Source organism: Crocuta crocuta, unplaced genomic scaffold, assembly GCF_008692635.1.
Source record: "Crocuta crocuta isolate KB4526 unplaced genomic scaffold, BGI_CrCroc_1.0 scaffold242, whole genome shotgun sequence".
Taxonomy (NCBI): domain Eukaryota; kingdom Metazoa; phylum Chordata; class Mammalia; order Carnivora; family Hyaenidae; genus Crocuta; species Crocuta crocuta.
The window spans coordinates 394,532-465,006 of record NW_027528614.1 but is presented as its reverse complement, the minus strand read 5'-3'; the positions used below and the strand labels follow the sequence as shown (position 1 = coordinate 465,006).

The 70,475-nt window shown below is 41.3% G+C and overlaps 2 protein-coding genes and 1 long non-coding RNA gene across 37 annotated transcripts; 2 read left to right on the top strand and 1 right to left on the bottom strand.

Moving 5' to 3' along the window:
• Window positions 1-10,671: 10,671 nt before the first annotated feature.
• On the bottom strand, window positions 10,672-43,106 carry LOC144224133 (uncharacterized). 33 transcript variants are annotated; one of them, XR_013332920.1, is made up of 7 exons: window positions 43,048-43,106; window positions 42,436-42,548; window positions 41,526-41,580; window positions 25,604-25,726; window positions 14,186-14,255; window positions 12,484-12,613; window positions 10,672-12,221 (listed from the first exon to the last, which is right to left on the bottom strand). It is a non-coding gene; the product is annotated as an uncharacterized LOC144224133 (long non-coding RNA). The 33 variants fall into 33 exon arrangements; XR_013332936.1 differs by having other exon boundaries at window positions 12,484-12,520; XR_013332919.1 differs by lacking the exon at window positions 25,604-25,726.
• Window positions 43,103-55,994, top strand: TRIM39 (tripartite motif containing 39). 2 transcript variants are annotated; one of them, XM_077754989.1, is made up of 7 exons: window positions 43,103-43,458; window positions 45,009-45,468; window positions 46,469-46,564; window positions 51,089-51,319; window positions 52,497-52,519; window positions 53,104-53,219; window positions 53,955-55,994. In XM_077754989.1, exons 2-7 carry the CDS (start codon window positions 45,016-45,018, stop codon window positions 54,500-54,502), a joined length of 1,467 nt encoding a protein of 488 aa, XP_077611115.1. In that variant the 5' UTR covers window positions 43,103-43,458; window positions 45,009-45,015; the 3' UTR covers window positions 54,503-55,994. The 2 variants fall into 2 exon arrangements, with proteins under 2 accessions (XP_077611115.1, XP_077611114.1); XM_077754988.1 differs by having other exon boundaries at window positions 43,103-43,704.
• Window positions 55,995-57,100: 1,106 nt separating this feature from the next.
• Window positions 57,101-58,783, top strand: RPP21 (ribonuclease P subunit p21). 2 transcript variants are annotated; one of them, XM_077754992.1, is made up of 5 exons: window positions 57,101-57,212; window positions 57,285-57,385; window positions 57,481-57,563; window positions 58,377-58,509; window positions 58,644-58,783. In XM_077754992.1, exons 1-5 carry the CDS (start codon window positions 57,156-57,158, stop codon window positions 58,702-58,704), a joined length of 435 nt encoding a protein of 144 aa, XP_077611118.1. In that variant the 5' UTR covers window positions 57,101-57,155; the 3' UTR covers window positions 58,705-58,783. The 2 variants fall into 2 exon arrangements, with proteins under 2 accessions (XP_077611118.1, XP_077611117.1); XM_077754991.1 differs by having other exon boundaries at window positions 57,102-57,212; window positions 58,377-58,502.
• Window positions 58,784-70,475: the final 11,692 nt, after the last annotated feature.

Here is a 70,475-nt window from a genome sequence, read left to right as displayed (position 1 = left end):
TCTATTCAAATATAATCTCCATTTTCTCATTCATAACCATCCACTCTGCTGGTCAGGGCACTCTGGTCACTGGTTGCCTTAAACAGTCACATTTAATCCATTCTCTAGATGTACACTCTACACCTCCACCGCTACCTTCTTCTCTCTCTCTGGAGTAATCAGACTATATAGTTTCTCTGAGTGCCTCTTACTCTCTCTACCTGATCATTTCATATCCAATTTAGCTTCATCCCGCTCTGTCCTTTTTCTCTTTGTACAGGCTCTTTCATCAACACTACATACACCCAGCTATTTTATGTAGCTGGGAATGCAGGTTTTATGCCTTTAGACTGTCCTTTGTCTTTTGGGTTTTAACTTTCCTTTTTTCAAATTTTTATTAATTTTAATTTTTATTAGTCTTCCATCCTTCCTTTTTTTTGTATTGATTTTTTTTGTCCCCTCCTTTTTTTCTTTGTCTCTCAGTTTGAATGTTATTGGATTTGTCTGTGCACTTGTGTACCTTTGTTCCCTGTGTGGTTGTCTGTTTTCTTTTTCCAGGGCTACCTCAAGAAACAAGCCAAAGTACACATGGTGGAGAGTCCCAAATACCACTACGAGTAGGAAAACAAAATAAACAAAGTCTCAACAAGAGAAACCTAGAGACACCATTCAAAGAACACTTCCTGAATAGACAGGCCCTGGACAGTCAAAGAGCCCTTTTAATAAGCAGACCTGCAGGGGCAGAGTGCACAACAAGGTTTTAAAATTAANGGAGGGGGGATGGGCATGGAGGAGGGCACTTGTGGGGATGAGCACTGGGTGTTACGTGGAAACTAATTTGACAATAAACTATTTGTAAAAAAAAATAGTTTTGATGAATTAAAAAATGCTATAAAGGAGATATATAATAAAATTAAAGTATCCAATGCAAGGCTTGAAAACGTAAAAACGAGAATAAGTGATTTAGAAGACACAATTATAGAAAAAGAGGAAGCTGAGAACAAAGAGAGATAAACTGATCCAGGAACATGAAAGAAGAGTTCGAGAGCTCAGCGATACAATCAAACGGAACAATATCCGTATCATAGGAATCCCAGAAGAGGAAGAGAGAAGGAAAGGCGCTGAAGGAGTCCTGGAACAAATTATAGCAGAGGACTTCCTCAACCTGGGGAGGGAAGTAGACATTGAAATTCAAGAGGCACTAGAGAACTCCCCTCAGACATAACTTGAATCAATCTTCTGCACGACATATCATAGTGAAACTGGCAAAATATAAGGACAAAGAGAGAATTCTGAAAGCAGCTAGGGAGAAAAGGGCCCTAACATACAAAGGGAAACCTATCAGACTGGTGACAGACCTATCTACTGATACTTGGCAGGCCAGAAAGGAATGCCCGGAAATCTTCAATGTGATGAACAGAAAAAACATGCAGCCAAGAATCCTCTATCCAGCAAGCCTGTCATTCAGAATACAAGGAGAGATAAAAGTCTCTACAAATAAACAAAAATTGAAAGAATTCATCACGACTAAAACAGCCCTACAAGAAATCCTGAGGTGGACTCTCTGAGGGAAATGTTGCAAGGAATGCAAGATACTAGAGACACCACCACAAGCATGAATCCCACAAAGGACACGATGACTGTAAACCCATCTTTTTCAATAATAACACTGAATATAAACGGACTAAATGCCCCAATCAAAAGACATAGGGTAGCAGAATGGATTAAATAAATAAATAAATAAATAAATAAATAAAATCCATCTATTTGCTGTCTATAAGAAACTCATTTTAGACTGGAGGACACCTTTAGATTAAAAGTAAGGAGATAGAGAAATATCTATTATGCTACTGGAAGGCAAAAGAAAGCTGGAATAGCTATAGTTATAAGAGACCAACTGGACTTGAAAGTAAAGACAGTAACAAGGGATTAAGTAGGGCATTATATAATAATTATAGGGACTATCGATCAGGAAGAACTAACAATTATAAATGTCTACGCACCAATGATGGGAGCACCAAAATACATAAAACAATTAATCACAAACAGAAACATTCTTATCGATAAGAATTTGCTAATAGCAGGGGACTTTAATACTCCACTTACAGCAATGGATAGACCAACTAGACAGAAAATCTCTAAAGACACAATGAACTGAATGACACATTGGACCAGATGGATCTGACAGATATATTTAGAACTCAAAATCCTGAGGCCATGGAATTCACTATATACTCAAGTGCACATGGCACATTCTCCAAGTGAGATCCCATACTGGGACATAAAGCAGCCCTCAAAGAATATAAAAGAACTGAGATCATACCATGCACACTTTCAGATCCCAATGCTATGAAACTTGAAATCAACCACAGGAAGAAGTCTGGGAAAAACTCCGAAAACATGGAGATAAGAGAACACCCTACTAAAGAATGAATGGGCCCATCAGGCAATTAGAGAAGAAAATTAAAATATATACGAAAATGAAAATACAATAATCCAAATATTATGGGATATGGCAAAGGCAGTCCTTAGAGGAAAGGACATTGCACTCCAGGCCTATTTCAAGAAATTAGAAAAAGCGTAAGTGCAAAATCTAACAGCGCACCTATAGAAACCAGAGGGAGAGCAACAAGAGCACCCCAAACCCAGTAGAAGAAGAGAAATAATAAAAATCAGGACAGAAAAACCAATATAGAAACCAAAGAAACAGTTGAACAGATCTTTGAAGCCAAGAGTTGGTTTTTTTGAAAACATAAACAAAATTGACAAACCTCTATCTAGGCTTCTCAAAAAGAAAGAGAGAGCACTAAAATAGACAAAATCATAAATGAAAATGGACTAATTACAACCAACCCCTCAGAAATACAAGCAATTATCAGGGAATACTATGAAAAATTATACGCCAACAAATTGGACAACTTAGAAGAAATGGACAAATTCCTAAACACACACTTACTACCATAATTTACACGGGAAGAGATAGAAAATCTGATCAGACCCATGACTAGTGAGGAAATTGACACAGTTATCAAAAGTCTCCCAACAAATAAGAGCCCTAGGCCAGATGGCTTCCCTGGGGAATTCTACCAGACATTTAAAAACAGAGTTAATACCCATTCTTCTCAAACTATTCTACAAAATAGAAATCGAAGGAAAACTCCCGGACTCATTTTATTAAGCCAGTATCACTTTTATTCCCAAGCCACACAGACACCCAGCCAAAAAAGAAAACTACAGGCCATAACCTTGATGAAGACGGATGCAAAAATTCTCAACAAGATATTTGCAAATCAAATCCAACAGCACATAAAAAGAATTATCCACCAAGATCAAGTGGGATTCATTCCTGGGTTACAGGGCTGGTTCAATATTCGCAAATCAATCAATGTGATCCATCACATCAACAAAAGAAAAGATAAAAACCTTATGACAAGCATTTGACAAAATACAGCATCCCTTCTTAATAAAGACCCTCGAGAAAGTCGGGATAGAAGGAACTTACTTAAACATCTTAAAAGCCATCTATGAGAAGCCCTCAGCTAACATCATCCTCAACGGGGAAAAACTGAGAGCTTTCCCCCTGAGATCAGGAACACGACAGGGATGTCCACTCTCACCACTGTTGTTTAACATAGTGCTGGAAGTCCTGGCATCAGCCATCAGACAACAAAAGGAAATAAAAGGCATCAGAATTGGAAGAGAAGAAGTCAAACTTTCACTTTTCGCAGATGACATGATACTCTACATAGAAAACCCGACAGACTCCACCAGAAGCCTGCTAGTACTGATCCATGAATTCAGCAAAGCTGCTGGATACAAAATCAACGTACAGAAATCAGTTGCATTTTTATACACTAACAATGAAGGAACAAAGAGAAATCAAGAAACTGACCCCATTCACAATTGTGAAAAAACCATTAAATACCTAGGAAATAAATGTAACCAAAGACATAAGAGATCTATATGATGAAAACTATAGAAAACTTATGAAGGAAATTGAAGAAGACACAAAGAAATGGAAAAACATTCCATGCTCATGAATTGGAAGAAGTAAGTTAAAATGACATTACTACCCAAAGCAGTCTACACATTCAATGCAATCACAATCAAAATTGCACCAGCATTCTTCTCAAAACTAGAACAAACTCTCCGAAAATTTGTATGGAACCACACAAGACCCCGAATGGCCACAGTAATATTGAAGAAGAAAACCAAAACGGGAGGCATCCGTTTTTAGCCTCTACTACAAAGCTGTCATCATCAAGACAGTATGCTATTTGCACAAAACAGAGACATAGAGCAATGGAATAGAACTGAGAACTCAGATTTGGACCCAAAAGTGTACAGACAACTTACCTTTGACAAAACAGGAAAGAGTATCCAATGGGAAAAAGACAGCCTCTTTAACAGATGGTGCTGGGAGAACTGGACAGCAACATGCAGAAGAATGAAAGCAGATAATTTTCTCACACCATACACAAAAATAAACTCAAAATGGATAAAGGACCTGAACGTGAGACAGGAAACCATCAAAACCCTAGAGGAGAAAGCAGGAAACAACCTCTTTGACCTCAACCGCATCAATTTCTTACTTGACACATCCCCAAAGGCAAGGGAATCAAGAGCAAAAATGAACTATTGGGACCTCATCAAGATAAAAATCTTCTGCATGGCAAAGGAACCAATCAATAAATCTAATAAGCAACCGACAGAATGGGAAAAAATAAGTTGCAAATTACATATCAGATAAAAGGTTAGTGTCCAAAATCTATAAGGAACTCATCAAACTCCACACCCAAAAAACAAACAATCCAGTGAAGAAGTGGGCAGAAGATATGAGCAGACACTTCACCAAAGAGGACGTCCATACAGCCAACAGACACAAGAAACAATGCTCAGCATCCCTCATCATCAGGGAACTACAAATCAAAACCACACTGAGATACCACTTCACGTTGGTCATAGTGGCTGAAAGAACAGATGAGGAGACTCTAGATGCTGGTGAGGATGTGGAATAATGGGCACCCTCCTACACTGTTGGTGGGAATGTTAACTGGTGCAGCCCTTCTGGAAAACTGTGGAGGTTCCTCAAAAAATTAACAATAGAACTCCCCTATGACCCAGCAAATGCACTGCTAGGAATTTACCCAAGGGATACAGGAGTACGGATGCATAGGGGCACATGTACCCCCCAATGTTCATTGCGGCACTCTCAATAGCCAAAACATGGAAAGAGCCTAAATGTCCATCAACGGACAAATGGATCAAGAAGCTTGATTAATCTATACAATGGAATGCTACATGGCAATGAGAAAGAATGAAATCTGGCCATGTGTAGCAACATGGATGGAACTCGAGGGTGTTACGCTGAGTGAAATAAGTCAGGCAGAGGACAGATACCATATGTTTGCACGTATAGGAGGATTAGGAGGAACTTAATGGAGGACCATGGGGGAGAAGAAGGGGAGAAATAGTTGCAGAGAGGGAGGGAGAGAAACCATGAGATCTTGAATGGCGAGAACAGTGCAGATGGGGGGGTGGTGGCGAAGGGGGGTGATGGGCACGGAGGAGGGCACTTGCGGGGATGAGCACTGGGTGTTATATGGAAACCAACTTGACAATAAACTTTTAGATAAATAAAGAAACAAACAAAAAAATTAACAACTCAGGAAACAGTCAATGTTGGCGAGGATGTGGAGAAACAGTAAACCTCTTGCAATGTTGGTGGGAATGCAAACTGGTGCAGTTGTTCTGGAAAACATTATTGAGGTTCCTCATAAAATCAAAAATAGGGGCACCTGGGTGGCTCAGATGGTTGCGTGTCCGACCTCGGCTCGGATCATGATCTCACGGTTCGTGAGTTCGAGCCCCATGTGGTGCACTGTGTTGTGAGCTCGGAGCCTGGAGCATACTTCGGAATTCTTTGTCTCCTTCTCTCTCTCTCTCTGTTCCTCCTCCACTTGTGCTCTCTCTCAGCATCTCAAAAATAATTGTTAAAATTTTTTTTTAAAAAAAATCAAAAACAGAATTACCCTAATCTCACCAAGAGCACTACTAGGAATTTATCCAAAGGATAGAGGAACGATGGATCATAGGGGCACATGTACCCCATATTTAGAGCAGTGCTATTAACAAAAGCCAAATTATGGAAAGAGCCCAAATGTCCATCAACTGATGAACAAATGAATCAACACACACACACACACACACACACACACACCACAGGAATACTACTAGCGATGAGAAAGAATGAAATCTTGCCATTTGCAACAACATGGATGGGACTGAAAAGTATTATGCTAAGTGAGATACGTCAGTCAGAGAAAGATATCATGTTTTCACCCATATGTAGAATTTGAGAAGCTTAACAGAAGACCATGAGGGGAGGGAAGGGGGGAAAAAAGCTTTAAGCAAAGAAGGAGGCAAACCATGAGACTCTTAAATACAGAGAACAAACTGATGGCTGATAGGGGCTGGGGGTAGGGGAAAATGGGTGATAGGGATTGAGGAGGGCACTTGTTGGGATGAACAATGGGTATTGTATGTAAGCAATGAATCATGGGACTCTACTCCAAAGCCAAGATCACACTGTATACACTGGATGTTAGCTAACTTGAATATAAATTATATTTTAAAAAAGATTGGGGCGCCTGGGTGGCTTAGTCGGTTAAGCGTCCGACTTTCGCTTAGGTCATGATCTCGCGGTTCGTGGGTTCGAGCCCCACGTCGGGCTCTGTGCTGACTGCCAGCTCGGAGCCTGGAGCCAATTTCAGAGTCTGTATCTCCCTCTCACTCTGACCCTCCCCTGCTCACGCTGTCTCTCTCTCTCCTAGAAATAAATAAAAAATTTAAAAAATAAAAATAAATAAAAAAGATAAACATCATTTTTAAGAAGTGAAAATAAAACTGAACTGAAACATTGTTGAAATTTTTTGAAATAAATAAATTTCAGTTAGTTTGTGTCTTCTCTGCTCACCTGCTTTCTCCCCCACCCCACCTTTAGCTCTAGAGCTCCTAGTCCTGGCTCCAACACTAATTCCTAGAGGGAGAAAGCAGTATTTAATCTGAATTCACATGTCTGCAATTATATGACCCATAAACCTCGGTGCACCTTTTCTGAAGGGAGAACTGTTAACTGTTACCTGTGTTGTGAAGGAGGGATGGTGTGGGTGTAGAGATAGAGGTGGGGTGTACCAGGGAGACCAGCACTGGTGAGAAAAATGGTGGCTGCCATGAACAGCTGTGGCCTGAGGCTCCTCTGGAAGAGACAGATGCTCTATGCTGATCATTTATCCAAGAGTGACACTATTTTATCACCTAGGACACCGTATTGAACTAAAAACAGGCAAAATTTGCCTACCATATAGGGCATATGTACTGGTAGTAAAGGTCAGACTATGTGCTAGTAAGTAAGGAAAGTGTGTGTGTGTTACAAGTTGGGAAGTGCTTTGAGTAAGGTGACCCAGAGGACGTCTGTGCAGGACAGGAAAGGTGGCTACTTTACTACAGTGGTAACTGTGAGTCTCACTGAGGTGACCTTTCAGAGATTTAAAGGACATGAAGGAATTGTTAAAAGGACATCTGGGGCAAGTTCTTTCCAGACAGGGAAATCTCCAGTGCACATACACTAGGGCAAGAGCAAGTCTTGTGTTCAAGAAATGGTGAGCCGGCTGCTGTGTCTGGAGCAGAGAACAATTAAAATGAAGCCCAATATCTAGACCTTAGGATTAGAAGGGTTTTGACTTTTCTTTGAGATGTGGTGTTACCAAATAGTTTTTAATAGATGATCACCTGGTACAACCTCTCCTTAGAAGCATCTGTTTGCTGCTCTGCAGAATCAAGAGGTGAAGGGCAAGGAATCAGTACGGGAAACTGTACATAACCAGTGTAGTATTTCAGGAGGGAGATGTTGGCTGTATGTATGGAGTGTGAGGAGGGAAAATAATAGAAGTGATTGGATTCTGGATATATTTAAAAATGGACTTTGCATCATTTCCTAATGGATTAATTCTGGGTTGTGGAAAGGAGGAATCAAGAAGGCATCCAATATTTCAGACTTCAAGTAGAAATGTGGAGTGCCTTCTGTGGAAACAGTTTCAAAGTAGGACATCTGGGGAAGCAGCAGCACAAGTACCCAATTTAGGAATGTCAAATCTGAGATATCTAATAGAAATGCAAGTGAGGTTGGCAGTTGGATATTGAGTATAGGGTAGGATAAATATCTAGGTTGAAGAAATAGATGTGGGAGATGATACCATATAAATGATATTTAGAGCCTTCAGCATAGATTAGGTCACCAAGGAAGCAATGGACATAGAAAAGAAAGAAAAAAACAGGACGAAACTATGGACTCCTCAGCACTAAACAAGCTGATCAGAGCACACACACACATCGTGAACAGTTCTGGTTGTCTAGGGCACACAGACCAGGGAGGCCCAACTTTTAGTGTACACAGGAATTTCCTAGACTTAGGAAGATACAGTCTGGAGCAGAGTGTGAAATTCTGGGTTTATAATAAGGTTGGTGCTGCTGCTGGTTTTTAGGTCACACACTGAACAGCAAGCATATAAAGCAGAATTCCCACATGGTTATGCATCAGCCTCTCCCGTAGCACTTATTAAGTAAGTGATTTCTGGGCCCACACCTAGCATTCTAAGATGGTAGGTCTGGAGAGAGGCCTGAATATTTTGTAACAAATCCACGAGTTATCCTAGGGCTCCACCAGATAGGGAAGCACTAAAGTCATTCATGAGAGCACTCATTGTGGGAAGGGGTCTTACATCCACACCTTTTCTCTCCCATGGGGTAAAAGCAAGGTGGAAGATTTTGGAAGTGGTTATCAGCTCAACAAAGAAAAACTCTCATTGTTAAAAGAGTAGACCTTAAACTATTAAAAAAAAAAAAAAAAGGAAATATAAAAAAAAAATAAAATAAAAAAAAATAAAAGAGTAGACCTTAAATGTTCTCACCACAAAAAAAAAGTATGTGATATGATGCAGGTGTTAATAAACTCTATAGTGGTAACCATTTTATAGTATATAAATGAATCAAATTAACAGGTTGTATACTTATATGTCAATTATTTCTCAATAAAACAAAAAATATTCTGAATCCTGCTCTCTGAAAGTATTCCCTCATGGATCTCTTGCTCCTTGTTTTGAACAGATTCCAAGTTGTTTATATTAAAAGTATATATTTATAGGGAAACATCTATCTATAGATACATACATATCTTAAAAACTATAAATATATAAATTATATAGAACATAAATATTAAAACATTTTAAAATAAGTATATTAAACATATAAATTGTGAGTGTGTGTGTAGGTGTGTGTGCGCGTGCATACGTAGAAAGAGTTCTGGGTCTCATTTTATTTCAGAGAAAGACACAGAACAGGCCTGAGGCCACATAGCCAGGAACAGGATCCACAATCCCACCCTAGGTCAAGGCTCAAATAAGAATCAGTGGCCCCTGGTGATGCTACTATTCACACCACTCAACCTTGAGGCCAGGACTCCTATCACTGCTGCTCCTGACGGGTGGATGGCATGACTGCCACTCACACTGCCTGTGCCAAATACATGCAGCACTCTCCTAGCTTCTCTGTCATTACATCCTGAGTCAGGGTTGATGGTGGAGTCTCATGGCATGTCCAACTGCAACAACATTTGGCATCATGATTTTGATCTGGATTCCTGGGGAGTGATCACCAACAATCTTTAACGTGTACTCTTAATTTATATTAGTCTCTGCATATCTAGCCACAGCTCTGTGAGAAGCCATGCATTTAGGTGGTTCCCAAAGTCACCCCTGCTGTAGGCAGGCTCTAAGATGACTCCAATGTTCCCCATCTTCTGGTATTTATGCCCCTATGTGATACCCACTTTGAGAACTTAAGCTGGACATAGTGACTTGCTGGTAACAAACAGAATAGGGTGAAGTCATGAGAGGTATATCTGGGATCACCAGGACACAAGATATGAGGGACCTAGAATCAATTGTCTCAAGATGAGCTGACCAAGCCAGGCTGGATAAATATGTATCTGATGGAACCCAAAGATAAATGACCCTGTGTTCCTTTTCCATCTGAGGGGTTTCTTCTCTAGTGTCAACCTCCACTGGTACTGCCATCAGACAGGATGAAGAGGAGGAAAGGTCACCAGCAGTGATTGCAATCCTGGCTGGAATGAACAGGGGAACTCTAACAGGACAGAAAAGGAAGGGAAGAAATAAAGGCTCTCAAATGTCATACCTGGTGCACCAAACATGCCCCCAGGGCAGCCTCATAGCTACAAAATGAGAACAGTTTCCAGTCTCCCTGTACTGTCCCTGGGGCCCAGCTCTTCCTTCTTCCAGCCCAGAACTATACCAGGGAGCCCACAATGGTGCACCCTGTATATATCTCTCTGCTCATCTGCAGAACAGACCACCATGGCCACCCACTCCTGGAAGTCCTCCTCCCTCTGTATGTATTAGGTCAGTTGTATGCTGCACAAACCCAGCTCACAGTGGTGAGCTGTCCTTATTAGCATAAGCCAGGGCACCTAAGACCATGTCCATGGTCTGTGAGCAGGGCAGGGAAGGCAGAAAGAGGATGTTTCCCTCATTTAAAGGCAACACCTACTACCTCATTCTGTTTCACCATAATGGCCAGAAAATAGTCACACAGACAAAAGTCACCTCATAGGAGGAAGGTGAATGAATTCTATTTTTAATCTGAGTGACCTTGTACTCCCATGAAATTCCAGCACTATGGAATAAGGATTTCTGCTTTACTTAATTTTTTAAAAAAATCACAAGTGACAGAATTGTCATTATCAGTATCTTAATATCAGTATCAAATCTTCAAACAGATTTGTATGTTAACAGTGAGGCAGTCTCAGAATATATTGCTAATTGAGAAAAGATGTAGATGGAATATGTGGTAAAATACCACCTGCTAAAATGGAGTCTCTCTCTATGTAGCCATGGAGACTGGTAACAACCATTATGTCTAGGGAGAAAGAATAATTATGGATGGCACAGAGGAGGGAATTTACTGTTCACTCTATATACTCTTTTATGTTACGTAAGGTTTTCAAACGTTGTGCATGTATCAAATGAAATAAACTCTGAATTACCAAAGATAGTCCCACTTTTAGCAGGCATGTATTCAGCATATTAGGCAGTAGATGTCTGGAAGTCTGGTAGGCCTCAGTGAGAGAAACATGAAGGAATTCACAGTGAGGTGAATAACTAAGTAAATGCAACTGGTATAATGAGTTTTGGGGAAACAGCCTCCAGACAGAAGCTTATTGAGTGCCTCCTGGACCAGGTGTTGTGGCACATACTAGGGACATAAAGATGATGCAGCTACATACCTTTGTGACCGAAATGTCTCCTGCTGATGAGCTTCTGTGCCAATCTCTGACCTTCCAGGAACCCTACTACTGTGTCTCATCCCTGTGTGGGACAGAGCTGACATCTGGAAAGAATCTTTGCCCATTTGGTCCAAAAATTAGTGGAAAGGTTTAGTTAGAGAATACTTATTTCTTAATGAAACTAACTCACAAATACAAAAGAAAATCACTAAGAAATAACCTGGATGAAGGGAAGGAAACCAACAAAGTGGAATCACAAGAAGTGGCTTTGTGGGATCCATATGAGGCAGGGTGGAAGAAATAGTGGGAGACCGGGATTTCTCTGGCATGACACAGGAAAGAAAAACAAAACAAAACAAAACCAAACAGTTCAGTTTAGTGATGGTACTTTTCTAGAGTTTAGAAGGTCTGAAAAGTAAAGGGGGAAATGATCAGAGAAGATGACCTCTCAGGTTCAACAAAGTGGAGACAGGGCTTTCCAAATCACAGTGTGAATCTTGTATCTAGGACCCTGCTTTGATAACACAGCTCAGCTCTGTAGATCATCTTGTCCAACATGGAACCCAGAGTTATAATCATCTTGGTCAGCGACTGTGCAGCCTGTGTATGAACACAACCAGTTCAGAGACTGTGCTACCCTCCATTCCTGCCATCTGTCACCTGGAACATCCCCATACAGATTATAATAAGGCCTAATGGTCTCCATCTTCTGGTCCACATGGCCTTGTGGAATCTCCTCCCAATGAGTGTGGGCAAGACCTGGAATTATCTTCTAACCAATAAAATGTGGCAGCGGTGATGTTGGTTGGATCATGACTTCCATCTTGCCAGCTGACTCTCTACTGTCTTCTCAACTTGCAAACTTTGCAGAGGCAAGCAGCTGTGTTGGAAAGACAGAAACTGAGGTCAACCTCCTGCCTACATCCAGCAAGACACTGAGCCCCAACCCACCAGCCCACAAAGAATAACTCAGTTCTCCTCCTAAGGCAGCTCTTCCCTTTCTTGAAGACAGATATCCTTTCTCTTTACAACATGAATGTCAAGTTCTTTCCTCTCACCCCACTGAGGAGGCCCCAGGAGGGAGTAGTAGGCATTGTGGGAGGAAGTGCCATGAGCAGGGATGAAGCTAGACTTTGCCTCACCTTTCACCTTGGAGAGCAGGTATCACCAGGAAATCAGCTGGAAGAGGAGAAGTCAGTGGCAACAGGAATTCGAAGGACATGAGAGGTCACCCCAGTGTCTCTCAAGCCCAAACAGAGCTGTGCTTTTGATCTGTGAATAAAACAGTAATGAAGAAACTCTGCCCCCTCATGGCTGCTCTTCCCCCCTCAACACTGTGGAGAGTACACCTCACAGCCCAGATGCAGACACCATTGATTCCCTACAGCCTAGATGTGACCCTCCATCCCACCACCTCCAGCAAACACACTCCATCAGCCAATGTAGAACCAACACTCCTGTCACTTTAAACCCCATGGACTTATCAATAAGGGACAGTGAAAAACACATACTCCCATAAGACTCAGTGGTAGAGAAGGAGACGTTGTCAGAACCACAGAATGAGGTTGTCAAGGTGACCCTTAATGAGGTGGGTGGACAGTGTGCAAAAGCCAACAAAACAAAACAAAACAACAAAACCTTACAGTGGGTACTTGGGCTCAGCAGCGTGACCATTTTGTTAGAATCATGGCTCAGCTAACTCAACCTCTGAGTGCCCTCACTTTCCTTGCCTGTAAGATGGGATTGATAACTTTCCCTATCTCATAGGGCTATTAGGAAGTTTTTTTTTTTGTTTTTTTGTTTTGTTTTTTAAATGTTTGTTTATTTCTAGGAGACAGAGAGAGAGAGACAGCGTGAGCAGGGGAGGGTCAGAGAGAGAGGGAGTCACAGACCGAAACAGGCTCCAGGCTCTGAGCCGGCAGTCAGCACAGAGCCCGACGCGGGGCTCGAACCCACGAACCGCGAGATCATGACCTAAGCGAAAGTCGGACGCTTAACCAACTAAGTCACCCAGGCACCCCAGGAAGTTTTAAATTATTCAATTCATGTACATCTCTTAAATCAGTGTCTGACACTTTTTTTATTTTTTTATTTCTAGGAGAGAGAGAGAGACAGCGTGAGCAGGGGAGGGTCAGAGAGAGAGGGAGACACAGACTCTGAAATTGGCTCCAGGCTCTGAGCTGGCAGTCAGCACAGAGCCCGACGTGGGGCTCGAACCCACGAACCGCGAGATCATGACCTAAGCGAAAGTCGGACGCTTAACCGACTAAGCCATCCAGGTGCCCCAAGACACTTTTATTAAGTAAAACTCAGGAAAGAGTCCCACCAATTTAGCTCCTGTTTTCTTCTTCCTACTATGACAAGTACCAGTTCTCCCCATCACTTATCACTCTGAGCTCCTCTCACTTGCTGCAGATGGAAAGCTGTTCTCCCACTTATATCCCATAGGGTAGGGGTAAGGCAACCATGAAATGGCCAGGGTGGAGGCAAGAATGAAGAATTCTCAGAGCAATGCTCAAACATGCACAAGTACACATATACAAACACCCATACATGCTATATATGCTCACTTACACACATCTATACAAACCTCTACACACAAATATCCATACACATTTCTACGGGATTGTGAACCCATTCAGACAGACACACAGACAGACACATANAGACAGACACACACACACAGACACACACACACACACACACACACACACACACACACACACACACACACCACACTCCCTTCACATTTACCAATTCAATCAGGGCTGGGCTCATTCCCACTTCATCTTTTTAAAATATTTAGGATCTTGAGGGAGAAGGACATGGGGATTTTTGTCTCACCAGAAAGAGACCTACTTCCCAGGTGCTCTGGTACTTTCTGGATCTCATCCACGCCTGCTTTGGAACCCTCCTAAATGAAGGAGTAGGAGATACGAAGTTAGATCGAGATCCAGGAATACAAAACAACCATGTGCATTACCCACCTGGTACTGGGGCTCTGGGGGTCCAGCAGGTCTCCAACCTCCCACCATCTTCTAGCTGCCCTCCCACCAGCCAGGAGATGAACACACACACACACACACACACACACACACCAGGTTTTGTTGCACAGAAGGATGTCTCCATATTTCCTTCAGAATTAACAGGAGCAGAAATTTCAAATGAACCCTGGGGTTAGAATGTTCTAGATCGGAATGAGGAAAACTAGTATGTATTCCAAAGACCAAGATGCCATAACTCCTCATGGTTTGGCTTCCTACCAGAGTCAGGCAGGGATTGTTCCCTATCTGGGGGTAGAAGGCAAGGTAGAGGCAAGGCCAGGGCCCACAACAAGGGGGTGGGAACCCATTCTGACATTTTCCTCCAAAGTAAGAGCCTTTTTCAAAGACTCTCCACCCTCTAATCAAGCTTATAACTCAATATTTCTAGGTAAATATTGACAGCTACCATATCTCAAGCAGGAAAGAGAAAAAAAAAGAAACAAAAACACAAAAAAACTTCCACAAACTCAGAGCCCTGTGGTCTCCTTTGAGTAGTTTCACCCAGGGTGGGCATAAGAAGAATGTGTGACATGCACTGCCCAGGGGATTCAGGGTTGGGGGGCTGTCCTCAGCACCTGGGCCCCATTCTTCCCAGACTACATATCTTACATTCCTGTATTTGATTACTTCTCAGGTATTCCCTACTGGTCTGGAGACACTCTAAAATGTTTGTTCATTTTCTACCAACGATACTAGATACAAATCATGGTCAAAAGCTGTGTGAAAGTTTAAAGTGTTAAGCACATTCTGTCAGTGCTCAAAATTCAATGAAAATCATTAACAATACTAAAAAAAGATTTGGGGGTGCCTTGGTTGCTCAGTTGGTTAAGTGTCTGACTTTAGCTCAGATCATTATCTCATGGGGTGTGGGTCTGAGTCCACATCAGGCTCTGTGCTGCCAGCTCAGAGCCTGGAGCCTGCTTTGGATTCTGTGTCTCCTTCTCTCTCTGCCCTTTCCCCACTCACACTTTGTGTCTCTCTCCCTCTCAAAAAATAAACAAACATTAAAAATTAATTAATTAATAAAAGAAAAGAAAAAAGAAAAAAGGCTTGAAAAATGCTATAAATTAGCATCACACAGTGAAGTCTTTGAAATAGTAAGAATTCCATAGGGCGCCTGGGTGGCTTAGTCGGTTAAGCGTCCGACTTTCGCTTAGGTCATGATCTCGTGGTTCGTGGGTTCGGGCCCCGCGTCGGGCTCTGTGCTGACTGCCAGCTCAGAGCCTGGAGCCTGTTTGAGTCTGTGACTCCCTCTCTCTCTGACCCTCCCCTGCTAACGCTGTCTCTCTCTCTCTCCTAGAAATAAATAAAACATTAAAAAAAAAAATGAAATAGTAAAAATTCCTACAATAACATTTACAATGTTGATAAAAGGAACAAGCATTGAAAAAGGACAATCAAATGTTAGTATTATCTGGATGCCTGGGTGACTCAGTCAGTTAAGTGCTCAGCTCTTGATTTTGGTATAGGTGATGACCTCATGGTCCTGAAATCAACCAAGTCCCACATCAGGCTTTGGCTGAGCATGGAGCCTACTTAAGATTCTCTCTCTCCAGGGAGCCTGGGTGGCTCAGTTGGTTGAGCATCCAACTCTTGATTTCAGCTCAGGTTATGATCTCACAGTTCATGGGATCAAGCCCCACATCAGGCTCCATGCTATCAGCATGGAACCTGCTTGGGATCCTCTCTCCCTTTCTGCCCCTCCCCCCACTCAAAAATAAATAAACTTAAAAAATTATCTTTCTCTCTTCCCCAAACTGCGTGTGCACACATGTGTTCTCTTTCAAGAAAAAAAAAAAAAAAAAAAAAGAAGTTAGTTATTATCTACTGTGCAATTAAGCAGGCCATTTTACATGGAAACAAGGGCTTTAACACGATTCTAAGTAGTGCGTATCACTGCAGTCTCTATTACAGTTCTGCCAGTTACAAACCATGTATCTACCATAGTAAGAGAAAGATCTAGAAAACATATATCTAAGCAATAAATCATCCTGGTGTGGAGGTGAACTGGGGGAGAGAAAAGCCACGGTGCTGCTGAGGGTAGGGAGCTGTTTTCAGAGAGAGGATAGAGAGAAAAAGTAGTACAGAGTGCAGTATATTGGGATCATGCAAGAAAAATATTGCCCCTGAAAGTAGCTGGAGAAAAAGAGGGGAAAAAAAAGTGAAAACACTCACAGGGGACTGGACAAGAAATCTGTTTCTCAAAATCACTGATGAGGAAAAACGAAAGGGTTTCAACATTGCCAGTTTCTATAAACAGTGGAGTGCAGAGTCTGAAGTTTGGTGGTGCCCAGCAAGGAAACAGAGGGAATCCCTGGGAGCAAGCAGTGAGGTCTGACAGTCCCCTGTGTCATACAGGGGGAAGAGGTTCCCCTGGTTGGGAATGCATTTGGTAGAAGCGATATGGCCTTCCAACAGGCAAAAGCCCAAGCAGATCCCAGAGAGTTGCAACATTCACTGATATTGGGACAAAGATGCCAGCTAAGTGCAGCAAAACCTGCTGTGTGCCATCTGTGTATTGTGATTTATCAAGAACTCTGAGCCTCCGTTATTGCAAAATCATGAGAACATTTTCTGGGACTAGTTGGTACCTGGCCATTGCCCGGTGAGACCCTCCTCCAGAGAATCAGCGCATGTCCCAGCCAAAGGTGGGGGGTAGGAGGTATCTCTGAAGTGTGTGGTTTTGAAACACAGGCCCATTTGAGATAAAACTGAGGAGGAAGGCACCACCATCTCATCTTTGAAATGCAGCCAGATCAACACTAAACCATCTTGCACACCTAGAAAACTGATTTGAGGATTAGCACAATCATCTGCACAACTTGAACTACAGAAATTGGCAGGTGTGCAGCGTGAAGAGGTGAACTTGGGGAGAGGGAAGCCACGGAGGGCAGGGAGCTGTTTTTGCTTGCAGAGAGACAGAGATGGAGAGAGATTATGGAAAAGCATCTCCCCCACCCCCACACTAAAAGCAGCTACAGAGAAAAGAAAGAGTACAAAAGAGACAGAAGAAAAAAGGAAGAAAAGAGAAAGGAGAGAGTTTAAATTCCATTAAGACTCGGGGCGCCTGGGTGGCTTAGTCGGTTAAGCGTCCGACTTTCGCTTAGGTCATGATCTTGCGGTTCGTGGGTTCGGGCCCCACGTCGGGCTCTGTGCTGACTGCCAGCTCGGAACCTGGAGCCTGTTTCAGTCTGTGAGTCCCTCTCTCTCTGACCCTCCCCTGCTCACGCTGTCTCTCTCTCTCCTAGAAATAAATAAAACATTAAAAAAAATTCCATTAAGACTCTATAAACAGGGGGAATGCAGAATCTGAAACTCAGCAGCTCAATACCTGGAGGTACTCTGGTGGGAACAGCAAATCCCCAGGAGTAGAGAGCAAGGTCTGAGGGATCCTCAGGCAACATTAGGAGAGATGGTTCCCCTTCTGGGAGGATATTTTGTAGAAGCAGTGGGGCCACCCCACAGGTAAGGGTCCAAGCCGACCCTGGAGAATACCACATTTGCTGGTGCTGGAACAAGAATGTGAAGGAGGAAGCCTAGTGCCAGATGTGTGTTGTGATTTACTGTAATTCCTGAAACATTGCTGCTACACGATCATGTGAACTTTTCCTGGGGCAGACTGGCACCCAACCACAGTCTCTGGGGATCAGCAGCAGCACAGTCCCCGAACGTTCCTGGGGGCAGGCAGGCACCTGGCCATTGCTCGGTGAGACCCTCCCCCAGAGGGTCAGGACAGGTCAAAGACGCAAAGTGAGGGATTGGGAAACACAGCTGCATCTAAAATAAAACTCAGGAGGGAGGTGTCATCTGGCAGCCTGACGGCTTGGTCATGGAGATGAAGAGGGGTGCTCAACTGCTGGTCAGGGAGAGCACAGAATTCTGATAGGAGAGACTGGATAGCTGTGTGACACCATTTTCACTCCTCCCGTGCATGCGCATACAGGCCTACAGGCTCTACAACAATCCACCCCAGTAAGCTAAGCAGCACCATCTAGAGGAGAACAGAGCCCATACACTAAATCCTGCCCAACTGGGCCAACCTCACTCTTCAGGTACACAATTATCTCCACATACTTACTTTACAGACTATGAAGTACTTCATAGTTTGACTTCTAGGAGAAGTCAATTGCAATTTCAAACATATTTCAGTCTCTTCGCTGGTCCATCTATTCAATATCTTTTTCTTTTAATGTTTTTTTTTAAAAATTTATTTCTAGGGGACAGAGAGACAGCGTGAGCAGGGGAGGGTCAGAGAGAGAGAGAGTCACAGACTGAAACAGGTTCCAGGCTCTGAGCTGGCAGTCAGCACAGAGCCCAACGCGGGGCTCGAACCCACGAACCGCGAGATCATGACCTAAGCGAAAGTCGGACGCTTAACCGACTAAGCCACCCAGGTGGCCCTTCTTTTTCTTAAATACAGAAGGAGAAAAATTCTGTTTTTTTACTTTTATGTAAATTTTTAAAATTCAATTTTACTTCCATCATTTCATTTTATTCTATTTTCGTGTATTCATTTTTCAAATTTTCAAAATTGTTTTTATCTTTCCCTTTTTTCCTCTAACCTATCAAGCTACTTTCAACAACCAGACCAAAACACACCTTGAATCTAACATCCTTTGATTTTTTTGTGCTTTTAATTTTTTTTTGTGCTTTTAATTTTTTAATTTTAATTTTTTTATCTTATTAATTCCTTTTCTTCCTTCAAAATGATGAAACAAAAGAATTAACCCCAAAAGAAAGAACAGGAAGAAATGACAGCCAGGGACTTAATCAACACAGATATAAGCAAGATGTCTGAACCACAATTTAGAATCACAATAATAAGAATATTAGCTGGTGTAGAAAATAGATTAGAATCCCTTTCTGTGGAGATAAAAAAAAAAGAAGCTATTCAGGATGAAATAAAAAATGCTGTAACTGAGCTGCAATCTCAAATGGATGCCACAGCAGCAAGGACGGTTTGAAACAGAGCAGCGAATCAAAATATAGAGGACAAACTTATGAAGAACAATGAAGCAGAAAAAAAAAAGGAAACTTAGGCAAAAGAACAGGATTTAAGAATTAGAAAACTCAGTGACTAATTAAAAAGGAACATGAGAATTTTAGGAGTCCCAGAAGATGGAGAGAAAAAGGGGTAGAAGGCTTATGTGAGCAAATCATAGCAGAAAACTTTCCTAACTTGGGAAAAGATATGGACATCAAAACCCAGGAAGCACAGGATTCCCATTAGATTCAACAAAAACCGGCCATCAACAAGGCATATCACAGTCAAATTCACAAAATACTCAGGTAAGGAAAGAATCATGAAAGCAACAAGGGGGAAAAAAAGTCCTTAACCTACAAGGGAAGACAGATCAGGTTTGCAGCAGACCTAGACACAGAAATTTGGCAAGGCCAGAAAGGAGTGGCAGGATATACACAATGTGCTGAACTGGAAAAATATGCAGCCAAGAACTCTTTATTCAGCAAGGCTGTCATTCAAAATAGAAAGAGATAAAAACTTTCCTAGACAAAAATTAAAGGAGTTCGTGACCACTAAACCAGCCCTGCAAGAAATTTTAAGTGGGACTCTCTGAGGGAAGAAAAGACAGAAAAAAAAAAAAAAAAAAAAAAAAAAAAAAAAAAAAGACCAAAAGCAACAGATACTAGAAAGAACTAGAGACCACCACCAGAAAATGCAACTCTATAGGCAACATAATGGCAATAAATTCCTATCTTTCAAAACTCATACTAAACATCAATGGATTAAATGCTCCAATCAAAAGACATAGGGTAACAAAATGGAAAAGATAACAACATCCATCTATATGTTGTCTACAAGAGACTCACTTTAGACCTAAAACACCTTCAGATTGAAAGTCAAGAGATGGAAAACTATCCATTGTGCTAATGGTTGCCAAAAGAAAGCTAGAGTAGCAGAACTTATATGAGACAACGTAGGTTTTAAAATAAAGACTGTAATAAGAGATGAAGGGCATTATACAATAACTAAGAGGCCTATCTACCAAGAAGATATAGCAAATGTAAATATTTATGCTACAAACATGAAGGCACCCAAATATATAAATCAATTAATCACAAACAAAAAGAAACTCATTGATGATAATACCATAATAGTAGGAAACTTCAATACCCCACTTACAGCATTGGACAGATCATCTTAACAGAAAATCAACAAGGAAACAGTGACTTTGAATGACACACTAGACCTGGTGGACTTAAATATATTTACAACATTTCATCCTAGAGCAGCAAAATACACATTCTTCTCCAGTGTACATGGAACATTCTCCAGAATAAATCACATACTGGGACATAAATTAGCACTCAACAAGTACAAAAAGATCGAGATCATACCACACATATTTTCAGGCCACAGTGCTATGAAACTTGAAATCAACCACAAGAAAAAATGTAGAAAGATAACAAATACTTGGCGACTAAAGAACATCCTACTAAAGAATAAATGGGCTAACCAAGAAGTTAAAGAGGAAATTAAAAAGTACATGGAAGCTAATGAAAATGACAACACCCACAGCCTAAAACCTATGGGACCCAGCAAAGGCAATCATAAGAAGGAAATATATAGCAATCAAGGCCTTCCTAAAGAAGGAAGAAAGGTCTCAGATACACAACCTAATCTTATACCTTAAAGAGCTGGGAAAAAAACAGCAAATAAAACCCCAAACCAGGAGAAGACAGGAAATAATACAGATTAGAGCAGAAATCAATACTATTGAAACAACAACAACAAAAAAAACACAAAAACAACAGTAGAACAGATCAATGAAACCAGGAGCTGGTTTTTTGAAAGAATTAACAAAATTGATAAACAGAAGGAAGGAAGGGAGGGAGGGACAAAAGAAAAGAAAAGAAAGGAAGGGACGGAGGGAGAGGGACGCCTGGGTGGCTCAGTTGGTTAGGTGTCCGACTTCAGCTCAGGTCATGATCTGTGGTTCATGAGTTCGAGCCCGGCATCGGGCTCTGTGCTGACAGCTCAGAGCCTGGAGCCTGCTTCTGATTCTGTGTTTCCCTCTCTCTGCTCCTCCCCCACTCATGCTGTGTCTCTGTGTCTCAAAAATGAATAAACGTTAAAAAAAAATTTAAGAAAGAAAGATCCCTAATAAATAAAATCAATAATGAAAGAAGGGAGATCACTAACAACACAGCAGAAATACAAATAATAAGAGGATACTACGAGCAACTATACACCAAAAAAATGGGCAATCTGGAAGAAATGGACAAACTTCTAGAAACAGATAAACTACCAAAAATGAAACAGGAAGAAATAGGAAATGTGAACACACCCATGATCGCAAAGAAATCGAATTAGTAATAAAAAAAAAAATCTCCCCAAAAAACAGGAGTCCAGGGCCAGATGGCTTTCCAGGGGGAATTCTAACATTTAAAGAAGAGTTGGGGCACCTGGGTGGCTCAGGCAGTTGAGCATCTGACTTCAGCTCAGCTCATGATCTCACAATTCATGGGTTCAATTCCCATGTCTGTGCTGATAGCCTAGAGCCCGGAGCATGCTTCAGATTCTGTGTGTGTCACTCTGCCCCTCCCCTGTTCATGCTCTGTCTCTCTCTGTATCTCATAAATAAATAAATGTTTAAAAAGACATAAAAAAAAAAAAGAGTTAACACCAATTCTTTTGGAGCTGTTCCAAAAAAATAGAAATGGAAGGAAAACTTCCATTGAATGAGAAAACTCATTCTATGAAGTCTGCATTACCTTGATTCCAAAACCAGACAGAGATCCCACTAAAAAGTAGAACTACAGAGCAATTTCCCTGATGAACATGGATACAAAAATTCCCAACAAGATATTAGTCAACCGGATCCACAATACATTAAAATTATTATTCACCAACACAATGGGATTTCTACCTGGGATGCAGGGCTAGTTTGATCCACAAAACAATCAATGTGATATATCACATTAATAAAAGAAAAGACAAGAACCACATGATCCTCTCAAATGATGCAAAGAAAGCATATGACAAAATGCAGCATCCTTCCTTGATTAAAAAAAAAAAACCTCAAGAAAGTAGGGATAGAAGTATACCTCGAGATCATAAAAGCCATATATGAAAGACCCAATGCTAGTATCATCCTCAGTGGGGAAAAATAGAGCTTTCCCTCTAAAGTCAGGAACAAGACAGGGATGTCCACTCTTGCCACTGTTATTCAACATAGTATTGGAAGTCTTAGCCTCTACAATCCGACAACACAAAGAAATAAAAGCATCCAAATGGGCCAGGAGGAGGTCAAACTTTCACTCTTCACAGATGACATGATACTCTATACGGAAAACACAAAAGATTCCACCAAAAACTTCTAGAACTGATCCATGAATACAGCGAAGTCGCAGGATACAAAATCAATACACAGAAATCAGTTGCATTCCTATACATCAATAATGAACCAACAGAAAGAGAAATCAATGGAATTGATTCCATTTACAACTGCACCCAAAACTGTAAAATTTCTAGGAATAAATCTAACCAAAGAAGAGGAAAATCTATACACTGAAAACTATAGAAAGCTTATGAAAGAAATTGAAGAGGACACACAAAAAAAGGAAACATATTCCATGCTCCTGGGTTGGAAGAACAAATATTGTTAAAATGTCAATACTACAAAGCCATCTACATATTCAATGCAATCCCTATCAAAATAACACCAGCATTCTTCACAGACCCATAACAATCCTAAAATTTGTATGGAACTACAAAAGACCCCAAATAGCCAAAGCAAACTTGAAAAAGAAAACTGAAGCTGGAGGCATCACAATCTCGGACTTCAAAATGTATTACAAAGCTGTAATCATCAAAACAGTATGGTACTGGCACAAAACAGACACTCAGATCAATGGAACAGAATAGAGAATCCAGAAATGGACCCACAAATGTATAGCCAACTAATCTTTGACAAAGCAGGAAAGAATACCCAATGGAATAAAGACAGTATCTTCAGCAAATGGTGCTGGGAAAACTGGGAAGTGATGCAGAAAAATGAACATGGACCACTTTCTTGCACCATATACAAAAATTAACTCAAAATGGATGAAAGACCTAAATGTAACACAGGAAGCTATCAAAATCTTAGAGAAAGCAGGCAAAAACCTCTTTGACCTCAGCTGCAGCAACTTCTTACTCAACATGTCTCTGTAGGCATGGAGAACAAAAGCAAAAATGAATATTGGGACCTCATTAAGATAAAAAGCTTCTGCACAGCAAAGGAAAACAATCAGCAAAACTAAAAGGCAACTGACAGAATGGGAGAAGATATTTGCAAATGACATATTAGATAAAGGGTTAGTGTCCAAAATCTATAAGAGCTTATCAAACATCAAAACAAACAAACAAACAAAAAAAAACCCAGTGAAGAAATTGGCAAAAAGCATGAATAGACACTTCACCAAAGAAGACATCAGGATGGCCAACTGACAAGTGAAAAAATGCTCAACATCATTCATTGTCAGGGAAATAAAAATCAAAACCACAATGAGATACCACCTCACACCTGTCAGAATGGCTAACATTAACAACTCAGGCAACAACAGATGTTGGCAAGGATGCTGAGAAAGAGGATCTCTTTTGCACTGCTGGTGAGAATGCAAACTGGTGTAGCCACTCTGGAAAAGAGTCTGAAGGTTCCTCAAAAATTAATACGACCCAGCAAGTGCACTACTAGGTATCCACCCAAGGGATATAGGTTTGCTGTTTCAAAGGGGTAAATGCACCTCAATGTTTACAGCAGCACTATCAACAATAGCTGAAGTATGGGGACGCCTGGGTGGCTTAGTCGGTTAAGCGTCCGACTTTCGCTTAGGTCATGATCTCGCGGTTCGTGGGTTCGAGCCCCGCGTCGGGCTCTGCGCTGACTGCCAGCTCAGAGCCTGGAGCCTGTTTCAGAGTCTGTGTCTCCCTCTCTCTCTGACCCTCCCCTGCTCATGCTGTCTCTCTCTCTCTCCTAGAAATAAATAAAAAAAAAAAAGAAAAAAGAAAAAAGATGTGGTAAATATACACAATGGAATACCACTCCCTAGTCAAAAAGAATGAAATCTTGACATTTCCAACAATGTAGTGTAACTAGTTTATTATGCTAAGCAAAAGAATTCAGTCAGTCAGAGAAGGACAAGTATCATATGATTTCAATCATAAGTGGAATTGAAGAAACAAACAAGAACAACATAGGGGAAGGGAAGGAAAAATCAGATAAAAACAGGATGGCAAACCATAAAAGACTCTTAAATATAGAGAACAAACTGAGGATTGCTGGAGGGGATACAGATTGGGGAGGGGGATGGGCTAAAAGGGTGATGGCCGTAAGGAGGGCACTTGCTGGGATATGCATTGGGTGTTATAAGTGATGAATCACAGGGCTGTACTACTGAAACCAATACTATAACTAACTTGATTTTAAATATTAAAAAGGAAAAAGAAAGAACACTAACTGGGGTTGAAAAAAGCATAAAGGCACCAGAGAATTCCTTGTGCAGAGATCAAAGAACTAAAATTTAGTACAGCCAAAATAAAACAGTACAACCAAGATGAAGTCTCAAATGGATGCCATGATGGTGAAGATGAAGCAGCAGACCAGTGAATCAGTGATATAGAAATAAAATTATTGGGGCGCCTGGGTGGCTTAGTCGGTTAAGCGTCCGACTTTCGCTTAGGTCATGATCTCGCGGTTCGTGGGTTTGAGCCCCGCGTCGGACTCTGTGCTGACTGCCAGCTCGGAGTCTGGAGCCTGTTTCAGTCTGTGACTCCCTCTCTCTCTGACCCTCCCCTGCTCACGCTGTCTCTCTCTCTCTCCTAGAAATAAATAAAACATAAAAAAAAATAAAATGAAATAAAAAAAATTATTAAAAATTGTGGGAGCCCAACAGTGACCACAGGAAAGCGTGGTTAGGGACACGGGGATGTGCCTGCACATGGGGCTCCCTGCCTGGGCAAAGCATGCCTGCAAACAGGATGCTCTGCCAGGAGGCCTGCACACAATATCCAAGTTTAATGGTCCGCTCGCAAACGAGGGAACATGCATGCCCTCCTTAGAAGTAAGGAGAAGGCTGGAATTGTGGGCAGGCCTCTTAGTAAACATGTTGTGGTCGCTTTCTCCCTTTGCTCCCCCTGTCCTTGAAATGTGTTTGGCTACTTGCCCTTAATTGGTAAAGGAACGCATCTTGTAGGTTTCAGTTTGTATCCAGTTACCGGGGTATAAACCGCAAGAGGGGCTTGCGTAGAATTGTTCCTCCGGCCGGAGTTGTGTCTGTGTCTGTCTTTTGTGTGTGTCTTGTCCTTTGTGTCATTTCATCCGCAACAAAAATAATAAAGCTAAAAAGGAGGGAAACAAAGCCCAAGGATCATGATTAGAAATATCATAAGACTTAAATAACTCTGCAACTTATTAAAGAGGAGTTAACATTCATATCATAATAGTCCAAGAAGATAAAATGAAACAAAAGGGCAGGCTTACATGAGCAAATTATGGCTAAAAACTTCCCTAATTTGGGGAAAGACACATACATCAATATCCAAGAAGCACAGAGAACTCCTATTATATTAAACAACAAACTGACCATCACCAAGGCATATCATAGTCAAATTCACAAAATACAGACAAGGAAAGAATCTTGAAAGCAGCAAGGGAAAAAAGTCCTAAACCTAAAAGGGGAGACAAATCAGGTTTGCAGCAGATCTGTCCACAGAAATTTTACAAGCCAGAAAGTAGAGGCAGGACATACTCAACGTGTTGAATGGGAAAAACAGTAGTCAAGAATTATTTATCCAGCAAGGGTGTCATTCAGAATAGAAGAGATAGAGTTTCCCAGGCAAACATAGCCACTAAGCCAGCTCTGCAAGAAAATTTTGAGGAAAAAAACAAAACAAAAAAGACTAGAAAGGACCAGAGATTATCACCAGAAGCACTAACTCTATAGGCAACACAATGGCACTATATTCATATTTCAATAATCACTTTGAATATAAATGGAGTAAATGCTGCATTCAAAAGACATAGGATATCAGGATGGATTTAAAAAATAAGATCTATCTATATTATACCTACAAGATTACTCATTTTAGGCTTAAAGACACTGGCAGATTGAAAGTGAGAGGATGGAGAACCATCTATCATGCTAATAAATATCAAAATAAAGCATGCTAATAAATATCAAAATAAAGCCAGAGTAGTGATACTTATAGCAGACAGACTAGAATTTACAAACAAACAAAAATTGTTACAAAGACTGTAACAAAAGATGAAGAAGGGCATTCTGTCATAATTAAGAGGACTATCCACCAAGAAGACCTAACAATTATAAATATTTATGCCCTAAAATGGAAGCACCCAAATATATAAATCAGCTAATCACAAACATAAAGAAACTCATTGATAATAATACTATCTATACTACTATCTATTAATACTTATAACAGTACTGATATAGGGAACTTCAACACCCCACTTACAGCAACGGACAGATCATCTAAGCAGAACATCAACAAGGAAACAATGGCTTTGAATAACACACTGGACCAGGTAGACTTAACAAATATATTTACAACATTTCATCCTAGAGCAGCAGAATGCATGTTCTTCTCTTCTTGAGTGCACAGGGAACATTCTCCAGAATGAGATCACAGATCAGCCCTCAACGAGTACAAAAAGATGGAGATCATACTATGCATACTTTCAGAACACAATGCTATGAAACTTGAAATCAACCCCAAGAAAAAATTTGGAAAGACCACAAATACTCAGAGGCTAAAAAATATCCTACTAAAGAATGAATGGGTTAACCAAGAAGTTAAAGAGAAAATTTAAAAAGTATATGGAACAAATGAAAATAGAAAACACAAGAGTCCAAAACCTTTGGGATGCAGCAAAGGCAGTCTTAAGACCAAGGGATATAGCAATCCAGACCTTCCTAAAGAAAGAAATGTCACAAATACACAACGTAACCTTACACTTATAGGAACTAGAAAAAGAACAGCAAATAAAGTCCAAAACCAGCAGAAGAGAAATAATAAAGATTAGAATAGAAATCAATGGCATCAAAATTTATAAACCCACTACAACAGATCAATGAAACCAGGCATTGCTTTTTGAAAGAATTAACATAATTGATAAACTCCTAGCCAGGTGTATCAAAAAGAAAACAAACTCAAATAATAAAATCACAAATGAAAGAGGAGAGATCACAACCAACATTGCAGAAATACAAGCAATAATAACATAATAAAATATTATAAGCAAGCAATTATATGCCAACAAATTGGGCAATCTGGAAGAAATGGATAAATTCCTAGAAACACACAAACTACCAAAACAGAAACAGAAAACTTGAACAGATCCATGACCAGTAAAGAGACTGAATCAGTAATCAAAAATCTCCCAACAAATAAGAGTCCAAAGCCAGGAAAAACTGAGTTTCCCCCGTAAAGTCAGGAACACAACAGAGATGTCCACTTTCACCACTGTTACTCAACAAAATACTGGAAGTCCTCAGCAATCAGACAACAAAAAAATAAAATACATCCAAATGGGCAAGGAAGAAGTCAAACTTTCACTCTTCACAGATGACATGACACTCTACATGGACATCTTGAGAGACTCCACCAAAAAAATTGCTAGAACTAACACATGAATTTAGCAAAGCTGCAGGATAGAAAATCAATATACGGAAATCAGTTTCATTTCTATACACCAATAATGAAGCAGCAGAAAGAGAAATCAAGGAATCAATCCCATTTACAATTGCACAAAACCATAAGATACCAAGGAATAAACCTAAGCAAAGAGGTAAAAGATCTGTATGCTGAAAACTACAGAACACTTTGATGAAAGAAATAGAAGAGGACACAAAGAAACAGAAAAACATTCTGTGCTCATGGATTGGAAGAACAAACATTGTTAACATGTCTACACTTTCCAAAGCAATCTATACATTAAAAAAATTTTTTTAATATTTATTTTTATTTGGGGGGGAAGAAAGAGAGAGAGAGAGAGAGAGAGAGAGAGATCATGATCGTGAACAAGGGAGGGGCAGAAAGAAACAGACACAGAATCCGGAGCAGGCTACAGGCTCTGAGCTGTCAGCACAGGGCCCAACACAAGGCTCTACTTCATGAACCGTGAGATTATGACCTGAGCCAAAGATGGATGCTTAACCGACTGAGCCACCCAGGTGCCCTGAGCAATCCATACATTTAATGTAATCGAATATCAAATAAAATAATCAAAATATCACCAGCATTCTTCTTTCAAATGCACTTACTTACATATTTGTTGGCAGGATTCAGTACCTGGAGGATTGTTGGACTAAGGTCCTGAAACCTCACTGGCTATTAAAAGCCACTCTCAGCTTTTTACCACATGTGTCTCACCAACACTGGAGTTTGCCTCAACAAAGACAATAATAAAGGAGAGAGTTTCCTTACAAGATGAAAGTCAGACTTTTTATAACCTACTCATGAAGGTATCTTTTCATTTTTCCCATATTCTATTAGTTAGAAGCAAGTCACTAGATCCAGCCCACAATCAAAGGGAGGAGATTTCATAAAGGTGTGAACACTAGTAGAGAAGGGTCATCGGGGCCACTGTATACATCTGCTCATCACATCCACTAAATAGCTGACACTCTAGCCTGGGATGCTTGATGCCTAACCAGTTTGTGTCTCCCCATCAATAAGGTTTTTCTCATGCTTGTTTTAGAAAAGAGTGTAATATGTGACAGGATCCCTCCCTCTGCCACATAACCCCACAATGAATGTCCAGGAGGGAGGCCAGTTTGTTCTTCTATGGAATAACAGAAGGTATAGGACTCTGCCCTGTCTTAAAGGTTTTTTTTTTTTTTAATGTTTATTTATTTTTGAGAGAAAGAGAGAAAGTGAGCAAGCAGGGGAGCAGAGGAGGAGACACAGAATCTGAAGCAGGCTCCTCCAGGCTCCAAGCTGTCAGCACAGAGTCCAACTAGAGGCTTGAATTCACGAACTGTGAGATCATGACCTGACCTGAAGTCAGACACGTAACCGACTGATCCACCCAGACACCCCTACTCATGCCTTCTCTTTACTTGCTGACACTGAATTGAAATTTTCCTCAAAGCATATGATACTGTGGCTTTCATCCTGGTAAGTCGCAAAGGGAACTGCTCTGCATGACAAAAACCTTGCAACTGATTTTCCTAGTCCATCAGCCTAGTCCATCCTCTTTTGCCATTAAGTCCAGTTTCACTCCCAAGTGCTGCTTTTTATCTATTTCATGGATTCAGTCTGTCCCTTGAGGGATAGATCCTCCTCACCCTTTGCTCACTAGCTGCTCTTGGAACGCCAGTCAGTACAAGATTTCTAGGAGCACAGTTCTGACATTTTTTTTGAGAGCGCACGCATACATGTGCACAAGTTGGGGATGGGCAGAAGGAAAGAGAGCATCTCAAGCAGGCTCCATGCCAATCGTGGAGCTGACACAGGGTTCAATCTCAACCGTGAGATTATGACCTGAGCTGAAATAAAGAGTAGCCCCAAGTCTGGCTCCAAGCTGCTAGTGGGGAGCCTGCTTGGGATTCTCACTCTCTCCGCCCCTCCCCCACTCATGCATTCTCTCTCAAATAAACTTAAAAAAAAACAAAAAACAGTTGAGGGGTGCCTGTGTGGCTCAGGTCCATGATCTTGCTGGTTGTGAGTTCGAGCCCTGTGCTGGGCTCTGTGCTGACAGCTCAGAGCCTGGAGCCTGCTTCAGATTCTGTGTCTCCCCTTCTCTCTGCCCCTCCCATGCTCATGCTTTGTTTCTCTCTCTGTCTCTTAATATAAATGAATTTAGGGGCGCCAGGGTGGCTCAGTCATTGAGCATCCAACTTTGGCTCAGGTCATGATTTTAAGTTTCGTGGGTTCAAGCCCTACGTCGGGCTCTGTGCTGACAGCTCAGAGCCTGGAGCCTGACTTTGGATTCTGTGTCTCCCTCGCTCTCTGACCCTCCCCTGCTCATGCTGTCTCTCTCTCTCAAAAATAAAAAAATAAAAATAAATAAATAAATTTTTTAAAAAACACTTAACACTTGGATGCTTAACCAACTGAGCCATCCAGGCACCCCTGGTTCTGACATTCTTTTTTTTTTTTTTTTTTTTTTTTTTTTNGCTTAACCGACTAAGCCACCCAAGCGCCCCGTGACATTCTTAATTAGATTTTCACCACACCTATACACACACACACACACAGTCTAGTGGAACTCTAACTAGTCTTATGTACATCCTCTTGTATTTCTTAAGTACATACATATGTAGTCACGGATATACATATATCCATCTTTAATAGTACCCCAAGCCCACTACAAATGCTCTACACACAAACTACATCATACATCCTTCCTTAATTAGACTCCATATTCCCTTTCCTTTTCTAGAAATGTAGATAAAATCTCCAGCTTTGGAATCAAACTGCCTGACTTGAAATCCTGGCTTAGGCTTTATACAAGTTGAGAACTTCAGAAAAAATTATTTAACCTTCTCTAGCCATCAGTTTGCTTCACTTACATAGTGAAATGTTAGCTATTCCTACCTCAGTTACAATGTGCAGATTAAATGCACACAATAGAACACCTGGGTGGCTTAGTGGGTTAAGTGTCCAACAGTTCTTTTTTAATTTTTTTTTTAAAAAATTATTATTGAGAGACAGAGTCAAGGGATCCACAAAAAAAGTATGACACCATATACCTAAAAAGTAGCGGAGAGAGGGGTGAGAAAAAAATGTCGTTTTGAGAACGGTTCAAATTTAAGCAACCATAAGCTTAATACACGCTGCTCTCTGCATAAGATGTTATACATTAACCAATGACAACCACAAAGAAAAAAAAAACCTGTCACACAACTACAAAAAATAAAGAGAAAGGAATCCAAATATATCACAAGGGGGAAAAAAGCCATCAGAACACAAGAGAGCAAGAAAGGAACAGAGAAGAACTACAAGAACAAACATTAAAAAAGTAACAATGCCAATAAATACAAAACTATCAATAATTGGTTTGAACGTAAATGGACTAAATGCTCTAATTAAAAGACATGTGGAGTGATAAAGGGCTAGAGTGTCCAAACTCTGTAAGGAACTCACCAAACTCCACACCTGAAAAACAAACAATCCACTGAAGAAGTAGGCAGAAGATATGAACACACTTCTCCATAGAGGACATCCAGATGGCCAACAGACACATGAAACGATGCTCAGCATCCCTCCTCATCAGGGGAATACAAATCAAAACCACACTAAGATACCACCTCATGCCGGTCAGTGTGGCTAAAATGAGCAAATCAGAGAAGTCTAGATGCTGGCGAGGATGTGGAGAAACGGGCATCCACACTGTTGGTAGGAATGGAAACTGGTGCAGCCCCTCTGAAAAACAGCGTGGAGATTCTTCAAAAAATTAACAATAGAACTCCTCTATGACCCAGCACTAGCACTGCTAGGAATTTACCCAAGGGATACAGGAGTGCTGATGCATAGGGGCACATGTACCCCAATGTTCACAGTGGCACTCTCAACAATAGCCAAAACATGGAAAGAGCCTAAGTGTCCATCAAAGGACGAATGGATCAAGAAGACTGGTTTATCTATACAATGGAATACTACATGGCAATGAGAAAGAATGAAATCTGGCCACGTGTAGCAACATGGATGGAACTCGAGGGTATTATGCTGAGCAAAATAAGTCAGGGAGTGAAGGACAGATACCATATGTTTGCATGTATAGGAGGATTAGGAGGAACTTAATGGAGGACCATGGGGGAGAAAAGGGGGCAAAATAGTGTGAGAGAGGGAAGGAGGCAAACCATGAGAGACTCTTTCTTATTTTTTATTTTATTTATTTATTTTTTTAATTTCTGAGAGAGAGACAGCATGAGCAGGGGAGGGTCAGAGAGAGAGGGAGATACAGAATCTGAAACAGGCTCCAGGCTCTGACCCAGCTGTCAACATAGAGTCCAATGCGGGGCTTGAACGCACAAACCGTGAGATCATGACCTGAGCCCAAGTCGGACTCTTAATTGACTGAGGCACCCAGGTGCCCCAACCATGAGAGACTCTTGAATGGAGAGAACAACTGAGGGCTGATGGGGGTGGAGATGGAGGGGATGGGGGTGATGGACATGGAGGAGGGCACTTGTGGGGATGAGCACTAGGTGTTATATGGAAACCAACTTGACAATAAACTATTTTTTAAAAAAGAAATATATGTGTAAACAAGTAAATATAATACAGAACAGAATAAAATGAATGCTGTAAGGAAAACACACACACACACTAAATAAATAAATAAATAAATAAAAGATATGTGCAGTGACTTCCTTAGGGGGATGGCCAGTGGACAGAGGTCACAGTCTGCTCAGATGTGGAGTTTTCCATACTACCAGCCTTACAGATTTTTTATTCTCTTTTTGATATTTTCTCCCCTTTTATTTTTCTCTTCTTATGGGATCAGGCTCCCCCTGCCTTTTTCCTTATTTTTCAGAGTTACTTCAAAACCTGATAAGCCTGGTACCTGCTTATCTACCAAAGTGAAACTGACACTGACCAAACCAGATGGTGTCTCCTCCAGACCAGCACAGCCATTGGTCCACAGGCATCAACAGACAATTGTCCTGTGGTTTTGGGGGCGCCTGGGTAGCTTAGTCGGTTAAGCGTCTGATTTTGGCTCAGGTCATGATCTCACGGTTCGTGGGTTGGACTCCCCCCCCCTCCCCACATTGGGCTCTGTACTCACAGCTAATTCAGAGCCTGGAGTCTGCTTCAGATCTGTGTCTCCCTCTCTCTCTGACCCTCCCCTGTTCATGCTGTCTCTCAGAAATAAATTTTTTTAAAAAATTAGAAAAAATTCTTTAAATAAAAACAAAATTGTCCTGTGGGTTTGTATGGTTACTTCAAAGAACAAATCAAAGCATACCTGGTTGAAAGTCCAAACAATCCACACTACAAGCAGTTGGATAAATCAGCCAAATATGCAACAACAGTGCACACAAAATACTCCAAAAACACTTCCTGCAGTGCCAGGCCCTGGACAGGGTATGACTTATTAATATAGTAGTACTCGCAGGTGCAGAACAGATAACAAGCTATAAAGACACATAAAGGAATGAAACCTAGCCAAAAGCACAAAACAGAAGAATTCCCCCCAGAAGAATATTCAGAAGAAATCACAGCCAGAGATTTGCACAAAACCGATATAAACAAATTATATGAACAAGAATTTAGAATTATAGTCACAGACTAAAAGCTGGGCTTAAAAAGAATCTAGAAGACAGAAGAGAATCAACTGCTGCAGAGATCAAAGATCTAAGAAATAGTCTCAATGAATTAAGAAATGCTATAAATGAGATGCAAAATAAACTAGATACAGTGAAGAGGAGGATGAAAGAAGCAGAGAAGAGAATAGGTGAAATCAAAGATAATATCATGGAAAATGATGAAGCTGAAAAAAGAGGAAAAAGAAATTACTACACCACCAGGGGAGAATTAGAGAGCTAAGTGATTCAGTGAAACAAAACACTATCATATCACAGGGATTCCAAAGAAGAGAGAGAAAGGGTCAGAAAGTTTATTTGAACAAATTATAGAGGAGAACTTCCTAATCTGGAGGGAGGGGAGGTAGGAAACAGGCATCCAAGCCCAATAGGCACAGAGAACCCCCTTCAAAATCAACAAAAACAGGTCAACACAATGGCATATCATAGTGAAACTGGCAACATACAAAGATAAAGGGAGAATTCTGAAAGCAGCTAGGGACAAAGGAGCCTTAACCTACAAGGGTAGACACATAAGGAGAGTAGCCAGACCTGTCCACTGAAACTTGGTAGGTCCAAAGGGAGTGGCAGGAAATCTTCAGTGTGCTGAATAGGAAAAATATGCAGCCAAGAATCCTCTATCTAGCAAGGCTGACATACAGAATAGAAGAAGGAGAGATAAAGGCTTTCCCAGATAAACAAAAACTAAAGGAGCTCATGACCAGTAAACCAGCCCTGCAGGAGATCCTAAGGGGGACTTTAAGTGGAAAGCAGCAAAGACTACAAAGGACCAGAGACATCACCATGAACCCAAAATCTACAGATAACACAATGACACTGAATCCATATCTTTCAAAAGTCACTGAATGTAAATGGACTAAATGCTGTAATCAAAAGACACAAGATTTCAGAATGGATTAAAAAAAAACAATATCTGTCTATATGCTGCCTACAAAAGACTCATTTTAGACCTGAGGACACATGCAGATTGAAAGTGAGGGGATGGAGAACCATCTATACGCTACTAGATGTCAAAAGAAAGCTGGAATAGCCATACTCATATCAGACAAACTAGATTTAAAAACAGAGACTACAAGAGATGAAGAAGGGCATTATGTTACAATTAAGGGGTCTACCCATCAAGAACAGCTTAACAGTTGTAAATGTTTATGCCCCCAATGTGGAAAACCCCTAAATATATGTCAATCACAAATATAAGCAAATTTATTAATAATAATACTGTAATTATAAGTGACTTGTAATACTTCACTTATAGCAATCGATCATCTAGGCAGAAAATCAATAAGGAAACAATGGCTCTGCAGGACGCATTGGACCAGGTGGACTTAACAGATATATTCAGAACTTTTCATCCTAAAGCAGCAGAATACACATTCTCCTCATGTGCACATGGAACATTCTCCAAAATAGACCACATACTGGGTCACAAAACAGCCCTCAACAAATATAAAAGCATTGAGATCATACCATGCATATTTTCAGATCACAATGCTATAAGACTTGAGAACAACCACAAGAAAAAATTTGGAAAGCCCCCAAATACATGGAGGTGAAGTACATCCCACTAAAGAATGAATGGGTCAATCAGGAAATTAAAGAAGAAATGTAAAAATATATAAAAGCAAATGAAAATGAAAACATGACAGCCCAAACCCTTTGGGATGCAGCAAAGGCAGTCCTAAGAGGAAAATACATTGCAATTCAGGTCTATCTCAAAAAACAAGGCCCCAAATACACAACTTGACTTTAGATCTAAAAGAGCTAGAAAAGGAGCAGCAAATAAAGCCCCAAGCCAGCAGAAGAAGGGAAATAATAAAAATCAGAGCAGAAATAAGCAATATAGAATCCAAACAACAGTATTACAGATCAACGAGTCTTAGAGCTAGTTTTTTAAAAAAAGAAACAAAATTGATAAAACCCTGGTCAGACTTCTCAAAATGAAAAGAGAGAGGACCCAAGTAGATAAAATCACAAATTAAAGAGGAGAGAGCACAACATCACAGAAACACAATTATTAGAGATTATTTTGAAAAATTATATGCCAACAAAATGGACAATCTGGAGGAAATGAGCAAATTCCTAGACATCCACACACTACCAAAACTCAAACGGAAAGAGAAAATTTGAACAGACCCATAACCAGTGAAGAAATTGAGTTTGTTATCAAAAATCTCCTAACAAATAAGAGTCCTAGGCCAGATGGCTTCCCAGGGGAATTCTGGAGACATTTAAAGCACAGTTAATTCCTATTCTGCTCTAACTGTTCCAAAAAATAGGAATGGACGTATTCTATGAAGCCAGCATTACTTGGATTTTCAAACCAAAGACCCCACTAAAAAGAATTACAGGCCAATATCTCTGATGAACCTGGGGGCAAAAATTCTCAACAAGATACTAGCAAATCAAATTCAACATTAAAAGAATTAAAAGAATTATTCACCACGATCATGTACAATTCATTCCCGGGCTGCAGGGCTGGTCAATATTCGCAAATCAATTAATGTGATACATCACATTACTAGAAGAAAGGTTAAGAGCCATATGATCCTGTCAAAAGAACAGTTAATACCTATCTTTCTCAAGCTATTCCAAAAATTAGAGGGGAAAAAAGGAAAACATCCGAATCTGTTCTATGAGGTCAGCATTACTCTAACACCAAAAACAAAGACTCCACTAAAAAAGAGAACTACAGGCCGATATCCCTGATAAACACAGATTCAAAAATTCTCAATTAAATACTAGCAAATAAAATCCAATACAAGAATCATTCACCACTATCAAGTGGGATTTATTCCTGATCTGCAAGGGTTCAATATTCCCAAATCAATCAACATGATGTACCACATTAATAAAACAAAGGATAAGAACCACATGATCATTTTAATAGATGCAGAAAAAGCATGGGACAAAGTACACCACCAATTCATGATTAAAAAAAAAAAAACCCTCAACAAAGAAGGGTTAGGGGGAATATACGTCAACAGAATAGAAAGTCGAGAAATGAACCCACAACTATATGGTCAATTCATCTTCAACAAAGCTGGAAAGTCTAGTGGGAAAAAAGTCTCTTCAACAAATGGTGCTGGGAAAACTGTAAAGCAACATGCAAAAGAATGTAACTGGACAATTTTCTTTCACCATACAAAAATAAATTCAAAATGAATGAAAGACCTAAATGTCTTTCATGACATGAAACCATTAAAATCGTAGAGGAGAACACAGGCAGTAACTTCTTTAACCTTGGCTGTAGCAACTTCTTACTAACACATCTCCTGAGGCAAAAGAAGCAAAAGCAAAAATGAACTATTAGGACCTCATCAAGATAAAAAGCTTCTGCACAGTGAAGGAAACAGTCAACAAAACTAAAAGGCAACCCACAAAATGGGAGAAGACATTTGCAAACAACATATCTGATAAAGGGTTAGTATCCAAAATATATGAAGACTTATCCCCCCCAAAAAATGAATAATCTGATTTAAAAATGGGCAGAAGACATGAATAGACATTTTTCCAAGGGAGACATCCAGATGGCTATCAGATACATGAGAAGATGCTCAACATCACTCATCATCTGGGAAATACAAATCATACTACAGAATGGCTAAAATCAACAAAACAAGAAACAACAGGTATTGGCAAGGATGTGGAGAAATGGGAACTCTTTTTGCACTGTTGGTGAGAATGCAAACTGGTGCAGCCATTCTGAAAACAATGTGGAGGTTCCTCAAAAGTTAAAAATAGAACTATTCTACGATCCAGCAACTGCACTACTAAGTATTTACCCAAAGAACACAAAAATACTAAGTGAAGTTGGGGGACATGGGTGGCTCAGTTGGTTAAGCCCCAACTTCAGCTCAGGTCATGCTCTCACAGTTCATGAGTTTGAGCCCCACACCGGGCTCTCTGGCATCAACAGAGAGCCTACTTCAGATCCTCTATCTCCTTCTTTCTCTGCCTCTCCCCTGCTCATTCTCACTGTCTCAAAATAAATAAAATTTTTAAAAAATAAGCATTTAGGGGCGCCTGGGTGGCTTAGTCGGTTGAGCGTCCGACTTTTGCTTAGGTCATGATCTCGTGGTTCGTGGGTTCAAGCCCCGCGTCGGGCTCTGTGCTGACTGCCAGCTCAGAGCCTGGAGCCTGTTTCAGAGTCTGTGTCTCCCTCTCTCTCTGGCCCTCCCCTGCTCACGCTGTCTCTCTCTCTCTCTCTCCTAGAAATAAATTTAAAAAATTAAAAAATTAAAAAAAGCATTTAAAATTACTAAGCAAAGGGATACATGTACCCCAATGTTTACAGCAGCATTATTTACAATAACCAAATTGTGGAAAGAGCTGAAATGTCCATCAACTGAGAAACAGATAAAGGAGATGTGGTATGTGCATACACACACACACACACACACACACTGGAATATTACTCAGCCTTAAAAAAAGAATGAAATCCTGCCATTTGCAAACACATGGATAGAGCCAGACAGTATTATGCTAAATGAAATAAGTCAGTCAGAGAAAAACAGATAACATAAGATTTCACTCATATGTGGAATTTAAGAAACAAAACAAATGAACATGGGGCAGGGAGGGGGGGAGAGAGCCAGAGAGACAAATCAAGAAACATTCTTAACTATAGAGAACAAACTGATGGTTACCACGGGGAGGCGAGGGGGGTGATGTGGGGAATGGGTTAAATGGTCATAGGGATTAAGGAGTGCACTTGTGATAAGCACTGGGTGATGTCTGGAAGTGTCAAATCACTATGTTATACACCTGAACCTAATATTATACTGTATGTTAACTGGTATTTCAATAAAAACTTTTTAAAAATCTAGGAAAGTAAAAAAGAATTTGGAGGTCAGAATGGATACCGTAATGAAGACAACATGTCATGCTAAATTAAATTTTATATAAATATATATGTATGTAGCAATTGAATAATAAAGACAAAGAATCATACAGGAGGAAAAATGGGCAAAGACTGGAAATACAAAGAAAAATTCCAACAACAAAGATACCCAAAATTACTAAGGAAGAGGAAATGCAATTCAGGTAACTAAGACATTTCTTTCCTGGCTAGAAAAACATAAATATAAATCATACCTATGTCTCCTGGGGATGTGAAAAGGAAGCCACCTCATACATTGCTGCCAGGGGGAATGTAAGGAATAACCCTTATATAAAAACAATGCCTCATATCCATTAAAATTAAAACAACCCCAGGGGTGCCTGGGTGGCTCATCTGGTTAAGCATTTGACTTCAGCTCAGATTTCAGCTCAGTCATGATCTCGAGGTTCAAGGCTCGAGTCCAGAGCCTAGCCCTACTTCAGATTTTGTTGTCTCCATCTCTCTCTGCCCTCCCCCCGCTCATGCTCTGTCTCTCAAAAATAAACATTAAAATTTTTTTTAAAAAATTAAAGCAACTCCAGAAACCTTTCTCTCAGTAATAAATCTATTAGCACATAAGGACATATCTTCAGAGAATATTTATATAATAATGTTAGCATAACAGCAAAAAAATGGAAACTAAGGCAAAAAAGGAAACTAAGTAAACGCCCATCTGCTGATAAGAAGTTGAAGAATATATGGCACCTGCAGAATAAGATCTGTTATGCAATCATTCAAATTTTAAATGAAAAACATTAGCAAATTTTTAAAAATATGAAACTTTTAGCACTGGGTCCATTGTAGAGAAACAGACTATATCATAATATGCTGGTGTGGGTATCCATAGGTGCAACTTTATGCAAAGGAAACTAGAAGACTCTATTAAAATTTTAAATTCCCATGCATTTGGACCGGGCAGCCCAACTTTCAGAAATCTGTCCTACTAATACATGGCATGATGTATGTGCAAATATATCAAATCATTATACATTGTACACCTCAAATCATTATACACTGTACACCTTAAACTAATACAATGTTATATGTCAATTACACCCAAATAAAACAGAAAAAAGAAAGATACCTGCAAGGATTTTTACTACAGCCTTTTATTTAATAAGATTTGGAAAGAAACTAAATGTCTACTGTTTTTTAAAAACTTTTTTTTAATGTTTTATTTATTTCTGTGAGAGAGAGAGACAGCATGAGCAGGGAGGGTCAGAGAGACACGGAGACACAGAATCTGAAACAGGCTCCAGGCTCTGAGCTAGCTGTCAGCACAGAGCCCGATGCGGGGCTCGAACCCATGAACCGTGAGATCATGACCTGAGTCGAAGTAGGACGCTTAACCAACTGAGCCACCCAGGTGCCCCTAAAAACATTTTTTTAATGTTTATTTATTTTTGAGAGGGAGACAAAGTGCGAGCAGGGGAGGAGCAGAGAGAGAGGGAGACACAGAATCGGAAGTAGGCTCCATGCAGGCTCTGAACTGTCAGCACAGAGCCCAAAGCAGGGCTCAAACCCACAAGCCATAAGATTATGGCCTGAGCCAAAGTCGACCACAACTGACTGAGCTACTCAGGCACCCTCTAAATCTTTACTCTTAATAAAATGATTGAATATATGATACATATACACAATGAAGTAATAACACAAACTTGAAAAAGAATGAGATAACTCTATATCACTGAATGGGAATGATAAAAAATAGCCACTATGTTGTATAAAATGTAAACAAAACACTATAGGTGAGTTTCCATAATTTGAGAAATTGAAAAAAAATGGTCAGGGAAAATTAGATGCTTTGCCTTTTCTAAGAATCTCAAATGTTTGTACAGGTGAACCCTCTCCCTCCCCAACCTACCTTATCTGACCTCAACCGGTTTTCTACATGCACTGCTACTATACTCATTTCCTCTATAAAACTCAGTAGCTTCAAGATATCTTTTCTCCTTTCCAGACATAAAAACAGTATTAAAATGTATATATTTTTAATTTTAATTGCCCTTTATCTCATTACTGTAATTAATTTTTTTCATACTCCTTGGTGGAAATCCCTTGGTATAAGTCAACATAACAGCTCTGTTATTCCACATCTCCTGAATGAACTACAATCCCTTTCGATTCTGAACAACAGACACTTCTTTGATTAAAGAATCAGTGCTTGTACCCTACTATGTTCATAAATCTCAGCCTACCAAGTTTCACAAATCATAATAACAAATGTGGGGTTAAGGTTTGAGGCTTCCTTCATTATTATTTTGTGTATTATTACACAGACCAATAGAAATAAAATCACAGTATTGTGTTTACCCTCTTTCCCAAATCTTCTCTCTTGAAAAATATGGGTACACTTCATTATTGTTCTATGTCAGGGGTCAGTAAACTGGGGTCTGCTACCTGTTTATATGGCCTGAAAGCTAAGAATGGTTTTCACATTTTTAAATGACCAAGGGTAAAATCAAAAGAAAACTAGGGGTGCCTGGGTGGATCAGTCAGTTAAGAATCTGACTCTTGATTTCAGCTCAGGTCATGATCTTCCAGTCATCATATTGAGCCCCATGTCGGGCTCCACAATGGGCATAGAGCCTGTTTAAGACAAGACTCTCTCTCCCTCTCACATGCGCAACCCCCTCCCATTAAAAAAATTTATTTTATGACATATGAAATTAAATTTTCAGTGTCCATACAAAAAGTTTTACTGGAACACAGCAATGGTCATTTGTTTGGTATTGTGTAATGCTGTTTTCACACTACAAAGACAGAGGAGAGTATGAGCCTAAAAATATACCTTATCTGGTTCTTTACAGGAAAGATTTGCCAACCCCTATGTTCTATGTGATACTACGTACCCTACATAAATTCTATAATTTTATCTAAACATTCTCCAGCCTTTCCTTCCATATTCAGCATAAAGTCTTGTTAATTATCTATTACTTTCCAGGCGAACACATTCTGCACAGACCTTTAAATGCACTTCCTCCTGGGAATGTCCTGAGTCTAACCACATCCCTGGTCACCTACAAACAGAAAGCCAGAATGGAGTTCTAGCAACACCTTAAAAGTTACAAATGAACAAATCAAAACCAAAACCAAACATCACCACCACCAGCCACCCTCCAAGGCAAAGTTAAAGAGGCTAACCTCCAGTTAGTGGCTTTCCAAACTACCCTATCTTAGAATTGAGGCGTTCTGTAAATTAAATTTTACTGCCACTAACATTCCTAACGGTCAAATAACAATGAGAGAAAAAACTAAATGTAATTTTCCCAAGTTTAATCCTCTTTAAATCACTGGCTACCAGAAAAGGGGGAGGGGGGAAGTAGACCAACTATATATAGTAGGCATGATCCTAAATCCCTACATTTGATATTTTCTGCAAGTAAATAGTTTCTGGTTCCCCAGGGTTAAAGGTTAAATATTGATTGCACTGCGTTTGTAGACAACATCACAACTTACATAGGTACAAGATGGGCCGTTGGGCCACTTCCTCTTATAGGGTACACCAAAACTTGCCCATCTCATTCAGTCAGCATTCTGCACACCAAGCGTTGGGGGAGAGGAAGCCGGACAAGCTGCCTTTTCTACGAACAATGTCGGACACGCCTAGCACTACCTCCTCCCCAGCCTCTTCACACCTCTACCCTGCACGAGATCCTCCTCAGCTCTATCCCCTCTATTCAGGACCTCCTCCTCAGTCTCATCATACCTCTATCCTCCAAAGTTACAGGCCTGCCAAGCTTTCAGTAGCAGAAAAGGAAAGCAGGAAGGCTATAATGCAAAAGTCTGGAGTTCCCACACAAGCATCATCTGCTCTTTGGGAGGATCTCAAGCCATAGCCCCAAAGGTGAAAAGAAATGGGCCTTATCTCGCACCCACTTAACAGGTGTTTACCGCACGCTTGCTTGCGGTCCGGCGGCGAGGGAAGAGCTGAGGAGACAAGGTGCAGCAGAATGGTAGTAGCAGCTCTCCTGGGACTCCCACTCCCCTGGAGGAAGTAAACAATGTCTTTAAAGCCCGCCTAGAAATACGAGGAGCGTTTGTTTGAAGCCCACGGCAGGGTCAATTTACCTAATCCCGTAATGTTAGAAGGCTAAAACTTAACCAGTCGGAAGTGACGTGCCAGCTAAGACCCGCAAGTCCGCCACGTAACTGGCCGCCGCCTCAGCTAGCCACCTTCTCCCTGGACTGGCCGGAGAAGAGGATAAGTGTAGCTCGAAGTCTGCAACCGCCCTTGCCCTGCCCCAGCGGCTCCCAGTCCCACCCGGGGCCAGTGAGCGTAGCCAGAGCCGGGACCTGCAGCCTGGGCGGGACTGCAGAGGTCCCTGGCACCCAACGGCGCCCTGCGGGCAATGGGGCTTCAGCGCTCAACCAGGCGCATGCGCGGCCCTCTTCTGAGGACTCCTCGGGTCACCTGAACGACCGCATTTCGGCCACCTGCCCCTCCGGGTCCCTTCTCGCTCTTGACTTCTCCAGCTGTTTCTTACCTCTGGCCCCCCTCCTACTTCTCTCGCAGGCACTGCTAGGCTTTCCAGGGNCCCCCCGCACGTAACCACAGCTGCCTCCGCCCGCCTCGGGCCCGGGCGGACGTTTTGCCGCCCCGGCGACGTCAGCGCGTCCGGCGTTGCTTGGCTACCCTGCCGTTCCCCCGTCCCGCTGCCGCTCGCCTCCCCGGGTGAAACTCTGACGCAGTCACCGCGGGCCTCGGCTGCGTCATAGCGGCGGGCATCCCACCTTCACGTCACACCTCCTCCTCACCTGGACACGCATTCCTCCCTCCCTGTCAACCACGACGTTTCCTCTCCCCCTCTCCAATCCCCCTACGCCAGATCTGGCGAGAGAAGATGGAGACGAGGGTGGGACTGAGTTGTGGACGGCGCTCAGGAGAGGGTCGCAAGGTGGGACCCCCGGACGGTGGTAGAAACAAAATGAGGACGTCCCTGAAGTTTGCTCTTCTACTGAGACACAAGGAATAGAGGGAAAGAAATTACCTACCTAGAGGCACCCGAGGCCTCACTATGGCTGTAACTCCAAGTCCTCTCCATGCATCCCTAACCTTTCCCCCATTTCTCTTTCACACCACTTCTTTGCCAGTCTAGATCCATCCTGGTCCCTAACTCTGCGTACACTTCAACTCACCCCAGGTGAGGAGACCACCTAATTTCTAGAAAAAAGGGACAGGTTCACTAGTCAAAGTTGGATTCTCTTCGATAAAGAAAAATCATCTGACTGAACTTCTCTCCTGGTTGAGGAAAGAATTTGGGTCCAAATAAATTAATCAGCTTCTACTCCAAATTGAACACTTTTCACGTATGCCAACAATATATACAATAATCATTGTTAACCTTACTCACCGCATGGACACTTCTTTCTTAGCACTTAGACCTACTAAATTTTCATTTCTTCTGCGGGCAGGGAGGGTGGATAGAGAAATCCAGTTTCATGGATAAAAGTGGTGATTTTCAAGGAAGGAGTGAGGGACCAACGTTCTGCTTTATAAATCTCTTTGATGCATTTCAAATATTTTGAGCCTTAACTTGAGAGAGCCTTTACTTGCCTTTTTCTCTAAATCCCGGCCACTCCAGAACCTACTAGTTGGAGGCACAGTACATTCAAGGAATTAGTTATCAGTACCTATTTCAAGACTCCAGTCACTACTGAATATTTAGAATACACTTGTCAGCCCTCTTTTCAAGAAGTATATACTAATATACTCTTTAGGTGTAGTTGCCACGTATTTATCACCTTTCAGCAGTTCTAAATGTCTAAGTGCATGCAAAGAAATGGAATGTTGGGTGAACATTTCAAGAAGAAGACACACTTCCCCTAGACTACTCTGAAAAAGGGAAGAATGATTTCAAGTTTCCTGAAAAGAAGAGGTCGTTATCCTTGCCTAACTTATTCCTTTTATTACCCTTGAAAGAGTGAGAATGGCAGAGAAGCCTATGCTCTAGGGGCTATTATAATAAAACTCTTCTGTAACATTAAACTTTAAAATATACCTAAGAAATCTTAATACTTTGACTTTTATGGCACTTTTCACTTTCCCAAGCTCCTTTCTCATCTGTTAGAAAAATATGTCTAGTAGGGATACAATGGTCTGGTTTTAAGATACATGTGGGCTGAGCCTGGATCAGGAGAAGTGTGCTGGGCCAGAGTTGAAAAAAGCCTCTATAAGAGAAAGCTGAGGTAAAAGACCAAAGGGATTGGTGGTTCAGTGTCAGTTTGCTGAACAGAAAAAAAAAATTAGATTGATGGCTGGGAGTCACAAGATTTGGAAATAGAGAAACAGAAAAGGTTTTATCTAGTGAAAGAGAAAATGTAAAATACCAAGATGGGGCTAACTGGAGTTAGAATGTATCATGAGAGTGAACGCCAGGCCAGGGATACAAAAAAATTAAACCTCCAACTAATATTTTTCTTTCTCTGCCCCCTTTTTATCCCTAAGTTAAATAATGGCAGAGACAAGTCTGTTAGAGGCTGGAGCCTCTGCAGCCTCCACAGCTGCAGCTCTGGAGAACTTACAGGTGGAGGCGAGTTGCTCTGTCTGCCTGGAGTACCTGAAGGAACCTGTCATCATTGAGTGTGGGCACAACTTCTGCAAAGCTTGCATCACCCGCTGGTGGGAGGACCTAGAGAGGGACTTCCCTTGTCCTGTTTGTCGAAAAACATCTCGCTACCGCAGTCTCCGGCCTAATCGACAGCTAGGCAGCATGGTGGAAATTGCCAAGCAGCTCCAGGCTGTCAAGCGGAAGATCCGAGATGAGAGCCTCTGCCCCCAGCACCATGAGGCCCTCAGCCTCTTCTGCTATGAGGACCAGGAGGCTGTATGTTTGATATGTGCAATTTCCCACACCCACCGGGCCCACACCGTCGTGCCACTGGATGATGCCACACAGGAGTACAAGGTGGGGAACCAGACACGTGATGCCAACATGGGGCATGAGAGAGGGGCACAGAAGATGGGAGACTCCCTGGGTAGAGGATCCTAAGTTCCCAACAGCAAGACTGTAACTGGTCTTTTACTCTCTAGTCCTCCCAGAGCTACAAACACAGAGGGCACACAGTACATCTGGTCAGTTATCCCCAAGCATGAGCAGTTTTTAGGAGTCCCTCAAAATTTCTTTCTCCTTGTCCTAACATCATTTGAGTCTTATGGGTGAACATTGATATGTATGGTCTTCTAATGTATTATATAAATGAACAAAACCTCTTGGAGATGATCAAATTTAGGAAAAACTGAAAAGTAGTCTGCTCCAAATGTTCCTTATTTTCCCATTGGTATTGGGAATAGATAACATCAGTTTACACTGATCCCCACTAGACTAAGATGTTTGCTTCTTCCCAGATAATTGGTAATGTGGCATCTGGTTTAATTACTGCTGGGACACAGGGTAAATGTTCAAGTAGTAGGAACTAAAGATTATAATACGTTGGCAATGTATCAAGTATTTTGCTTAATTATGTTAATAAAATCTTGGAAGCAAGATTTAAAGTAGTCTACAGTATAAGTAATAAGGACTTTTTTGCAAGTGGTTAGAGTTGAATGGGAGGACAAGTTTAAAGAAGGCTGTCAGAGTACAGAAAGTCACTTTGACCATAATAGACAGTCACTTAAGTAAGAAAATGACAAGATTAGGGAAGGACATGGAGTTGGTGACATCTGGACAACTGAGATTCAGTGAGAGGAAAGTTCTTGGTGAGCAAGGAAGATGATGGGAACAGGCTGGTGGCAGGAGGAGGGACTGAAAGTGGACACCCCAAATGACAGATAAAGAAGAGAGTGGGATCAAGAGGTGGTGAGATGGACAGGAAGCAAACATATGGTTTAAAACTAATGAGTTAACCTCTGAATGTAGGATATACCAGCCACTCCTAAATCCCACATCTCCCACTTCCCACCCTCAGGAAAAACTGCAGAAGTGCCTGGAGCCCCTGGAGCAGAAACTGCAGGAGATCACCCGCTGCAAGTCCTCTGAGGAGAAGAAGCCTGGAGAGCTCAAGGTAAAGGCAGGTGATTCCATTTGGGCTGCTTTGCAGACAACTAACCACACATTATTTAATCCGCCAGTTCTGATTCATTGGAAAAATGCTGTTCTCTCAAAAATGGTATTTTGTCGGGCTTCTTTGTCATTAAGCATTGTACTTAAATTATTTGTCATTAACTAAGTACTGAGGAAGAAGATGTAAGAGGTAAAGGAAGGATGGACAGGATATCTTACATCTGACAAGTTGAGGGAGTTCATTCCCATTGGTCTCCTTTTTTCTTGTAAAACAGGGAGAGAAGCAGGGAGAGAGCAGGGATAGGAGTTTCTTAGAGGGATTGAGGAGAGGAGAACTTGGAAGGTTCACTGGTGTAGAAAAAGAAGAGCTCCCAAAACTGCCCAATGACTTTAGGACTACATTCTCTTAAGTAATCTCAAATATGCTAGATGATGTTGGTTCATTCCTACACTGTTCTCCTCTCCACCCTACATCTATAGGATCCTATCTGTCCTTCAGGCAGGATAAAAGCTGCTTCCTATGCAGCCTTTCTTGACCCTTCAGAAATTGATTTTCTTAATTTTCATATAATTTTACTTCTCTTTTGTGCATTACCATATTTATAGCATGATATTTTGCTGTCTCATTTTATTGGACAGTGAACAATTCCTAATAGTGGCAGTAATAACTGTTCATTGAGTCCTATGTGTTAATTCATTGGATGTCCATGACATTCCAAACTTACAGGGTTATGTTAGGCTTTAGTGGGACCTAGATCATCTATCAGACAAAGGGAAGGAAGTCTTGAAGGTCATCTTTAGCAAGGGTGAACTTAGATCCTTTGTAAAGCGAGTATTATGACCCCTAGTTATCACAGGAGGAAACAACTTGGATAAGTACTAGTCCAAGATCACATAGCCAGTATGTGGCAAAATCAGGGATATTAGCTCTGCATGAATCTATAAATATGTATTAAATTTCCGGTATAGGCCAAATTATCAAAAACACAGTCCCTGTCCTGCTTAAGTTTACAGTCAAGTAAAGAAAACAGATAATGACATGGCACAAAAAGCACAGTTGCAAGTCATAAGAAGACAACATAGAAATTTGGCTTCATTAAAAGCTTCCAGAAGAAATCATGAGCTTTTGGAGTTGCGATTTAGGGATCACCAGAGATTAAACACAAGTTTGAAAATAGTAGAAATACTAATTTTTTTAACAATATCAACATTTTGACAGAAAGCAAGTATTATTATTACTAAGTATTACCTTAGTCCTTTATATATTTGAATAATTTAATTGCAAAGGTGAACTTTAAAAAAAAGTTCTTTGTTCTTTTGGAGGGCTCCTGAGAAACTTAAAATATGTGAAAACGAAGCTTATTCCCAGTCATTAACTTTCCTGTTCCTGTTGATCACCTTCTTAAAGGTAAAGGATAAAAAGGGGAATAAAGATTTTTTTTAAAAACTTCTAAATGCTTGAACAGAAATGTGGTATTAAAAAACACAGTGGTCTCTGAAACTACCACCAACATTCCTTTTGTTTGAATTCTCCAAAACCTGTCCCTCATCCCTACTTCCAGAATCAGACCCAATGCCCTTTTTAAAAGTAAATGATTTGTAATTAACCATGCTGAAGTGGAAATTATAGGTAAAATAACTTATCTACATAATTTTAAAAAGAGACTATTACGCCCAAACACACACACACACACACACACACACACCATAAAGGAAAGTGACTTATAATAAAATCTGGTATGTAAATATTTGGGCGTGGCTACCCTGAAAGACACCACAATGTAGTTTTATCCTGGCACCTATCTGTGACAGCATCAACAATGCAACAAATACAAATTCAGACTCAGACTCAGGTAATTGCATAGTAATGTTAACAAGCACCACAAGCAGCTTAGCTCTTGGTGACATAATTTTTTAAAATGATAACTTTTGATAAAGTTCTAAGAAAAACAAAATTCAGTCTTAGTTTTATTCAGCTGTTTCTGAAAAAAATCAGGTATATTAAAACTGGGTAAGAATTACTCTGTTTATGTATAAAATGGTATTTAAGTCCAGGCCTATGTTTTTGAATATCCAGCAGGTCATAGAAAATGGTACAGGGCTGTGCATGTTGCAGGGTCATCTCACACATTGGAGTGCTAACAGCCTTGCCAGAGTACCCCCAATTATGGCAAACAAAAAAGTGCCCCTTGTTTCTACAATATCCCTAGTGGGAAGTAACACCCTCATTAAGAACCACTGCCATAGAAATATAGAGTGGAATAAAAAGAGAAGAATGATGGGATTATATAAGAGAGACCACTTTGGCTTCCTATTAGACACAGTTATTAATCCTAAATTCTACGTATACATCACCTCTCAACATAGACACACAAGCAGACACACACATACACCCACAGGAAAAAAGGTTGTATTTTAAGGATTGCTAACCTTAGAAATAAAATTCAGTCATTTTACCAGCATAATTGAGTTTATTCAGGAATAGCAGAGAAACTGCAATTCAGGACAAGCAAGTTAAGGCAAAACCATAGGCAAGTCCGGAGAACAAAGGAGAGGACCACTCTTTTATATAGGAAAGGGAGGAATTGGGAGGGAAGTCCTTGGAGTAAACTGGGAGTTCAGAGTATAGTGACTTTTCATTGGCTAGGCTGTGACAGTCTATCATTGGCTGGGCCTGTTGCCTACAAAAAAACTTTTCCTCCTGCTGGTGTAGTAAGGGCGTATGGACTTAAAAGGTACATCTCTTCCTGTTGGGTCCACAATTGACCAGTGGTGGAGCATGAGAGCTCCCCCTCCTGGCATCCTGACCATTTTCGCCAGGCTTCCTTTTATTAATTTTCACAGAATAAATGTAAGAATATATTTTGTTCCAGTGTGCACCTGAGAAGGCAGCAGTAGAATGGGAAGCAGCAGCTCTAGAACTGGAGCTAGCCAGCCTCTGCTGAGAACTAGCTTGAAATCCAGAAACACCATGCTTGTAAGGCCCACCTAGCTTTGCAGCCCCTCTCTATTCACCCTCAGCCCTGCCTTTCAGCTTCTATCTGCATTTTACTTCCAGAGTCTCAGTCTCTGCTTCTCTCTTGCTTTCCTCTTGGGTTTTAGTCTCCCCGTCAGTCATATGACGCTTGGGAGAATACATCTGAGCAGATCACTTGTTGCACTGGAGGTAGAGAGGGAAGGATGTGCTTGCTGATAACCCTCAGAAAGTATTATGGCTGGTGTTTTAGTCCTATATTATCAAATTTCAGGAATGTTAGAGGTTTAAGTTTGTGTGGTAGCTGAGGGACAAACATCAAATTTCAACAGCTAATTCACTAGCAAACTTCTGGAACCTATTCCTGGGATGGGAACTGTCAGTTTCCTGAAGTGACTTGAACTATTTAACATGTTCTCCCCTGAAATCTATATACAATTGACTCTTGAACAACAAAGTTAAGGGTGTCAACCCCGGTGCAGTAAAAAATTGGCACATAACTTTCAACTCCCCAAAAACTTAACTCTTAATAGCTTACTGTTGACAAAGAAGCATTAGTGATGACATAAAAAGTGATTAACACCTATTTTACATGTTATTTGTAATACATATGATATTCTCACAATAAAGTGAGCTAGAGAAAAGAAATTATTGAGAAAATCATAAGAAAATACCTTTATGGTACTATACCATATTTATCGGGAAAAAAAATCTGTATAAGTGGACTCACATTTCAAACTTAGGTTGTTCAGCAGTGAACTGTATATTTGGTAACAACTCGTAACTAAAATCTTACTGATTATGATACTTTTCCAGTTGGTTCTCTGGTTTTTAGTGGGTAGATGTCTAACAATATATAAATGATGATCATCTGGTCTCCAACTTTCCAGTATTTATTACTGTCCTTTTTTTGTTAAATTTCATTAGCTAGAACTTTAGCATTGGGAATAGCAAATATATCTTGTATACATAATAATAGATGTCTCTATATTATTGAGTTCTTATATCTTGTAGTTTTTCACTAAACCATAGAAGTATAGCTTTTTTAGAAGTTCATTTAATGAAGACAATTAAAATTTTTTTCAAAAAATTTTTTAACATTTATTCTCATTTGAGAGAGAGCGAGCAAGCAGGGAAGGGACAGAGAGGGGGTACAGAATTCCAAGCAGGCTCTGTGTGCCAGCTTGGCCAGCACAGAGCCCTATGTGGGGCTCGAACTTATGAACCATGAGACCATGACCTGAGCTGAAGTCCAGAGTCAGACGCTTAACTGACTGAACCACCCAGGCACCCCCAAAATTAAAATATTTTTAAGAACTGATTTTTTTAATCTCCCCAGTAGTCTTCACTCCCAAGTCATTAGTAGGGATGACAATGGGAATGGAGCCGTTAGTTATAAAAGGAAATTTCAATGGAGAGAAACACTAGTGTCCTGTTAGACTATTTGGAATGACACTGGAAATCTGTTAATTCATACACATGGTGGGTAGGAAAAGACTCCCTTATGCCCCACTGGCCCTGTTAAATATAATGCTTTCCCTCTTTTCTCAGAGACTAGTGGAGTGTCGCCGACAGCAGATCTTAAAGGAATTTGAAGAGCTTCATAGGCGGCTGGATGAAGAACAGCAGATGTTGCTTTCACGCCTGGAGGAGGAGGAACAAGACATTCTACAGCGCCTCCGAGAAAATGCTGCTCACCTTGGAGACAAGCGCCGGGACCTGGCCCATTTGGCTGCTGAGGTGGAGGGCAAGTGCTTACAGTCGGGCTTCGAGATGCTTAAGGTTCGACCTTTGCCCCTGTATAGCCTCTCAGGTCAAGTGCAATATACCTTTGCACAGGCCATTCTGTCAACCTTGGATGCTTACCCTCCTACTCTGCTTCTCTAATCCAGTTCTTTCTTCCAGACATACTCAAAGGATCTCTTTCTACAGAAAGGCTTCTCTGATTTCTCCCATCCCCTTCTAATCATTTCTGTGTTCTTATGTCTTGTGAACAATATGTGCTTAATTTGTACCAAAGAAAAAAATTCACTCCTTTGAAAGGACGGAAATCTAGTCTGAATTAGTGAAAAAAACTATACATTAAAAATAATGTGAATGCAGTTGCCATTACTCTTAGGTCCTGGAACTTGATTTACCTAGTGCTTAAAAAAAAGAAAAAAAAAGAAAAAAACTAGTTTGAAGGACACTTGAAATTATGTATAAATAATATATTAACTTTGATATGTAAATAATGCCTCTGAAATGTTTGAAATAATTTGTTCTTTTAAGCAGATGAATGGTGTTAGCAAGGGTGTAGGAAGCATATCTCTTTTTAGAGATCAGATTACCAGCATTTGAATCAGTGAGGCTTCATTGTACATTTATCTACATGTTATGTATTACTTGGTACTTATTCTTGTGTCCTTTCATGTATGTGTGTTCTGCCTTCCACATTAAACTGGAAAATCCTTGGGGGGCAGAGATTTGTCTTCTTTGTCTTCTGGACCCCAAGTATTCACAAATCAGGATTGGCACACAATTATTAATGTTTATTAACCAGTACTAGATGGGGATAACAACAACAGGAAAGTGTGATTCATTCCTATGCCACCAGTCTGTTCTGATCCTCAAGGAGACACATGTGTGGTTTGTACTTGGGGGACAGAGTATAGAGCAGACACAATCCCTATCCCTTGCATTGAGCTCCCAGTGTCTGTGAGGAGCAAGACAAATACACGAAACCATTTGGAAGTGATATAAATTACCAAGCTTATTGCTATCCAAAAGTTGAAAACAGAGATCAGGTTGGGAAAGATGTACTCCAATCCCTCTGGTGCTCTTCCCCTTGCATTGTGACCCTCAGTTTGCCCTATTCCTATTTTATAGATCTAGAACTTTGGGGAAGAGGGGGAACCTTTTGCCTTTAGGACCCTTGACTACCAGGACCAATATTGCTTTCTTTTCTCCTTCCCTCTAGGATGTCAAAAGTACCCTGGAAAAGTAAGTGATTCTTGCATCTCTTTGAGTGAGTTAGGTCTTGGCTTAGAAACCAGGGGTATAGTAAGGAGTTAGGGGAGAAGGATGGGAAAGTCACACAGTGTCTGGGTAGGATGTGGGAGAAGGTTCACTGCATCCATGAAGCCTGTTACAGAGCAAATCATTGGGAGTAAGGGTACATTACCATTTCCCCATTGAACATCAGGACTAACTTGGTAAAGAAGAAACCAAGGTAATGTAGAACCAGAATCTACCTGTGCCCATGGGTGGAAATGTGTCCAAACAAGACAGACAAGGGAAAGGGTTTGGGAGAGTGGGAAGGGTGATTACCCATTTGCATGAAATATAGCAATACTCCCAGAGAGTTGAGACTCATTCTTAAAATAAGACTGTCCAGGGGACCCTATGGCTCTCCATAGATTGGCAAAAGAAACCAATAAGTGAGTACTTGTCTTCAGGGAGGAGGGAGAAAATGGGAGGATGGAGAATTTTAGTTTCTCCCTAAAGATGACAATATCTGCATACTCACTCAGCTGGAGCTTCCCCTGACCCTGCCCTTTCTTCCCCTATCTCCCTATCCCTCCTAGATGTGAGAAGGTGAAGACCATGGAGGTGACTTCAGTGTCCATAGAGCTGGAAAAGAACTTCAGCAATTTCCCCCGACAGTACTTTGCCTTAAGGAAAATCCTTAAACAGCTAATTGGTGAGTTGTTCCCAAAAATAAACTAGCAGAGGAATTCAGCAGAGAAGAAAGTCTTTAAAGTCCCACTTTATCTGGGCTTCAATTGTACCATCTGTCACTTTGTGCCCATGGCCACACCCACCCCTTTACCTGGCTTTAGTCTCACTGTGAGTGACAGAGCTTAGGTGTCATCTACTCTTAGGCCCACACCTTTCTAAATAGGGATCCAGAGAAGTTAAATAATATGCCTAAACTTGTCCCTTTTTGAGAATGAGAGGGAGTATCAGAGAAATAATTAATCAGAGAAATATTTACTCAGAGAAAATAGTCACAAACCAGGACTGTTCAAGGAAACCAGATACATGGTCACTCTATCCCTGGACCATACTGCTGTCTTGCTGTATATCCGTCTTAACATTTTCTGTCCTTTCTGGCCCCTGGACTGTGACTTGTGCTTCATCACACAGTGATATGATATCAGAGGGGGATGAAGAAGGGATAAGGCAGGAGCATAAACCATCAGCCCTTGCAGAATTGAGGTTATTATCTGTTTACTTTAGGGCCAGGGTGAGAAGAGAAGCCATTGTTCCCTCCTCTCCCTTAGGTGACAGTGTGGATTGAGAAAGTTAATCAAACCATGATGTTCTGGGGACCTTTAAGGAAACAAGTTCTGTAAAGGCAGGCTGGAAGAGTAAGGCAGGGGCATTTAGCTATTCCCATCCTCATCTAGCTCCCCACTCTGGCTTCTCCCGCCAGCGGATGTGACCCTGGACCCAGAGACTGCTCACCCTAACCTAGTCCTGTCGGAAGATCGTAAGAGCGTCAAGTTTGTGGAGACAAGACTCCGGGATCTCCCTGACACACCACGGCGATTCACCTTCTACCCTTGTGTCCTGGCTACTGAGGGCTTCACCTCAGGCCGACACTACTGGGAGGTGGAGGTGGGTGATAAGACCCACTGGGCAGTGGGCGTGTGCCGGGACTCTGTGAGCCGAAAGGGCGAGTTGACTCCACTCCCTGAGACTGGCTACTGGCGGGTGCGGCTATGGAATGGGGACAAATATGCAGCCACCACCACGCCTTTTACCCCTTTGCACATCAAGGTGAAACCCAAACGGGTAGGCATATTCCTAGATTATGAGGCCGGCACACTGTCTTTTTACAATGTCACAGACCGCTCTCATATCTACACCTTTACTGATACTTTTACTGAGAAACTTTGGCCCCTCTTCTATCCAGGCATCCGTGCTGGTCGGAAGAATGCTGCACCACTTACAATCAGGCCCCCAACAGATTGGGAGTGACAAGTAGGGATGTGGGAATAATTGGGGTGAGTCAGGGTCAAGAGCTATGGGCCTTCCTTCCTGTGACCTGCTGGAACGTCTTCATGTCTGCCTGGTTCCAGTCCTGCACTGTTTAGGAGAAGCACCTTGGTTTCTAGAATGGTTTATATGGAGGAGTAGGTAGGACTGGTCTGGGATGAGCGCACAGCTGTCTCTCTCCTAACGGTCAGGGTGGGGAGCTAGTTCCCAGGGGTTGTCTCCCCTTGAAGTCCATCAGGTTTTCTATTGCACATGGATAAGTTAGGAAGGAAGGAGAGGCTTTTCCAGTAACAAAAAGTCTGTGAGAGGGTCTGACTTGCTCAAAACCAGAAGAGGAAACAGAAACCCCTGTACATTCTTTTAAGGGGTTCTTATTTGTTGAGAAAGATCAGAGGGGTCTGTGTACCTCTAGACTAAAATAAAGATGAATGATAGTTGCTCTCGTGGGTTTAGAAGTTAAGGAGGTGTTTTGTTTTTTTGTTTTTTGTTTTGTTTTGTTTTGTTTTTTGAGGGCAGAGATTGGGCATCAGGACGATTAGAAAGAAAGTTGGGAAAGGGGCTAAAGGAACAGATTCCTAACAGGGTTTCTTTGGTCTTCCATTCCCAGAGTAAGTTGCCATTATGAGTAGGATTGACCAGAGGTAGGAATGTGGGGAGGAGAGGGTGAGAAGAAAGGAGAGGAGAACCCAAGTCCCTGCCTCAGGCTTCAGCAAAGCTGGCTTATTGCGTCTCTCCCTAGAGTTGGTTGTCTCCAAGAATAGGTCAGTCACCTTTCTCCTGCAGAGGTGAGGTGCCAGAGATCCCTCAAGACACATCTACCCTTTCACTGCTTTCCCAAGGGAACCTGGAAAGGACAGTCAGGTATTAGAGGAAAGAGAAAGGTATTTCTATCCAAAGCCCTGGCCTTAAAGAATGTTACTAAGTAGCTGCTCCCAAGTTGTCAGCCTTGTTACTTGGCTAAGGTGTCTAAGCCAAAAAGGGAGAAGGAAAATGGAGTCTTCCTCACCCTGAAGACAGGGTAGAAGACAGGGTATGTAGAGCGAAGGGTCACTTAGGCACCTTCCTTTAGCCTATGTTCATATGGCCTGGAACTAGTGTTCACAAGAGCCAGTCTTTTGCTTATTTGTTGCCATCCTTCACCTTTTGCCATTTCCCCTATCAGAGAATGTAAATCATTTTAACATTAGGCCAAAATAAACAACTTGTAGGGTACATATGTTGTCAAAAAAGGTTAAAGTGATGCATGCAAACCAAACTAAAATGATTTGGAATATCTGCTACTTGGGTGATCAGGGATTCACAGAAGATTGGGACAAGAAACTGCAGTTTATTGAGGGTGTTTCACTTCCTCCTACCACCTCAACAGGACTTTGTCCAGACTCTCCTCTTACCTTTGTGCCTTGACTGTGGTTCTTTGTGGCAAGATGCTTTGGTTGGTAAAACATAATATGGAACAAAGGATCCACTGAAGTGATCTCTGTGTTGTGTGGTAATTTGACGATGGCCTTGTGTTGATATGTAAGAATCACTGATGTTAAAAGTGCATGTTCTTGGGGTTACCCTCAGTGATTGATCGAAGTGTGGGATGGGCCTGGGCCTCTACATTTTAAACATACTCCTCATTTGAATTTAGGGACCCTTGTGAAATTAATCCCAGAGGAGGTTTGGGCCATTTCTTCTGAGCTGAAGTTCTGGTTCACTGCCTGGCCTGATGGGGTTTGAGAAGGGAGAGAGGCCTCATTCTCTCCTGACTTAATGCTGCCCTCTGCCTGTCTCAGGGTTCATTCATCTTATGCCCTTCCCCACATTCCTCTACTTTTGACCTCAGGAAATGGTGGTCATTAACTCTGAGACAAAGATAAGCACAGGATGTCAAACAGAACAAACAGGAGACTGAGGTCAGATTAAGGGATATGAAATATATGCCTTGGGTAGGGGTCTGGGGGAGGGGAGAGTTTTGGAGACAGGAGATGATGTCAAAAGTTTCTGCGCTCCAGTACCTAAGACTGGGAGTTAGCTAGGATCACCTACCATGTGTCTAGCACTGTATGACAGGAAGTGTTTTTGGGGTAAGTGGAAAATAATGGGAATAAGCTGTGCTTCCCTCCCTCCACCACCCTCAGGATCCTTTCCAATTCACTGGTACCAGTGCTTTTTTTGAATCTATAACTTCTGTTTCTTCGGTCTGTAGATCTTCCAGGCATCTATCTGCCTTTGGCTTGTGGAAAGTAGGGAAGAAGTTCTAGCTGGGTATAAATTGCGCATAACCATCTCCCCAGCCTATCTACATAAAGAGACCAGTCTTCTGTCCTGAAGATTTCCCAGATTAAGATTATCTCCTGTTCCACTAGCCTTTCCTACCTAGTACAATTGATCATGGGCTTGAGGAAGACTAGAAGAAAGCCAAAACTCAAAAAGGCACCCTAGGCTTGGATTGCATGGATGGGTATGGGTTTACAAACAGCTAGGTCTGTGAGGCCACAGGGTGGCGCCAGAGTAAGGCTCTCGGGGAGAGACTTGCGGGCCCAGGAACTACACTTCCCAGGAGGCCTTGCGCAGGCGCCTGAGGCGGAGCTATCGGAGGGGCGGGACCTGCGGACGCTCTCTTGTGAGGCGCTTGTGCAGCCGAGAGTAGATGGCTGGGCCAGTGAAGGACAGAGAGGCCTTTCAGAGGCTAAACTTCCTGTACCAGGCAAGTCCGTCGGGGCGTTTGGGGAGGCAACTGAGTTTGGCTGGCCACCGAGTGACGGTTTCCCTCCCCTAGGCCGCCCACTGTGTCATTGCGCAGGACCCCAAGAACCAGGCGCTGGCGAGGTTTTACTGCCACACGGAGAGGACCATCGCAAAGCGGCTGGTCTTGCGGCGGTGAGAAGTTCCGGGAGCCTGGGGGCGGGCGGGACCTGGGAAGAACGGGGAAAGTGAGCGCGGGCGCTCGGATCACCATCCTCCTCCGCCTTCAGGGACCCCTCAGTGAAGAGGACCCTCTGTCGTGGCTGCTCTTCCCTTCTCATCCCTGGCCTCACCTGCACCCAGCGTCAGAGACGTGAGTGCTCCTCCTAACGTGGGGTGATTGAGGAGAACCAGTGGTCTAGGGAGGGGATCCCCTTCCTCGCTTTAGATGGGCGTCTGGCGTGGAATTTGCAGCAGCCGGCATTTTCCAGCTTTGGGTTAAATTGCTAACTCATCTTGGACAAACTAAGATCTGGGCAATAGGGAAATAATGTTGCCATAAAGAGGTAACCCACCCATACATAATAATGGGTGTTATTTTGCATTGTGGAGCACAGGATTCACATCACTGTTCATTCATTCATACAACAAATACTGATTTTTCTAAGGTGTATCAAGTATTGTATGAGATCCACTATTCTCATTGAAATTATAGTCTGAACAGACTAAGAAACAATTAAAATAGTGTAGAAAATGCTTTAATTAGGGAGGTAACATGCTAAATTACTTATACTAATAGTGGTGAAGTTCATGATAAGCAAAAGAAGTGAAGATATGGAAATTCTAGTCATGTGTGAGGACTCTGAGACAAGAGAGCTCGTGATGTTGTCAAGGAGACCAGAGTTCAGGAGCCTAGAGTTTGAGGTAGGCAAGGACAAAGCATGAGGCTGGAGAAGGAAACAGGCAGATCTTAAGGAAACTTGTTAAGGACTTTAGACTTTGTCTTAAAAGATACAAAAAAATTGATGGACTCTAAGCAGGGATAAGACATCTCAAATTGGTATTCAGTTGGGGAGGGTTAGAATTCCTACTGAAAAACAGTGGAAGCAAAAACTGGATGAAGGATAGCTTTTCTTCTCCTAAACCTGGGCACTCTTTCCCCACTCCACCCCCACTTACACCCTAGGATGCAAGGGACAGCGCTGGACAGTACAGACCTGCCTAACATGCCAGCGCAGCCAACGGTTCCTCAATGATCCTGATCATCTGCTCTGGGGAGACCGGCCTGAGGCCCAGCTGGGGAGCCAGGCAGGTGAGAGGTTTGTAGAGAAAAACTGAGGATACTCCAGGAAGATTGGAATGATGGGGGACATAGATCTGAAGAGGTTACACAGGTGGATTCTAGGTTGCTAGATGCCACAGTGTTATAAAACTCAAATTCTCATCTACCCAGATCCCAAATTGCCACAACCCCTGCCAAACACAGCCCACCCCATTCCACCCCACCTCCGTGAGGAAAAAGTGCAGCATCAGAGCTCCAGTCACCAGTGATGGATTCACCTTATCTTCGAAATAAAGTATAATGATGTCTCACTTTGTGTGATTCTGTGAGTATTTCAACTCTTCATTCTACTTTCTTTTCTTTCAGTTTGTATTTCTCTGTCACTGGCCAACCTCTTTGCCTTTACCATGTTCATATTCCTACAATTCGGGAAGATCCTGATTTCTATAAACCACTTGCCCACTGAGCAGCTTCCATTTCCAGGCTACTGACTGGGTACTGACCCAGTGCTCCTTCATCCCTGCTTCCACACTGCAATGCCACATTTGGAACTCAGGATCCTGGGTTGTTGGCAAGAGCTTGAGCCTTCATAGAATATTTCTTTGTTTAGGTAGCCCTGACTATTGATTAAAAGGCTAAACAGACTGCTGATACCACTGATGTTGTTTTTAGACAAGGAAAAAAAGGTTAGGGGGTCAGAATACCTTCAGATCCTCTAGGCTTACTCATAGCTGATCTTTCCCAATCTCTTGGTTTTCTTCGATAAAAGTCTAATATGGGAAGTCATACAGACTTGAACTAACAAGGTCAAAGGTGACAATGAAAGGGCACTGGTGGACACTACACAAGTATAAACCCTAAGGATTTTCCTGAGAACGAGTACACAACAAAAATTATTTTATTTGATGTCCCTAGGGAACTTACTCGAAGACAGAATTTCAAACTGACTTCTTCCTAGGTGCCAGCTAATGAGTTTACCTCAAAGATACACAAACAAAATTCACTATTTACAGACAATTTTCTTCCTTCTATTTCTTTTTTTAATTTTTTTATTTTAAATGTTTATTTGTGTATGTATGTATTTATGTATTTATTTATTTTATAGTTTATTGTCAAGTTGGTTTCCATATAACACCCACTGCTCATCCCAACAAGTGCCCTCCTTCATGCCCATCACCCCCCTTCCCTTCTCCCCCACCCCCATCTACCTCAATTTGTTCTCAGTATTTAAGAGTCTCTTATGGTCCCCTTCCCCTCCCCCACGATCCTCTGTTAAGTTTATTCTAATCCACATATGAGTGAAAACATATGGTATCTGTCCTTCTCTGCCTGATTTATTTCACTTAGCATAACACCCTTGAGTTCCATCCATGTTGCTACAAATGGCCAGATTTCATTCTTTCTCATTGCCATGTAGTATTCCACTGTATAGATAAACCACATCTTCTTGATCCGTTTGTCAGTTGATGAACATTTAGGCTTTTTCCATGATTTGTCTATTGTTGAAAGTGCTGCCCCTATGCATCAACATTCCTGTATCCCTTGAGTAAATTCCTAGCAGTGCTATTGTTGGGTCATACGGGAGTTCTATTGTTAAATTTTTTGAGGAAATTCCACACTGTTTTCCAGAGGGGCTGCACCAGTTTACATTCCCACCAACAGTGTAGGAGGGTGCCCGTTTCTCCTCATCCTAGCCAGCATCTATAGTCTCCCAATTTGTTATTTTTAGCGACTCTGATTGGCATGAGGTGGTATCTCAGTGTGGTTTTGATTTGTACTTCCCTGATGATGAGTGACATTGAGCATCATTTCATGTGTCTGTTGGCCACCTGGATATCCTCTTTGGAGAAGGGTCTGTTCATGTCTTCTGCCCATTTCTTTGCTGGATTATTTGTTTTTTTGGGTGTGGAGTTTGGTGAGTTCCTTATAGACTTTGGATACTAGCCATTTATCCAATATGTCATTTGCAACACATCTTTTCCTATTCCATCGGTTGCCTGTTAGTTTTATGGATTGCTTCCTTTGCCATGCCGAAGGTTTTTATCTTGATGAGGTCCCAATAGTTCATTTTTGATTTTGATTTCCTTGCCTTTGGAGATGAGATGAGTAAGAAATTGCTGCAGCAGAGGTCAAGGAGATTGTTTCCTGCTTTCTCCTCTAGAGTTTTGATGGTTTCCTGTCTCACGTTCAGGTCCTTCATCCATTTTGAGTTTATTTTCATGTATGGTGTAAGAAATTGGTCTAGTTTCATTCTGCATGTTGCTGTCCAGTTCTCCCAGCACCATCTGTTAAAGAGGCTGTCTTTGTCCATTGGATACTCTTTACGCTTTGTCAAAGATTTGTTGGCCGTACATTCTGGGGTCCAATTCTGAGTTCTCTATTCTATTCCATTGGTCTATGTCTGTTTTTGTGCCAATACCATACTGTCTTGATGATGACAGCTTTGTAGTAGAGGCTAAACTCTGGGATGGTGATGGCTCCCGTTTTGGTTTTCTTCTTCAATATTACTTTGGCTATTTGGGGTCTTTTGTGGTTCCATACAAATTTTAGGATAGTGTGTTCTAGCTTTGAGAAGAATGCTGGTGCAATTTTGATTGGGATTGCATTGAATGTGTAGATTGCTTTGGGTAGTAATGACATTTTAACAATATTCATCCGATCCATGAGCATGGAATGTTTTTCCATTTCTTTGTGTCTTCTTCAATTTCCTTCATAAGTTTTCTGTAGTTTTTAGTATACAGATCTTTTACATCTTTGGTTAGGTTTATTCTTAGGTATTTTATGTTTTTTTGTGCAATTGTGAATGATATCAGTTTCTTGAGTTTTCTTTCTGTGGCTTCATTATTGGTGTATAAAAATGCAACCGACTTCTGTACATTAATTTTGTACCCTGCGACTTTGCTGAATTCATGGATCAGTTCTAGTAGACTTCTGGTGGAGTCTGTCACGTTTTCCATGTAGAGAATCATGTTTCTGCAAAAAGTGAAAATTTGACTTTATCTTTGCTGATTCTGATGCCTTTTATTTTGTTGTCTGATTGCGGATGCTAGGACTTCCAGCACTATGTGAAACAACAGTAGTGATAGTAGACATCCCTGTCGTGTTCCTGATCTCAGGGGGAAAACTCTCAGTTTTCCCCATTGAGAATGATATTAGCTGTGGGCTTCTCATAAATGGCTTTTATGATGTTTAAGTAAGATCCTTCTATCCCGACTTTCTTGAGGGTCTTTATTAAGAAGGGATGCTCTATTTTGTCAAAGGCTATTTCTGCATCTATCGACAGGATCATATGGTTTTTATCTTTTCTTTGGTTAATGTGATGTGTCACATTGATTGATTTGCAAATATTTAACCAGCTGTGTAACCAAGGCTGAATGAATGAATCCCACTTGATCATTGTGGATAATTCTTGCTGTTGATTCGATTTGCTAGTATCTTGTTGAGGATTTTTGCATCTGTATTCATCAGGGATATTGGCCTGCAATTCTCTTTTTTTGCTGGGTCTCTGTCTGAATTGGGAATAAAAGTGATGCTGTCTTCGTAGAATGAGTCTGGAAGTTTTCCTTCGATTTCTATATTTAGGAACAGCTTGAGAAGAATGGGTATTAACTCTGATTTAAATGTCTGGTAGAATTCCCCAAAAAAGCCATCTGGCCCAGGGCTCTTATTTGCTGGGAGATTTTTGATAACTGATTCAATTTCTTCACTAGTTATGGATCTGTTCAGATTTTCTATCTCTTACCATTTGAAATTTGGTGGTGTGTGTTTAGGAATTTGTCCATTTCTTCTAGGTTGTCCAGTTTGTTGGCATATAATTTTTCGTAGTATTCCCTGATAATTGCTTGTATTTCTGAGGGGTTGGTGTAATAAGTCCATTTTCATTCATAATTTTATCTATTTGAGTACTCTCTCTCTTCTTTTTGAGAAGCCTGGCTAGAGGTTTGTCAAATTTTGTTTATTTTTTCAAAAAACCAACATTTGGTTTCATTGATCTGTTCAAGTGGTTTTTTTTGGTTTCTATATTGTTTATTTCTGCTCTGATTTTTATTCTTTCTCTTCTCGTACTGGGTTTGGGATGCTCTTGTTGCTCTCCTTCTTGTTCCTTTAGGTGCGTTGTTAGATTTTGCACTTGCACTTTTTCTAATTTTTTGAAATAGGCCTGGAGTGCAATGTACTTTCCTCTTAGGACTGCCTTTGCTGCATCCGATAAAGTTAGGGTTGTTGTATTTTCATTTTCATTTGTTTCCATATGTTTTTTTAATTTCTTCTCTAATGCCTGATGGGCCCATTCGTTCCTTAGTAGGGTGTTCTTTACCCTCCATGTTTTTGGAGGTTTTCCAGACTTTTTCCTGTGGTTGACTTCAAATTTCACAGCATTGTGATTTGAAAGTGTGCATGGTATGATCTTAATTCTTTTATATTTATTGAGGACTGCTTTATGACCCAATATTTGATCTATCTTGGAGAATGTCCCATGTGCACTCGAGAAGAAAGAGAATTCCATAGCTTCAGTATGTAGAGTTCTAAATACGTCTGTCAAGTCCATCTGGTCAAATGTGTCATTCAAGTTCATTGTTTCTTTAGTGATTTTCAGTCTAGTTGATCTACCCATTGCTGTAAGTAGAGTATTAAAGTCTTCTGCAATTCGCACATTCTTACCAATAAGACTGTTTCTGTTTGTGATTAATTGTTTTATGTATTTGGGTGTCCTGAATTCGGTGCATAGACATTTATAATTGTTAGCTCCTCCTGATGGATAGATCCTGTAATTATTACATAATGCCCTTCTTCATCCCTTGTTACTGCCTTAACTTTAGAGTTCAGTTGGTCTGATATAAGTATGGCTACTCAAGCTTTTTTTTGACTTCCAGTAGCATGATAGATATTTCTCCATCCCCTGACATTCAATCTGATGGTGTCCTCAGACAGCAAATAGATGGGTCTTGTTTTTTTATCCATTCTGCTTCCCTGTGTCTTTTGATTGGAGCATTTAGTCCATTTACATTTGGTGTTATTGAAAAATATGGGTTTAGAGTCATTGTGTTTTCTGTAGGATTCATGCTTGTAGTGATGGCTCTGGTACCTTGTGTTCCTCGCAACATTTCCCTCATAGAGTCCCTCTTAGGATCTCTTGTAGGGCTGGTTTAGTGGTGATGTATTCCTTCAGTGTTTGTTTGGGAAAAACCTTTATCTTTCATTCTATTCTGAATGACAGGCTTGCTGTATAAAGGATTCTTGGCTGCATATTTTTCCTGTTCATCACACTGAAGATTCCTGACATTCCTTTCTGGCCTGGCAAGTTTCAGTAGATACATCTGCTACTACCCTAATGTGTCTCCCTTTGTACATTAGGACCCTTTTATCTATAGCTGCTTTTAGAATTCTCTCTTTATCCTTATATTAAGCCAGTTTTACTATGATGTGTCATGCAGAAGATCAATTCAAGTTACGTCTGAGGGAAGTTCTCTGTCCCTCTTGAATTTCAATGTCTGTTTCCTTCCCCAGACTGTGGAAGCTCTAGGCTATAATTTGTCCAAGTAACCCTCAGCTCCTTTCTCTCTCTTCATCTTATGGAACTCCTATGATATGGATACTGTTCTGTTTGATTGCATCACTCAGTTCTCGAATTCTTTCATCCTACTGGATCAATTTATCCCTCTTTTTCTCGGCTTTCTCTTTTTCAATAATTTTATCTTCTAATTCACCTATTTTCCTCTCTGCATCTTCAGTCCGTGCAGTGGCTGCCTCTATTTTATTATGCATCTCATTTATAGCATTTTTTAATTCATCACAACTATTTTTAAGACCCATAATCTTTGTAGCAATTGCATCTCTGATCTCTTCTATGCCTTTTTCAAGCCCAACGATTAATTTTATGACTATTGTTCTAAATTCTTGGTCAGTCATGTTGCTTATGTCTGTTTTGAGCAATTTNCAAGGTCAATCCATGTTGCTACACATGGCCAGATTTCATTTTTTCTCATTGCCATGTAATATTCCATTGTATAAATAAACCACGTCTTCTTGATCCATTCATCCATTGATGGAGGCTTAGGCTCTTTCCATGTTTTGGCTATTGTTGAGAGTGCTGCAGTTAACATTGGGGTACATGTGCCCCTATGCATCCGTACTCCTGTATCCCTTGGGTAAATTCCTAGCAGTGCTATTGCTTGGTCATAGGGGAGTTCTATTGTTAATTTTTTGAGGAATCTCCACACTGTTTTCCAGAGGGGCTGCACCAGTTTACATTCCCACCAACAGTGTAGGAGGGTGCCCGTTTCTCCACATCCTCACCAGCATCTAGAGTCCTCTGGTTTGCTCATTTTAGCAAGTCTGACCGGCATGAGGTAGTATCTCAGTGTGGTTTTGATTTGTATTTCTCTGATGATGAGGGATGCTGAGCATCGTTTCATGTGTCTGTTGGCCATCTGGATGTCCTCTTTGGAGAAGTGTCTGTTCATGTCTTCTGCCCATTTCTTCACTGGATTATTTGTTTTTCAGGTGTGGAGTTTGGTGAGTTCCTTATAGATTTTGGATATTAGCCCTTTATCTGATATGTCATTTGCAACTATAGTTTCCCATTCCGTCGGTTGCCTATTAGTTTTATGGATTGTTTCCTTGGCTGTGCAGAAGCTTTTAATCTTGATGAGGTCCCAATAGTTCATTGTTGCTCTTGATTCCCTTGCTTTTGGGGATGTGTCAAATAAGAAGCTGCTTCAGTTGAGGTCAAGGAAGTTGTTTCCTGCTTTCTCCTCTAAGGTTTTGATGGGTTTCTGTCTGTTTTGAGCAGTTCTTTAGCTGTCACTTCTTCTTGGAGTCTTTAGAGGATAGTTCTTCTGTTTCATCATTTTGGCTAGCTTTCTTTCTCTTGTAAATTTTAAAAGCTTGTTATGCGCTCTGTACTTGCGAGTACTGCTCCTATTAAAGGAGGCTCATTGACTATCCAGGGCCTGTCTGTTCAGGAAGTATGCTTTTCATGGAGTCCCTTGGTCTCTCTTGTGACTTTGGTTATTTTATTTCCCTGCTTGTAGTGATATTTGAGACTCTCCACCATGTGTACTTTGGCTTGTTTCTTGAGGTAGCTCTGGAAACGAAAACAGAGAAGCAAACGGCACAAAAGCACGCAAACGCACAAACAAATCAAGCAAACAAGCAAATCAAAAAAAAAAGAAAGCCCACAAAACAAAAACAGCAAAAGACAAAGGACTTTCTAAAAGCATAAAGCCAGAAATCCCAGCTACAAATAGCAGGGTGGAGACAATTTTTTAAAATATTTTTTTATTTATTTCTAGGAGAGAGAGAGAGAGACAGTGTGAGCAGGGGATGGTCAGAGAGAGAGGGAGACACAGACTCTGAAATAGGCTCCAGGCTCTGAGCTGGCAGTCAGCACAGAGCCCGACGCGGGGCTCAAACCCAGGAACCGCGAGATCATGACCTAAGCGAAAGTCGGACGCTCAACCAACTAAGCCACCCAGGCGCCCCAGGTTGGAGGCAATTTTGATGGAAGAGCATACACAATGAGAAAAATGACGGGGATGGGGAGAAAGAGAAATTGAACATTGACCAGACAGAGACTAAAAGGCTTAATTCAGATAGAGAAAAAGGAGAATATGGCAGGAGGTGAGGAGAAAAGAAAACGAAGATAATGTTACCCATAGAAACTATATAGTCTGATTATTTCAGAGAGAGAGAAAGGAAGGTAACAATGGAGGTGTAGAACATGTACCAAGAGAATGGATTAAATATGCCTGTTTTAGCAAACCTATAACCAGTCCAGATGAGGGGAGACATAAGAATGAGATAAGGGAGAATATATCTGAATAGAAAGAATTGATCTAGAGTTAATCACCGTAATGCATCAGTGCTGGTCTTGGGGGAGGGACTGTTTCCGCAGCATCTATCTGCCGGTAAAAAAGCAGCTACCCAGTGCAGATGGGCGTGGTTTGGTGTAGGCAGGTCTCGCTTCCACTATGGTTCCTTGGGGCCTCTCCCCAAGGCCCTGCCTTGGTGGCTGTGAGGAGAAAATGGCGACCTCCCAGTCTCTTCTTGAACCAGGTGTTCCAAATCACTGCTTAGGGTCCGATCTCACTGAGCCTTGGGCACAGTGAGGTGGGCTTTGTCGTACATCCCACACCCAGCTGAGTTTCAAGCTCTTACTCCATGCACATTAATGATACCGCCCAAAATGTAATCCCCCAAGCGGGGGCACTCTGTAGCAGGGGTCTAAACAAGGGACTGAGCAAGGGACCAGTTCCTCCTGATGCTGCCTGGATCCCTTGCGTACCGTCTATCCCAGAGGGAATTTCTGGGACCTGGGCACCTAGCCCAAAGAAAGCTCCACATTTAGAGATGAGATCTCTGTCTGAAACCTCTGCGGTTAGAGATGAGATGATAGGATCCCTCTCCATCCTGGGCCGAGGTTTTTCTCTTTTCCAGGGACAGTTCTACACTTCCCCAGCCACTCTTTCTCTTCCTTTTGTCTCTCCACAGAAGGGGCTCCCTTCCCTCTGTGCCTCCATGTCCTGGCCCATTTTTATCTTCCCCAGTTCGCAATCATGCACCTCTGAGGCTGTCTTCTTCGTGGACTCCATCTCTTTTCCTCCCAGACTCTTGGATTTCAGAGTCCTTTGGCTTCAGCCCTTCTTTGTTGAGAGATGCAGGCGGGAAGTACGGAACTCCCTACTTCACCATCTCGGTCCCCCTCCTCTCTCTTATAAATCTTGTGTTGTAATTATTTATTGCTGCATAAAGCCATCACTGCATGATGGGCTTCAAACAACAATGATTCTGTGGACTATGCTTTCTGAGAACTTGACTGGCTAGTTTCTTCTATTCCATATAGCATCAGCTGGAGTGAGTCAGCTGCATTTAGCTGATGTGTATGATACCTGGTCTAGAAGACCCAAGAAGCTTTATATACATGTCTGCCACCTCCTTGCTTTTCTGTATGGCCTACTACATAGCTGTTTTTTATGTCCTCACAGCATAGGTCTCTCGGGGAGGTTGCACCTCTTACATATCCTCTGGCTTCCACAGAGAGCAGTAAAGAAGTCAAGCTCCAAGGTGCAAGTATTTATCAAGCCTCTGTTCTCTTCCCACTTGCTTTAATGTCCCCTTGACAAAGCAAGTAACCAAGCCCAGATTCAGCATGGAAGGAGCATGAATACTGGAAGGTTAATTTGTTCCCTGGGGACCACCAGTGTAGCAATCTACCACATCTATATTTTGCTTCATCCCTGACTCAGATTTTCCACTGACTCCTTCATATGTCAATCAGTGACTTGCATGAAAAATAGTAAATAGTGTGCAAGTAATAAATTGCATGAAAAATAGTAAGTAGTATGCAAGTAATTGAATGTTTTCTCAGTTACTTTGTAACAGTTTATTTCTGGAGATAGTATCAACCTGGGTCAACTGTAGCAACCAACATTAAACATGCAGCCTGAAAGCAAACCCGGTCAGAACTGGATCATTTTCATCTTCAGCTCTTGTCCTTAGCTGCATCCATGAGTCTCACTTCTGATCTCATTCACTCTTGCACACTAGGTCTGATTTTTGGCTAAATTTGTTTGGAGTGTGATGTTGACTGCACATGACTGAACATGCCCATAGTGGGATAGTGGGAGAACTTTGAGTTTCGATTTCATGGCTGAGTCATTAAGTGATACCCCTCATGTGGGAAGACTGTGGAAATCATGTTCTAGTTGGGAAATAGATGAAACAATGTGGAATATGGTTCACTTATGAGTTTGTGGTTCATTCATCTATTTTGTGTTTTCATCAGTTGCTCTAACAAGAGATCATAGTCCTATTCATCCTTCCAAAACTGTGTCCTTTTTCACATTTACTTTTTTTTTAAATTTAAATTCTAGTTGATTAACACATAGTGTAATATTGGTTTCAGGAGTAGAATTCAGTGATTCATCACTTACATACAACACCCAGGGCTCATCATAACAAGTGCCCTCTTTAATACCCATCAAGCATTTACCCATCCCCAGCCCAAATGCCTCCATCAACCATCAGTTCTCTGTCATTAAAAGTCTCTAGGGGTGCTTGGGTGGCTCAGTCCATTAAGAGTCCAACTTCAACTCGGGTCATGATCTCACAGTTCATGAGTTCAAGCTCTGCATCAGGCTCTGTGCTGACAGCTCAGAACCTGGAGCCTGCTTTGGATTCTGTGTCTCCCTCTCTCTCTGCCCCTTCCCCACTGTGCTCAGTCTCTCAAAGATAACTAAACATTTTTAAAAAAATTTTTACAAGGAGCCTCTAATGGTTTGTGTCCCTCTCTGTTTATTCCCTTCCCATATGTCCATCTGTTTTGTTTCTTAAATTCCACATGAATGAAATCAAATGATATCTGTCTTTCTCTGACTGACTTATTTCACTTAGCATAATACACTCTAGCTCTATCTACATCATTGCAACACTCATTGTACACACATACACACATACATATCACATCCTTATCCACTCATCAGTCAATGGGCATTTGGAGTCTTTTTGGCTATTGTTGATAATGCTGCTATAAACATTGGAGTACATGTACTCCTTTAAATCAGTATTTTTGTATCCTTTTGATAAATACCTAGTAGTACAATTGCTGGATTGTAGGGTAGTTCTATTCTTAACTTTTTGGGAAAACTACATAGTGTTTTTCAGAGTGGCTGCACCAGTTTGCATTCCTATCAAGAAGGATTCCAAAGTACAAGAGGGTGCCCCTTTCTCTGCATCCTCACCGACACCTGTTGTTTCTTGTATTGTTAATTTTAGCCATTCTGACAGGTGTGAGGTGGTATCTCATAGTGGTTTTGATTTGTATTTCTCTGATGATGAGTGATGTTGTGCATCTTTTCGTGTGTCTACTAGCCATTTGGATGTCTTTGGAGAACTGTCTATTCATGCCTTCTGCCCATTTCTTAACTGGATTTTTTTTTTTTTGAGTGTTCAGTTTGATGAGTTCTTTATAGATTTTGGATGCCAACCCTTTATGAAATATGTCTTTTCCAAAGGTCTTCCATTCTTTAGGTTGCCTTTTAGTTTTGTTGATTGTTTCCTTTGCTGTGCAGAAGCTTTTTATCTTGATGAAGTCCCAATAGTTTCTGTTTGCCTTTGTGTCCCTTGCAATGTGTCAAGTAAGAAGTTGCAATGGCCAAGGCTGAAGAAGTTGCTGCCTGTGTTCTCCTCTAGGATTTTGATGGTTTTCTATCTTACAATAGGTCTTTTATCTATTTTGAATTTTTTTTTTATTTTTGTGTATGGTATAAGAAAGTGGTCCACATGCATTCTTCTACATTTTGCCATCCAGTTTTTCTACTACCATTTTGAAGAGACTGTCTTTATGCCATTGGATATTCTTTCCTGCTTAGTTGAAGATGAGTTGACCATATAGTTGGCGGGTCTATTTCTGGGCTTTCTATTCTGTTCCCTTGATCCATGTGTCTGTTTTTGTGCCATACTGTCTGATGACTATAGCTTTGTAAAATAGCTTGAAGTCTGGAATTGTGATGCTTTCAGGATTGCTTTTCTTTTTCAGGATTGCTTTGGCTATTTGGGGCCTTTTGTGTTTCCATGCAAATTTTAAGGTTGTTTGTTCTAGCTCTGTGAAGTATGCTCGTGTCATTTTGATAAGGATTCCATTAAATGTGTAGATTGCTCTGGGTAGTACAACGGGTTTTTTGTTTGTTTTGTTTGTTTCACAGACGGGGTGGGGGAAGGGACAGAGGGGGGGAGAGAGAGAGAGAGAGAGAGAGAGAGAGAGAGAGAGAGAGAGAGAGAGAGAATCGGAAGCAGGCTCCATGCTGAGCTTGTGGGATCCCACCACCCTGGGATCATGACCTGAGCCAAAACCAAGAGTCAGATGCTCAACCAACTGAACCACCCAGGTGCCCCTGGATATTACCGACATTTTAACAATGTTTATTCTTCCAGTCCATGAGTATGGAATGTTTTCTGTTTCTTTGTGTCCTCTTCAATTTCCTTCATACTTTTCAGGCTACAGAT

Coding starts and splice junctions, on each gene's coding strand:
- TRIM39 (XM_077754989.1), top strand. CDS start 45,016: ATGGCAGAGACAAGTCTGTTAGAGGCTGGAGCCTCTGCAGCCTCCACA. Junction 52,520..53,103: donor GTCAAAAGTACCCTGGAAAA/GTAAGTGATTCT, acceptor TATCCCTCCTAG/ATGTGAGAAGGTGAAGACCA. Junction 53,220..53,954: donor AATCCTTAAACAGCTAATTG/GTGAGTTGTTCC, acceptor TTCTCCCGCCAG/CGGATGTGACCCTGGACCCA.
- RPP21 (XM_077754991.1), top strand. CDS start 57,156: ATGGCTGGGCCAGTGAAGGACAGAGAGGCCTTTCAGAGGCTAAACTTC. Junction 57,213..57,284: donor GGCTAAACTTCCTGTACCAG/GCAAGTCCGTCG, acceptor TCCCTCCCCTAG/GCCGCCCACTGTGTCATTGC. Junction 57,386..57,480: donor AAGCGGCTGGTCTTGCGGCG/GTGAGAAGTTCC, acceptor CTCCGCCTTCAG/GGACCCCTCAGTGAAGAGGA.